This window comes from Bubalus bubalis, chromosome 12, assembly GCF_019923935.1.
Source record: "Bubalus bubalis isolate 160015118507 breed Murrah chromosome 12, NDDB_SH_1, whole genome shotgun sequence".
Taxonomy (NCBI): Eukaryota; Metazoa; Chordata; class Mammalia; order Artiodactyla; family Bovidae; genus Bubalus; species Bubalus bubalis.
The window spans coordinates 7,768,649-7,840,737 of record NC_059168.1 but is presented as its reverse complement, the minus strand read 5'-3'; the positions used below and the strand labels follow the sequence as shown (position 1 = coordinate 7,840,737).

Here is a 72,089-nt window from a genome sequence, read left to right as displayed (position 1 = left end):
GTCATGAGCAAAGATATGCAGGAGGCCTTTGAAAACTGATAAAAATGAAGGAACCAGAATTTCCTCCTTAGGAACACAAACAGGGCCAGCCTTGACTTGAGTCCTGCAGGATTCATTTTGGATTTCTCAAAGCAAAACCATGAGATGCTATATCTGTGTTGTTTTAAGCCCCTAAGTTTATAATAATCTTTTACAATAGCAATAGGACATGAATATTAATACATGAAGTGAGTGCATATTATAAACCAGAAAGAAGGCAGACCAGCATATTAAGAAGGAACATTTAAATTACCCCAAACTCCTTAATTTGTCATTTTTCAGGGAATGGGGGAGTCCTCAAGTAAACTTTTCATTATAAAATTAAAATTCAGTTCAGTTCACTTCAGTAGCTCAGTCTTGTCGGACTCTTTGTGACCCCATGGACTGCAGCACTCCAGGCTTCCCTGTCCATCACCAACACCCAGAGCTTGCTCAAACTCATGTCCATTGAGTCAGTGATGCCATCCGACCATATCATCCTCTGTCATCCCCTTCTCCTCCTGCCTTCAATTTTTCCCAGCATCATCTTTTCCAGGGAGTCAGTTCTTCACATCAAGTGGACAAAGTATTGGAGTTTCAGCTTCAGCATCTGTCCTTCCAATGAATTTTCAGAACTGATTTCCTTTAGGATGGACTGGTTGAATCTCCTTGCAGTCCAAGGGACTCTCAAGAGTCTTCTTCAACACCACAGTTCAAAAGCATCAATTCTTTGGCACTCAGCTTTCTTCACAGTCCAACTCTCACATCCATACATGACTACTGGAAAAACCATAACTTTGACTAGACTGACCTTTGTTAGCAAAGTAATATCTCTGCTTTTTAATATGCTGTCTATGTTGGTCAGAGCTTTTCTTCCAAGGAGCAAGTGTACTTTAGTTTATTGGCTAGAGTCATCATCTGCAGTGATTTTGGAGCCCCCCAAAAATAAAGTCTCTCACTGTTTCCCTGTTTGCCCATCTATTTCCCATGAAGTGATGGGACTGGATGCCATGATCTTCATTTTTTAAATGGTGAGTTTTAAGCTAGCTTTCTCATTCTCCTCTTTCACTTTCATCAAGAGGCTCTTTAGTTCTTCACTTTCTGCCATAAGAGTGGTGTCATCTGCATGTCTCAGGTTATTCATATTTCTCCCAGCAATCTTGATTCCAGCTTGTGCTTCATTCAGCCCAGCATGTTGCATGATGTACTCTGCATATAAGTTAAAGAAGCAGGGTGACAATATCCACCCTTGACATACTCCTTTCCCAATTTGGAGCTAGTTCCATGTCCGGTTCTAACTATTGCTTCTTGACATACATACAGATTTCTCAGGAGACAAGTCAGGTGGTCTGGTATTCCTATCTCTTGAAGCATTTTCCACAGTGTATTGTGATCCACACAGTCAAAGGCTTTGGCATAGTCAATAAAGCAGAGTAGATGTTTTTCTGGTATTCTCTTGCTTTTTCAATGATCCAATGGATGTTGGCAATTTGATCTCTGGTTCCTTTGCCTTTTCTAAATCCAGCTTGAACAGCTGGAAGTTCACGTTTCACATACTGCTGAAGCCTGGCTTGGAGAATGTTGAGCATTAGTTTACTAGCGTGTGAAATGAGTGCAATTGTGCGGTAGTTTGAGCATTCTTTGGCATTGCCTTTCTTTGGGATTGGAATGTAAACTGACCTTTTCCAGTTCTGTGGCCACTGCTGAGTTTTCCAAATTTGCTGGCATATTGAGTGCAGCACTTTCACAGCATCATCTTTCAGGATTTGAAATAGCTCAACTGGAATTCCATCACCTCAACTACATTTGTTCATAGTGATGCTTCCTAAGGCCCACTTAACTTAGCATTCCAGGATGTCTGGCTCTAAGTGAGTGATCACGCCATCGTGATTATCTGGGTCGTAAAGATCTTTTTTGTATAGTTCTTCTGTGTATTCTTGTCACCTCTTCTTAATATCTTCTGCTTCTGTTAGGCCCATATCATTTCTGTCCTTTATTGTGCCTATCTTTGCATGAAATATTCCCTTGGTATCTCTAATTTTCTTGAAGAGCTCTCTAGTCTTTCCCATTCTATTGTTTTCCTCTATTGCTTTGCATTGATCGCTGAGGAAGGCTTTCTTATCTCTCCTTGCTATTCTTGGAACTCTGTATTCAAATGAGTGTATCTTTCCTTTCCTCTTTTGCCTTTAGCTTCTCTTCTTTACCCAGCTATTTTAAAATTATGTGGGTAAAAACAAATAAGTATACAATAAATACCCTTGTTTTCAAAAAAGTGTGTTTTCAACAATGTATTTTTTAACAATGTGTTTTCAGCAATGTATTTTATTTTGTAACTCTATAGATGTACATTGTTGCCATTCAAAGTATTATGTACAAGTTTAAGATTTTACTGAAGTTATTGCTGTTGATCAGCCACTAAGTTGTGTCTGACTTTGCAACTTCATGGACGCAGCTCCCCAGGCTCCTCGGTCCTCCACTATCTCCCAGAGTGTGTTCTTTTCCTCTTTGGCTTATATATTATTCTTTAAGATGACCATTGATAAATATTAATTTGATATTGCTGAAATAATATTTTAATGGATTATTGTTGTATGACAGGTTCAAGAAAATTTCACTTATTTTTTATTTTATTTTTTCTGTAGCTACAAGCAGACTAGAAAATTAAGACTAATACTGCAATTTTTCCTTTTCTTTCCTTTGAAATGCCCATGTATTTGTCAACAAACTGTAAAATATAAAGCAGCCTGTGCTTGCACAGCTTGTAAAGTTCTTTTGAGGATTCCATACATCATTTTTTTGCCAAAGTTAAATTAAAACTTTAATTTCAAAGTTTCACCTACTCATTTAAGGTTCTAATTCATTCATAATTATTTTTTTGCACAGAATAATAGTAGATAGAAATTCTATACATCTATCCCGATACCTTTTATTTAACAGCCCTCCTTTGTCAACTCTTCTGTTAAGTCTGCTCAATTATATGTCAGGTTTCTATACATGTGAGTCTGTTTCTGGGTTATATTGCTTACATTAGTTTACGGGCTTACATCTGTGCTAATATCGCAATGTTTCAGTTCATAACACATCATGACTATCTTGATATTTGCTGGAGCATGCCTCTGAACATGTTTTTCTTTTCTTTTTTTTTTTGGCCATGCCCTGCCGCATGTGATATCTTAGTTCCCTGACCAGGGGTTGAACTTGTGCAATGAAAAACCAGAGTCTTAACCATTGGACCACCAAGGAAGTCTCAATACGCTTTTCTTTTTGAAGAATATACTTGCTTCATGATACTTTGTACTTACATTTTAGCCTTGAGAATCAAGTAAGTTCCATGAAAAATGTTTTAGAAATCTGCCTTATTTGTGTGACCTTTAAGAATATCTATTTATTCTTGATTTTCAGAAGTTTAATTTCAATACATGTGTATGTGCAAGGTTTGAAGTCATGAGGATAACGCTAAGCTCAAAAATCATTTTTTTAATCTGTGCAAGGATAGTTTATTACAGTGGAACTAAAAAAAAAATCAACATAAATTCAAACTAATTCTCTTTCACCCTCTGAAAGAAACAAGATAATTTTAGTTGTCACTACTCAGGAATCAAATTTATAATTTCCAAAGAACCAGGACTTGTTATGGATATTGAATATATAATTCTTTAATCTTTGGTAGATTTATTTGTTAATTTATAGGTACAAGTGAAGTGAGAGGCACTGAAAAATGCTGAAATGGATCACGTTGAAGGAGGAAACAGACAGAACAGGCTCCATCTTGAAAGCAGGACTCCATCTCGGATAGGACTGTGGACTTTGAGCTCTATGCCCGGTATCTATGGAAACGACATACCAACTGGAAAACCAGGCCCCCCAACCGCCCCCCTCCCCAGGCCCCGCCCCATGGAAAAGCCCCAGGGCTCATACCTAGACTCTCCATTGCCTAAAAGAATACCCTAATTATCTGTGTAACCAAATAGAATCATACATTCTATTATGCTTATTGGGGTATGACCACAGGCCTATTGATAATTGTCCACTGTTAACTACCTAGGCTTAAGGCATATAAATCACGGGTTAACTTTGATTGTATCATTCTCTTCCTTTGTTCAGACTAGTTTCAGGAAATTTGGGGAGGTACATACACTTAGGGTATATAAGGTTTTCACAAAAACTGGTCGGGGTCCTTGGCTAAGAGGAGACTCTGCCTTGGGCCCGCTGGTGTAATAAACGTCACTCCACTATCTGCATTGTCCTTCTGAGTGAGTTTGTTTCCCAGGACGCTTGGCTACAACAACATTACCATTTGTAACTCAGTATCTTCTGTGCAATGATTGCTTAGCCTGCCAATAAATAAATTTCTAGTTTAAACTTTTTCTCACACAGGACTAATTTGGAATTTTCTGTTTAAGATTTTTAAATACAAAAGAAGTAGAAAACAGACACTTTCTTAAACAATATTTTATATTATTTTGCCTGCTGATGACAAAATTTTATTTTTTATTCAACTTTGGGAAACACTGGCTCCTTTTAAATCAATATTTCAGAATCTTTCATCTTGCCAACCCCATCATTGTGCTAACAGCTTCCGATGATGAAAAAACCTGTTGCTGGCCTGTGAAGACCTTGAAATCCATTTAGGGATAGAATAATGTAGTGAAAGTGAAAAGTGAAAGAGTCACTCAGTCGTGTCCGACTCTCTGAGACCCTGTAGACCGCAGCCTGCCTGGCTCCTCTGTCCATGGAATTCTCCAGGCAAGAATACTGGAAGGGGTTGCCATTTTCTTCTCCAGGGGATCTTCCCAGCCCAGGGATCGAACCCAGGTCTCCTGCATTGCAGGCTGATACTTTACCATCTGAGCCACCAGGCAAGCTGCCTGAGGATAATGTAACTGGGTGGTAAACTTATAACATAGCCTAAAAGTGGCTTAATATTCAAAGACCAGATAAAGAAATGTGATCTAAGGAAACCTTCAAGAATGTAATAAGCTGCCCAGATTTTAAATAAAAGGTAGTAATTTTTTAGGCTATGGTCTTTTTTATCAGCAATTGTTTCCCCCCTGTACAATGCTTAATGTTATGAAATGAATGAGCAAGCATTCCTACACTACAGGATAGCATTATAAATAATAACATAATATTTATTAGATTCTTATTGTGTTCCAGGTGCAAACACTCTATACTGTAAGGATGACAATTAATAGTACCTTATCATTAAGAAAACTGAAGCTCAGGGCTTCCCTGGTGGTCCACTGGCTAAGACTCTGTGTTCCTCATGCAGGGGGCCTGGGTTCAATTCCTGGTCAGGGAACTAGATCCTGCATGCCACAGCTAAGACCCGGTACCAAATAAACAAATAAAAATAAATATTTTTAAAAAGGAAATTGAAGCTGTGAGAACTTAAATGATCTAGTAGGTGGTGGAGCCAAGATTCACACTCAGCTTTATTGTATATCATGTGAATACTTCTTGTTCTGTGTCACTATAACATTTTTTTCTATGTTGGCTTCTTAGTGTGATAGAGTCAGGTTTTCTGTTCACTTTGTGTGTATGTCGGTGGGTGTGTGCATTTGCAACTTGACTCTTTCACAGTAAGCCAACCAATGTGTAAATTGGCTGAAACTGAGAACAATTTGTGAAACATTACTAAACTACAATATAATTCCTAAAGAATCACCAGAGCATAATATATTGAATCTATTCGAATGAAAACAATAAAAAACTAGAGTGATTAAGGTTGTCAGAAAAATTATGCCAGGAGTAAGAACAGTGGGACTCTCTCTTATAAAACATATTGCTGTGAGTGGTCTATGAGTACAAGTTAATTTACACTTTTGTACCAATAACCATGACAAAATCATTCTATATTATTAACATAGATTTCACATGAAAATTGTGCTACACTTTAGGGGAAAAAAATATACACTTTTCTTCTTTTGATATTTAGTGGTGTGATATTGCCTCTCATGCTTACCCACCTCTATTGCATGATTATCACCATTGAAATGGTTATGTGTGTGCACAGTTGCTTCAGTCATGTCTGACTCTTTGCAACCCCATGGACTGCAGCCCAACAGGCTCATCTGCCCATGGCTTTTCCAGGCAAGAATACTGGAATGGGTTGCCATTTCCTACTCCAGCAGATCTTCTTGACCCAGGAATTGAACTCCTGTCTCCTGCATCTCCTGAATTTGCAGGCAGATTCTTTAACACTGAGCCACCTGGGAATAATCAAATGCAAATGAAATAAGCATATAATTATATTTTTAATAGATGTACTACCATTTAGTGAACTATTACTATGTACCAGACACTACAATTAGCATTGCTGTTTGTCAGGTGAACTAATCAGAAAGACAAATATTTTAGGGAAACATTTTTAAGGGCTTTCAGCTTTAGCAAAATGTTTATACATTCATTGAATCAATTGAATACCCTTCTAGCTGTTTTTCAAAGCTAATGTTGCCCACACTTTGCTCTTGAGCTTCATTTATTTTTACTGACTAATGCCAGAATATAATGTTATAGTGGAATGGTGCTACAGGGAAACCTGATCCCAAAATACCTTGCAGGTAAAGGCAGAGAATGCTAGGGAAGAGATAAAGTTGCTCCAGAGATACTTTCAGAGAAGGCAATGGCACCCCACTCCAGTTCTCTTGCCTGGAAAATCCCATGGATGGAGGAGCCTGGTAGGCTGCAGTCCATGAGATGGCGAAGAGTCGGACACGACTGAGCGACTTCACTTTCATTTTTCACTTTCATGCATTGGAGAAGGAAATGGCAACCCACTCCAGTGTTCTTGCCTGGAGAATCCCAGGGACGGAGGAGCCTGGTGGGCTGCTGTCTATGGGGTTGCACAGAGTCAGACACGACTGAAGCGACATAGCAGCAGCAGCAGAGATACTTTGGGGGCATTTACAAGCTTCCTTTGGGATTGTCTCACAACAAAAGAAACACAAAATAATAGTGGCTACAACAAGAGTTTATGGTAAAATTTAGAAATAGATAATTCAGGGTTAGTATTGCTGAATTAAAAAAATGCACAACGTGAGATTTGCGAGTTAAGTTTTATTTGGGGCAAAATGAGAGCTGCAGCCTGGGAGACAGCACCTCGGATTGCTCTGAGAAACTGCTCCAAAGAGGTAGGGGAGAAGGACAGCATATACGTGACACTGGTAAAGTGGGAGCACATGAAACCAAGCACATATTTTTTTGTAGAAAGTTTCAACTGCGTTTGCAAAGCATCTGCTAGTTATGAGGAACAGTCATTACCATGAAGGAGTTCAGTGCTTTTCTAGATCTGAGGAGACACAAGAACTGTCTCATACAATCAGCTCCTGAGAATACCTAACTATCTGAAGACCTGGCCTGCCAATTTGCCCCCAGGCACAGAGGCCTCATTTCTGCTGTTCACCCTGAGATCCTTCAGGGGGTGTTGAAGGTCACCAGCTGCAGCAGCACTTGTTCAATCCTTGCAGAGGTAAACGGCAGGTGCCAATTTGCAGTTGACAGTACGGTGGCTCTGCCGACCACGTCTTCAGGTCTTCACACCCCTCTTAGATTCTGTGCCATAACGTTTTTCTTTTATAAAGATTTCTTTATGTGGACCATGCTTTTAAAGTCTTTATCGAATTTGTTACAATATTGCTTCTGTGTTATATTTTGTTTTTTGGCCACAAGGCATGTGGGATCTAAGCTCCCTAACAGGAACTAAACCTGCACCCCCTGGAAGGTGAAGTCTCAACACTGAACGACCAGGGAAGTCTCTGTGCCATAATTCTTAAATGTTATCACAGTCCAAGATGATGCTCTAGGAATTACATCCATATGTTCACTGGCAAAATAGAAGGAGGAAAGAAAGAACAAAGAAAAGAAATCAAGAAAAAGACAAAATGTAAAAAAAAAAAAAAAAAACCAAACAGCAGAAAGGTATAATAGTCAAAAATCATTAGATTTCTCAAATGCATCCCAAAGAATTTATGGGGATGAACTTGCAAATGTAACCCTTCCCCTCCATCACCACTGGAAACCTCTATTATTTTGCAGATTTTCAGAAGTAGTTGCACAATGGTACAGAACACTCATACAATTTAACCATCTGTACACAATGAGCCTCGATTGATAAACCCTTCAGCAGTCCATTTGTACCTACTCTTTCCTTAGAATAGCTATTCTACCCCAGAACAAAGATAAAAGGAATTGACAGTTTGTGAATGTCATCTGTAGGGTTCCTCACTTAGGAAGATAGCTATGTAAATGGAAGACGTCTCAGGGTTTTAAAGTAAATGAGTTGAAAGTCAAGTTCAGACCTTCACCTCATAAGGAACCTTTGCAATTATACAAGAACTAAGTCTCAGTCAAAAAGTAGACTTTTAAGTTGATGGTAGGAAAAAAAGAAACACTTCGATCTAATGCTGCATCAACATGAAACAACAGTACAAGCTTTTTGGAAAAAAGTTTAGCTAGGGCAAAAAATTGCAAAAATTGCTACAGCACATGTTCAATAGCTCTCTTTTATATAATTTTGACTGGAGGGGAGAAAGCTACTTAGACTAAATCAGGCACACAACTACTTCATAAGAGGTTTTTGTGTGTGTGTGTGTGTGTGTGTGTGTTTTAATAACCTTCCATTCTGCATAACTTTTGAACTATTTAAATATTCTTAGGACTGAGCCTTGTATAATTACCCTCTTCTCATGCTTCCCTGGTGGATCAGACGGTAAAGCGTCTGCCTGCAATGCGGGAGACCCAGGTTCGATTCCTGGGTCAGGAAGATCCCCTGGAGAAGGAAATGGCAATCCACTCCAGCACTCTTGCCTGGAAAATCCCATGGACGGAGGAGCCTGATAGGCTACAGTCCATGGGGTTGCAAAGAGTAGGACACGACTGGGCGACTTCACTTTCACTTTCATCTCAGGAGGAAAAAAAAAAAAAAAGAATGAAACATACACACAAGCACATTAAGATTGCTTCAGTCCTATATTCCCATAAATTGCATACCTTGGGGCCACAAAATCCCTTAACTTGGTGATTCTGGAAGCAAATAGAACCAGCATCATGATGGAAAAAAAGAACATGTTTCTTATCCAATGGCCTCATGATGGATCTGATCCTATGAATTTCTCCCCTCAAGTCTGCCTTAACTGACAGCTGGGCAAGCCGCTGAGCATCTCACCCAGGCATCACACCTGAGATCCTGGTCCCTCACTTGGGATTTCTCTTGTTCCTTTTGTTGAAGGAAGGTGGACCCCTTCCAGGGCCCGAAACTAGGCTCTTGTCTAACACTTGGAAATGAATTGTCTGAGGAGACACATGTGCTGACAAAGCAAGAGACTTTATTGGGAAAGGGCACCCAGTGGAGAGCAGTAGGGTAAGGGAACCCAGGAGAACTGCTCTGCTGCGTGGGTTTTATGGTGATGGGATTAGTTTCCGGGTGGTCTTGGGCCAATCATTCTATTTCAGTCTTTCCTGGTGGCACACGCCTCGCTCAGCCAAGATGGATGCTAGCGAGAGGGATTCTGGAAAGTGGACGGACATGCGGTGTCTCCTTTAGACCTTTCCCGAACTCTTCCGGTTGGTGGTGGCTTATTAGTTCCATATTCCTTACCAGGATCTCCTGTCATAAACAACTCATGCAAATGGTGCCTGGCCAGGGTGGGAGGTTTCAATCAGTGTGCTTCCCCTAACACTTTTGTTATATTTTCCAGGCACTCTTTGGGGCTTCCCAGGTAGCTGAGTGATAAAGAATCCACCTGTGAATGCAAGGAGACATGGGTTTGATCCCTGGATCAGGAAGGTCCCCGGATCAGGAAGATCCCCTGGAGGAGGGCATGACAACCCACTCCAGTGTTCTTACCTAAGAAATCTCATGGAGAGAGGAGCCTGGCAGTCTAGAGTCCATGGAATGGCAAAGAGTCAGGCACGACTGAGTGACTTTCACTCTCTCTACTAAACTCCATGACTTTTTCTTTTGGTAACATTATTCTTCATAACCTTGCTTTTCTTCAGTTTTCTTTAAGCATTCTATCATTGTTTCACTGTCCATAGAATTGTTTGGTTCTTCTAAACAGGTGGTTTGAATTGAAAATGTGTACAAGGTGCCACAGTGACTCTGAGAATTTGCCTGCTTTTAAAGTCACCAAGCACAGGAGATATGGGTTCAGTTCCTGGCTTTGGAAGATACCCTGAAGGAAGGCATGGCAACCCAGTCAAGTATTCTTGCCTGGAGAATCCCAAGGACAGAGGAGCCTGGCAGGCTATGGTCCACAGGTCACAAAGAGTCGGACACGACTGAAGCGACTGAGCACAGCGAACAGCACGGCATAGCACAAGGTCACCAAGAAATAGAATATATATAGATGATAAATCTCCACACTGGAATTAGGGTTCTCAGTCTCTCGTTACATATTTTTGGGTTATCAGTTCAGTTCATCTCAGTCACTTGTGTCTGACTCTGTGGCCCCATGGGCTGCACCACGCCAGGCTTCCCTGTCCATCATCAACTCCCGAAGCTTGTTCAAACTCATGTCCATTGAGTTGGTGATGCCATCCTACCATTTCATCCTCTGTCATCCCCTTCTCCTTCCACCTTCAATCTTTCCCAGCATCGGAGTCTTTTCCAATGAGTCAGTTCTTCACATCAGGTGGCCAAAGTATTGGAGTTTCAGCTTCAGTTTCAATCCTTCCAATGAATATTCAGTACTGATTTCCTTTAGGATTGACTGGTTTGATATCCTCACAGTCCAAGGGACTCTCAAGAGTCTTCTCCAACACCATAGTTCAAAAGCATCAATTTTTGGTTATAATTGTTTTAAATTCAGCAAAGAAATGTTATGGATACAATGACTACTTTGGGTGAATTCCCAAAAGTTGTCTCTGCTTGCACTAGGGTGTTGAATTCAAATATTAGAGAACAAGATATTCTACATAAAAGCATTACAAATAATTGAGACTGAGTTTCTTATGCATCAGTTTTTTTCAGGCAAGAAAACTATGTGGTAAGTTTATAATAAAATATTTTTGTACAGTCTTCTAAGACCTCTATCTCACTCATAAACCCCACATGCAGGCTCTACTGGCTTCTGCTTTTATGTCTTTTTCTAGTTACATTCCTGTCCCTAATGACACACTTCAATCATTATTTCATTATGTATTTTAGATAGTATCTACTGATACTGTAAAGAAAATATAAGGAATTAAAGTTTGGACACTCATTGTTTGTTGATAAATATTCAGGTTGCTTCCAGTTTGAGGCTGTTACAAATACTACTACAGTGGATATTCTTTTTTGTGACCTCATTGTTTTTTAAAATATATAGACATTTGTCTCCAATGTACGTATGCTTGTTTATTATTTAGTTTTGCTGAGTTTTAAGCTCACTAGAAATGACATCATGATACAATAAGTGTTCTGGGAGTTTCCTTTTACCATTAAGCGTTTGTCTCCAGGGTTCATCTATGTTGTGACATGCAACTGATTTTTTTTAACATAGCTCTTACAGGCAGCCATCCTGCTAAACTGTCTTACTATTTTAAAATATCTATTTGTTTATCTTTGGGGTTTTATATATCTATTGATAGAAAATCATACAATCTTCAAATAATAACTGTCCTGATTCTTCCTTTCTAATCCTTATTCCTTGAACTTATTTTCTTGCTGTTGCATTGTCTAGAATGCCAGTACATTTGGAGAAAAAGCGGTGATAGTGACATTTGTGACTTGTTCCTGATTTTTTAAAAAAACTTTGAATATCTTTATGTTAAAAAATTAACAAACAAAATACTTAATTCATTTATAGCAAGCCCTGTTTCTCTTTTCCCCCATATTTCATATTCCTTTAATGTCTTTCTATCTCCTATTGGTTATCTTTCTAGTTAAACATGTATTTTTCAAGCTTATTTATCAATACCTATTTAACTTGATAAGGTAATACCCCTGGTGAAACAAGCATCATTAGTTTATTTATACTTCCTTTTCCTTCTTATTAATATTGCCCTTGCAATCCAATTGGTGTACCTTAACAGAGTTCTTTAAGAAGACTGGAATGGGACAGGATGAATGTATCTCTTCATGTAACAATGTGACAATCTTTTTCTCAATGAAATGTTCACTACTATTTCTGATAACTGAGTAATTGGTTTAATTTAATAGACTACAAAATGTGAAAACTATATTAACATGATCCTCTACTCATGCTATTGCAAAAACAAAAATCAAACAAACAAAAAAACTTTGCGTCCATTTCCTCCCCTGGGCTAAGCCATTTTTCTCAATGATCACCACTGCAGGGCTTATGTTCCAATATTAGTGAACACTGTTTTCTTCTTGTTAGTGTATACAAGAGTGGAAAGTTCCCTCTCCTTTGAACAGAGGAATAGATCCTTGGTTTTAATTTATAAAGCTCTTCATAAAGGTCCAAGTATAATGGAGATAAATCTATACAGACTCATTTAGAGCCCAGTCCCAAGTCCTAAACTCTGGGAGATAGTGAAGGACAGCCTGATGTGCTGCAGTCCATGGGGTTGCAAAGAGTAGGGCATGACTTAGTGACTAAAAAACAGCTTAAGTTTTCATGAGGTCTCATACCAAACTGCCTCCTGCGTTTCCTTACAACTGTTTAATTACAGGAAAAGGATGCTCATTCCCATATAGTACATCCTGTGCTCACATGCATGCTAAGTTGCTTTAGTTGTGTCTGGCTCTTTGCAACCCCGTGAACTGTAGCCTACCATACTCCTCTGTCCATGGGATTCTCTAGGTAAGAATACTGGAGTGGATATGCATTCCCTTCTCCAGGGGATCCTCCCAATTCAGGGATCAAACCCAGGTCTCCTGCATTGCAGGCAGATTCTTTATCATCTTAGCCACCAGGGAAGCCATAGGACATAGTCCTATAAGACTTTAATTATTGTCAACAAGAGTTGACATCTATGGGGTCAATGAAGATAATATGCACAGAAATCCCACTTCCACCCAGTATGAATGAGAAGCCCCCACTCTGGGTATCATTGGAGGTTCAATGCAAAACTTGGCTTTCTACTTCTACCTATTGCTAATACTGGTTTCCTGGGTATGATTGTGGGTAGGCAATGCCAAGTATTAGAGAGAATACGGAACTTTCATACACTGTTGGTAGGAATACAACATAGCACAATCATTTTGGAAAATAGCTTGCTTCCTAAAAAAAAAGATGAACTTAAAGACAACACAAGTACACTATTCCTGGGTAAAAGCATATGCCCACACAAAATTATGCACACAGTTGTTCCTCACAGCACTACTTGGAAAATGGAAACCAAAATATCCACCCACAAAAAGATAAATGGATATGCAGATGATGGTATATCCATAAGATGGAATACTCTCCAGCAATGTAAAGGAATATAAGATATTTTATTGATACACAAGGAGATGAATGAATCTTAAAATTGAAGCTGAAATTTGCCAAGCAAAACAGAATAATCTGGTATGATTCCATTCTTATAAAACCAATGCATGTGATGGAACTGGACTGAAAGTTCATTAGAGCTTGTCTGGGGTCAGAATCGAGAGACTGGGGCAGTAAGGATACTTGACAAATATCATAAGGAAATTTGTGAAGATGATGGATCTGCTATCTTAATTGTGGTGATATTTTCATGGGTGTATACATATGTCAAAACTCATTAGACTGTACACTTTAAATATGTGCAATTAGTTTAATGTCAATTATAGCTCAATAAAGCTGTTAAAAAAGAACTATGGGTGATTCCATACTAGAGTTTCTGGGCCAATTACCCCAAACCCTTAGAGATAAAAGGGTTTCCCTCCCTGAAGTCAAGGGCCCCCCTCCCCTTGGCCTCCCAGAATGACTGACAGGGGAAATTTGATTTTCTTCAAGGAAAACTCTGCCATCACCTACAGAGCTATGCTCTGTTCCTTTGTCCCTCAAAAGAAAATCAAACAATAATTCAACATCAGAATATTTTGTAATATCTTGGTTATTCATTCTCAAGACCCCATGTGAGCATCAAAAAGACCAGAATAGTCTGGATTCAGCACAATACTTTTCTGTCTCTCTTATTCCATCCAAAGCTTCAAAAAAGTTTTATTACTTTAACTAGAGTGACCTACTTACACATTTCATCTAAATCCACAAATATAAAGTCACCTCATCTGAGACTATATGCTTCAATATTTCAGTGTAAGCTACCCTTTATTATAACTATTCATTGTCTCCATCCAATTTTCATAGACACCATTTTGCTGTTGGAGTTTATTGTATTTCACTCAAAATATTTTAATGCTTTTTTGCTAATCTGGAAGAAGTTCTCTCAGTGTGTCAGTTTTTGTCAGAAAATACCTTGTGGATATTCCTAATTGGATATTTGCTTATGTATAATTGCTGCAGGAAATGAATTGCCCTTTGGTTGCTTAGAATCCAACCACCTTCCAGATTAGAAGAGTACTCTGCAGTGGGAGGTGCGGAGCGGGGCGTTCTCTCCCCACATTTGGAAGGTAAAGTACAGTCAGCTGACTCATGCTGGTGTATTTATACATTCCTGCTTAGGGCTTTTTGTTGCTGTTGTTGTTCATGATTTATTTTCTTTTCTAAAATTAATTTTTATTGGAATATAGTTGCTTTACAATGTTGTGTTAGTTATTGCTGTACAGCAAAGCGAATCAGCTATACATATATCCCCTCCTTTTTGGATTTCCTTCCCATTTAGGTCACCACAGAGCATCCAATGGAGTTCCCTCTGCTGCAAGGTAGGTTCTCATTAGTCATCTATTTTATACATAGTATCAAGAGTGTGCATATGTCAATCCCAGTCTCCCAGTTCATCTCACCACCACCCTTTCCCCAACCTTTTGTTGTCCATATGTTTGTTCTCTGTCTGTATTTCTAATTGTGCTTTGCAAATAAGATCTATACCATTTTTTCCAGATTCCACATAGAGCATTAACATACAGTATTTGTTTTTCTCTTTCTGACTTCACTCTGTGTGACAGTCTCTAGGTCCATCCACACTGCTTAGGACTTTCAATCTTCTCAGGTTTAGCATTAATTTATTGGGACAGCATCTAGTCGCTTGGATATTCTGCCATGGCAAGAGAAGTGTTACCAGCAGCAGCATCTGAGGCCGGCTGTTCTTACCACATGACCCTGACTGAGCCTCCCCCTGTCTATTATACTAGCAGGTGAATATGATGTCTTTTAGCCTCGTATTCCAATAAATACCATTCTGTTTCAGTTAGTCCCAGTTTCTTTTGCATATAATTAAGAATCCAGAATGATATATATATATATATATACACACACACACACACACGTTCATACATACATCAATGCAAATGCTATATGTCTTGTGGGTTTTGATAGGAAGCTACTCTATATTTTCAGCGATCTGTAGATATAGAAAGAAGACTGGACTGAGAGTCAGGCAACCTCAAAATCCTTGTTGTAGTCTATGGGGTCGCACAGAGCCAGACACGACTGAAGCAACTTAGCAGCAGTAACAGCAGCAGCACAATATTGCTAACATTAAGCTTGGTTCGGTAATATGGACAATATAAATTTACTCTTATGATTATTATTGCTCTTAGTATAGGAGATAGTTATGAGGACTTGCCTCCATATTTTTGAAGCATTATATGAAGAGACTGAGTGAGGAAACATCTCCAAGGGATTAAAAAAGACTGAGGGTGCCAGGATCAATTCAATAGATACTGACCAATTTCTGAATATAAAGCAAATGAGCCAGTCCTGAGCCAAATGTATGATTCACTCTCTAAATGGAACTATGGGCAATGAACAACCAGGAAGCTCATGGAGGCATACTAGAAAGTTCTACACCTTGGTTATTATCCACAGTAGACTATACATTGGTTGTTTGAAATCCTTGCAAATTAATTTCCTTGAATATATATATATGTATATCATATATTATATATATATATATATACACAAATCTATACAACAACAAGACACCCCTCATGTTGAGAAATCAGGTGCTTCTCAGATGTCAAGAATAAGTGACAACCCATGGAAGATACAACCATTAGCCAAAGATTGTCTGGAAGGCAAACCACTGGTCTCTCCAACTAAGGCTGTAAGTTCAGGCTTTGTATATTGTATTTTTTGAAAGTACATATTTATCTAATTGGGTTGTTATTAATGAATAAACAATAGGAAGAAAAATATAAATCTCCATTTACCCTTGAAATGAGGTCAATTTCAAAATCATTAGCCAATAGTAAAAATATCTCAGTAATCTCGGTGGTTTAAAAGAATGTAAACCTCCCATAGGTCTTCCCAGGAGGTTCAAGGGGTAAAGAATTCACCTGCAATGCAGGAGACATAGATTTGATCCCTGAGTCAGGAAGATCCTCTGGAGGAGGGCATGGCAACCCATTCCAGTATTCTTTCCTGGGAAATCCCATGGGCAAAGGAGCCTGGTGGACTACAGACCATAGGGTCGCAAAGAGTTGGATATGGCTAAAGTGACTGAGCACACCCACACACACACACACAAACCTTGTATAACTGTGTGAATAGGGCAGAATTAGAATAAGCTTCTTCACGTGATTTTCCCTCCTTTCCTGTTTCATGGATATGATAACAAGATTTATGCATAATAATTATTTCATTAGAATGATGGCTATTTTAAAAACTAACCAGCTTTTGTTAAGATTCTGCCAGTCCTTTAAAAATCTAACTATGTTCTATTAAACAGCTTTGAGAAGTAAAACGCTGTTCTCTTAGCCTGCTGAGTAAATATGAATTTCACAGTTAAATACATAAAATAATGATTACATCCAATGGTCACAAGGGACATGTTTTTAGGAGGATACTAATTAAACTACATCTTCAGACAACATGTTTCTACACTTACTACCAATGAACCATATCTGATTGGTCATTAAGTAATTAGAAATGCTAATGTAAATAAAGTGCCATTCAAATGAGGCTTCAGACTGGAGATGAATCATATATTTTGTCTTCTGGTCTGAACGATGCACAAATCAATCAAATAGAACAACCCAGAAAAAAGTACTTAACACCAGAAGAAGAAGATGGTTCCATCTGTCATTTACTGCTAAATAGATCTCATATTTTAAAACAGGATGATTTTTAATATTTTACTGACAATATAAAAATTGAGGGAAAAAATGGCTTAGGTTGTTAGCCTGTACTTTCCTATGCCTACTGTAATTTGTATTTCTGTTTGTGTACATGTGTCTGTGTGCACATGTGTCTGTGTGTGTGTGTGTTTTGTGTGTGTGTGTGTGTAGCTTCTATGAAATAGCAGAGATGGGAGGTCCTAAAGTATACACATGGAGATGGTGGAGGCAGAAATAGAAAAACGAATGACCCTGGATGGGAAAGAAAGAAATGGTGACAAAAAGATAAAAGTGAGGAAATGAAGCAATTGGAAACAAAATAAATGAGGAGAAATGGCAAAGTGTTTGAAATTATTAATGAAATAATGTAAAAACAGATTAGAATGAGAAATCTCTGGAATTCTGTATTCCTTAAATCTAGAATATTGTCGAGAATATTCAATGAAAGTATTTACTTAAGTATTCAAATAGGTCAAATCATTGTAGAACAATGATTTTAGAATGAGTCAATATCAGAAGTCCTTAAATAAGGGGAATTTTTCAAAAGGATGATTTATTTAAAATGCATGCATTGGTGGTTAAAAAAAAAAGCGTATTTAGCATCTGGTAGACACTAAGTAAGCCTTTGTTAAGTGAATTAATGAATGAGTGAACTAATTATGCAAATTCCAATGTAGAACCGCTCATTTTCCCAGAAAGTCAGCAAAGTCCTAAATACTTTCCAATGTCACTTTGTCACAGTGAGACTTTCGAGAGTGTTACCACTGTTCCTGCTCCATTTGTGGCATCTTTTGTTGAGGTACAGTTTACATTCAGTAAAGTGCTCAAGCAGATTCATATAAAGCTTGATAATGTGTGTAAGTACATAACCATAAAGCTATTATTGGATAGAGCGCACTTCTATAACCTCAGAAACGTCTCTTCTACTCTTTTGCAGTCAATATTAATCCCTTCAAAGGTAACCACTGTAGTTCTTTTTCTTGAATTTCTTATAAGCAATGACAGACACTGTGTTTTTTATGTCTGCCTTCTATCAGCTAATGTTTTTGAGATTCACTCATGTTGTTATGCATGTCACGCATATGCATATACTGTTGATCCTTGAACGACACAGGTTTGAACTGTGCGGCTCCACACATACACAGATGTTTTTCATCAAATAAATACTACAGTACCCCATGATCTGTGATTGGTTGAATCGGTGGGTGCAGAAACATGAACACAGAGGACGAATTATAAAGTTATACTCAGTTTTTCAACTGTGTGGAAGGTCTGAACCTCCAAACCTCCATGCTGTTCAAGAGTCAACTGTATATAAAATGCTTGTTATACAAATAGTGTGTCTATGTTATTTTTTGTAACAAACAAAAAGTTATTTTTTATTGCTACACAATATTCTATTGTATGAACAAAGTAAATTTTGCTTATCCATTCTCCTGTTGAAGGGCATACATGTTGTGAACAGTTGTGGTTACTATGGATATACTTGATCAAGTCTTTTAGTGAGCATGTCTACACGTTTGTCTTGAGGATGTGTCCAGCAGTGGAATTGATATGACATGAAGTGTGTGTGTGTGTGTGTGTGTGTGTGTGTGCACATGCTCAGTTGTGTCCAACCCTTTGTAACCCCATGAACTGGAGCCTGCCTGTCAGGCTTCTCTGTCCATGGAATTTTTCAGGCAAGAATACTAGAGTGTGTTGACTTTTCTTACTCCAAGCATCTTCCCCACCCAGGGATCGAAACTGTCTCCTGCAATGGCAGATGGATTCTTCACCACTGTGCCACCTGGGCAGAGTCAAGTGTGTTTAATGTTTGAATGCCATTGTGACATTTTACATTTGTGCAAAGCCTGAACTCACCTCATACCCTAGTAACATTGTTGCCAATGCTGCTGTCAGGAGGCAGGCAGAGAATGAGTCCCCCAACTCTTCCATCTCTGAGGTCTTCCAACCACTGCCATTGAGTATGTCTCTACCGGGCATCCCTTGCTTCCTCTCTGACCAAAGAGAACAGGCTTTTCTTATGCATGTGAATGCGTTCATTTGTTTTCCTAGCCCTGTTGGAACTCTAGGGTGCAGCCCTCTCTGGTTCTCCATGAGGGATATATGAGAGATTAACAAGAAAACCTAGCTACTTCCCTGGTGGTCTAGTGGTTAAGACTCTGTGCTTCAAATGCAGAGGATGTGGGTTCAATCCCTGGTCAGGTAACTAAAATCCCACTTGCCATGTTCAGTTCAGTTCAGTCATTCAGTGATGTCTGACTCTTTGCAACCCCGTGCACTGCAGCACTCCAGGCTTCCCTGTCCATCACCAACTCCTGGAGCTTACTCAAACCCGTGTCCATCAAGTCGGTGATGCCATCCAGCCATCTCATCCTCTGTTGCCCTCTCCTAATACCGCCTTCAATATTTCCCAGCACCAGGGTCTTTTCAAATGAGTCAGTTCTTCCCACAGGTGGCCAAAGTATTGGAATTTCAGCTTCAGCATCAGTCTTTCCAAAGAATATTCAGGACTGATTTCCTTTAGGATTGACTGGTTGGATCTCCTTGCAGCCCAAGAGACTCTCAAGAGTCTTCTCCAACACCTCAGTTCAAATGCATCAAGTCTTCGGGGCTCAGCTTTATTTATAGCCCAACTCTCACATCCATACATGATCATTGGAAAAACCATAGCTTTGACTAGATGGACTTTTGTTGGCAGAGTAATTTCTAGGTTGTTTTTTAATATGTTGTCTAGGTTGGTCATAGCTTTTCTTCCAAGGAGCAAGTGTCTTTTAATTTCATGGCCACAGTCATGATCTGCAGTGATTTTGGAGCCCCCCAAAACAAAGTCTGTCACTGGTTCCATTATTTCCCCATCTATTTGCCATGGAGTGATGGGACCAGATGCCATGATCTTAGTTTTCTGAATGTTGAATTTTAAGCCAACTTTTTCACTCTCCTCTTTCACTTTCATCAAGAGGCTCTTTAGTTCTTCTTCATTTTCTGCCATAAGGGTGGTGTCATCTGCATATCTGAAGTTATTGATATTTCTCCTGGCAATCTTGATTCCAGCTTGTGCTTCATTTAGCCTGGCATTTCACATAATGTACTCTACATATAAGTTAAATAAGCAGAGTGACAATATACAGCCTTGACATACTCCTTTCCCGATTTGGAACCAGTCTGTTGTTCCATGTACAGTTCTAACTGTTGCTTCTTGACCTGCATACAGGTTTCTCAAGAGGCAGGTCAGGTGGTCTAGTGTTCCCATCTCTTTCAGAATTTTCCATAGTTTGTTGTGATCCACACAGTCAAAGGCTTTGGCATAGTCAATAAAGCAGAAGTAGATGTTTTTCTGGAGCTTTTGTGCTTTTTCGATGATCCAACAGATGTTGGCAATTTGATCTCTGATTCCTCTGCCTTTTCTAAAATCAATTTGAACATCTAGAAGTTCACAGTTCACCTACTGTTGAAGCCTGGCTTGGAGAATTTTGAGCATTACTTTACTAGCATTGAGATGAATGCAATTGTGTGGTAGTTTGAACATTCTTTGGCATTGCCTTTCTTTGGGATTGGAATGAAAACGGACCTTTTCCAGTCCTGTGGCCACTTCTGAGTTTTACAAATTTTCTGGCATATTGAGTGCAGCACTTTCACAGCATCATCTTTCGTGATTTGAAATAGCTCAACTGGAATTCCATCACCTCCACTAGCTTTGTTCATAGTGATGCATTCTAAGGCCCACTTGACTTCACATTCCAGAATGTCTGGCTCTAGGTGAGTGATCACATCATCGTGGTTATTTGGGTCAAAAACAAGAAGAAAAAAAGAAAACCCGAAGAACCAAAAGTGGTGTCATTCTTCAGATTTGTGCTCCATGTCTAGTCCACACTTGATCTACTTTCAGAGTTCTTTTACAGGTATCTGTGGAATGATTTTTAGGGTATCCAGTTGTAATTAGAGGGAAGGAACAGGGAAAATTGAAACTATGTCATCTTTTTCTTGAATACAATGTCTCTCTCCCTGTTATTTTAAATATAAATAAAGTTTTATTATAATACACTCATGTTCATTCATTCATTCTTTAAGTGATTATTGGTAGTTTTTGTCATACTATAATGATTGATCTGAGTATCTGCAAACAATTCATAAGACTCCCAAAGTATATAACATTCTACCTAGCCCTTTATAGAAAATATTTGATATCCCCAGCTCTAGAAGAAAACTTAGGGATGTTTCATGACCTTGGGATAGGCAAAGATTTCTGAGATAGGTCACCAAACACACCAATCATAAAAATAATATAAATTAGACTTAAGCAAAAGAAAACAGTTGTGGTTATCAAAAGACATCTATGAAGTAACTGAAAATGCAAACCATGGACTGAGATAAAATATTTACAGTGAAGGTATCTAAAAAAAGGCTCATATGCAGACTCAAAAAAAAGACATTCCTAAAAATCAATAACAAAAAGACAATTCTTTAACAATATGGACATAAGATTTGACCTGCTTTCGTAAAATACGCCATGTATTTTTTCTCTGAGCTTACCTTTGGTGTTATGAAAAAGTCAGTTTCAAAAAATGCCAGCAGAATATGTACCCCAAAGGGAAGTTCTCAGGTATGCTGACAACCATAAAAGAAGGCATTTTCATCAGCTGGAGGGAAAGGAGCACAGTTATTATTTTAAACAGAATTTTTCACAATATTACATTTTGAAATGTTTCACATCAGTTGCCCAGTTATGCATAATTATGGTACTGCTGTTATTGTAAACTCAAGAAGGGTATATTAAAAAAAAAAGAGTATTGATGAGAACAAAGAAAAAGGAAGCATGAATGAGAGAAATAGAGAAAAAGACTCTAAAATTTAGGGAAAAGTTTTAAAGGTGAAGAATGAAGGACACTTTTAGGAAGCATATTTTCACTTCTACGCTCCAGATTTCAACATACTTTTTTCCCACCTAAATAGAGTGATGTGGGGGGATAAAGGAAAGGGAAATAGTCTTTATAAGGTAAAAGCCAAAGAAATGATTACTAAATATTTTGGAATAGAAAGCCATAACAAATTTCATTTTTCAAACCATGTTACTAGGATATCCAAGTTACACGCTGACTTTTGTTCTACAATTTTTGTTGTGAAATATACTCTCTGTGTGTGATAGTTTTTGCAATACATTTCCTCTAACTCTTTTGATATCATTAGATTTCAGTGTTACTGTGTTTTTGTGGTGATGATACATGTATATACATTATGTGTGTGTGTACTCAGTCGCTCAGTCAATCTGACTCCTTTTCTGAACCCATGGACTGTAGCACACTAGGCTCCTCTGTCCATGGGATTTTGCAGGCAAGAATACTGAAGTGAGTTGCCATGTTTTTCTCCATGGGATCTTCCCAATCCAGGGATAGAGTCCACGTCTCCTGCTTTGGCAGGTGGATTCTTTACCACTGGGCTCAGGAATCCCAGAAGGGTTCCTGAGAACACCCAGGAACCCCAGAAGAATTCTATACATCTTGATAAAACTCTTAAAATCATGGCAAAGTTTGTTGGTCACAATTTTGTTTTTGTTTATTTAAATCAACTCCATGACCAACAGAGATCAAACATCCATCCAGTCTACATTGTTCTTTCTTCACTACTAGAAAGTCACTAGCTGCAAAAATCCCCATCCTAGTTTTGACTGTGGTTCTTGGATCAGCTCACTGAGTCTTTCTGTCCCAGTGGGATATCCCATCTTGGAATGAGAGCTCAGTGAAGAGTCCATCTTCCCCAGAATCTGGGGTCTCATGATATCCATCTCCCATCATTTGCACATTGACTATCCCTTGCAGCCCCCCTTCTCTTTTTTTGGCCACACTGTGGGGCTTGTGAGAGCTTAGTTTCTCCACCAAGGGTTGAACTGGAGCCCTTGGCAGTGAAAACACAGAGCCCCAACCACATGACCAGCAAGAAATTCCCTCTTGCAGCTCTCAAGTCTATGACTTGGCTCCAGGAACTGCTTGCTATTCCAGAGTTCAGAGCCATACTTCATCTTTATTTCAATGATAATTTTTTTTTTTAAAGTTGCCTATACTTTTTAGGGATTTCCCTGGTGGTTCAGACAGTAAAGAATCTGCCTGCCATTTGGGAAACTCGGGTTTGATCCCTGGGTCAGGAAGCTCTCCTGAAGGAGCGTGTGGCAACTCACTCCAGTATTCTTGCCTGGAGGATTCCATGGACAGAGGAGCCTGACTACAATCCATGGGGTTGTAAAGAGTCAGACATGACTGTTGAACTTTTTGCAAACAACATTTTCACTTCCTATATTTTTAAAAAATTATCTCTATTTTTGTGAAAGGATTGCCTTGAATTTGCTTGTTGTTGCTGTAGTTTTGGTTCCTTGACTATGAAGAGATTTAATTATTTTTTAAGGAAATATTTTAAGTGTTTCTCATTTGAGTATGATGTTAGCTACGTTTTTTGAAAGAGTTCTTTTAAGATTTTTTTTTTTTGATGTGGACCTTTTAAAAAAAATTATTGAATTTGTTACAATATTTTTTCTGTTGTTTGCAAGACATGTGTGGTATCTTAGTTTCCTGACCAGGGATCGAATGAGCACCCCCTGCATTAGAAGGTGAAGTCTTTTTTTTTTTCTTTTTAGAAGGTGAAGTCTTAATGACTGGACCACCAGTCAAGTCCCCTGTGAAAGAGTCCTTTGAATAGATTAAGGAAGTTTCCTTCTCTCTCTAGTTTGCTGAGGGTATTCATCATATATTCAGTTTCCACTGAATGACTTTTTAGTCTGAGATGATTCTTTTTTGTACTTTTATCTATGAATATAATTCATTTTAGAGATGTCTAACAACCCTAATTAATACTCTGCAGCTTCAGTTAGATCATTTTTAGGTTCATGAATAATATTGTCTTAATTCCCTTTACCTATTTTAAAATCTCATTTTGATATCAAGATTATATTCAGCTTACAAAAAGAGTTGGTGTATGATGTCTCCATCGGCGTCAAAAATACAGACACAATTTCCTCTTTGAATGATTGGTACAATTTGCCTATAAAGTTATCTGAGCCTAGGGTTTTCTTGTGGGAAGGCACTTATCTACTGATGCAAATGTGTTCATGATTATAGGCCTATGCATGTTTTCCATTTCTTGCCGACTTTTTTCTTAAACTTTACATTTATGTTTATATTTTCCTAGAAGAAATTCCATTTTATCTAAGTTTTTCAATTCTCTAGCATAAAATTATTGATATTTATTTAAACTCTGCAAATGTCTAGTTTTATCTCCTTTCTTAGCCCTCCTTGTATTGAGTCTTAATATACTAGTTGTCACGTTTGTCTCATGCATATAGACTGGATTTTTTCTGTATTTCACAGAAACTCCATTGGGAGGCCATGCACAATTTTCAGTGTTTTGATTTGCTAGATGTTTGTAGTAATATATAAAGTAGTTGATGCTATAACACTACCATTGTGACAAAAGGAAGATTAAAGGAGAAATATTGACAGTTAGGCCTGCAACACACTACAGCTTCTTGACTTTCAAGGTTAATGTGGGTCATCATCACCCTCCCCAACTAACTCACTTTGCTTAGGGGTGCTTTTACAACAGCTTTGTTCAACAACTTCTCATGTCTCAGTCATCCTTTAATCAAAGGCAGTGCAAATATATTTTTTTTAATATTTATATGTATTTATTTATTTTAATTTTATTTTATTTTTAAACTTTACATAATTGTATTAGTTTTGCCAAATATCAAAATGAATCCGCCACAGGTATACATGTGTTCCCCATCCTGAACCCTCCTCCCTCCTCCCTCCCCATACCATCCCTCTGGGTCGTCCCAGTGCACCAGCCCCAAGCATCCAGTATACATTTTTAAATGAATCTACATGGTGCTTTTCAAATACTCTTTAATGTTTTCATCAGAAGCATTAGTGGATTTAAAATTATTGGGATGTGACCATTTGAAAGCGTATCTAGATATTTTATATTAATTCCTGGAAAAGTAACCGAGTATAGATTGCATTTACCTCATCCCTAATCTCCGAGTATAATGATTACCCTATACAATCATATTTCTTGAGAGAGAACTCTGTAAATAAACACTGCATTGTCAGAATTATAGGACTCATTAGTAAAAACTTCCTACTTATCAATTTGCAAGAAATATAAGTTGATTTACTTTCTCATTACCTAGGAAATGTTTTTCATTCTCCTGACTCATCTTTGTTCTTTTCTTTGTACAAGCAATGAAGTTATAAGTTCTGTGAAGTAATAGACTGCAAATTATAATGCTTCATTGCATAAGCAAGCAACAGGAAATGAATTACAAAGAACAAAGTCTTTGTTACATAAGCTTCAATAATCCTTAATTTTGAAAGGAACATAGTTGTTTAAAGTCTTATGAACAAAGTAAGATAACATGCATTTGAATTGTCATTGACTAAGTTTTTATTTCAGTAGAAGGAAGAACTATCCAGAGAATGTGAGAGAAATCATCTTTTTAATAAGTTATATAAAATATCTATTCATTTCTTTTTAAATCTCTAGGAAAAGCTGGTATTCAAACTATAAGATTTCTGTATGCATGTGAAATGATAAAATGAAATTTTCTAAGTGAAAGATTAAAAAAAATTGCACCAATATAATTTTAAACATTAAAGTATTGTGCTAGCTTCTTTATCAAGAAGATTATGGACATGCACATGGATCAGTATGACCATGTGATATATCTGTAATATTTATAAATACAAAAATGTGTGTCAGAGAAGGCAATGGCACCCCACTCCAGTACTCTTGCCTGGAAAATCCCATGGATGGAGGAGCCTGGAAGGCTGCAGTCCTTGGGGTAGCTGAGGGTCAGACACAACTGAGCGACATCACTTTCACTTTCATGCATTGGAGAAGGAAATGGCAACCTACTCCAGTGTTCTTGCCTGGAGAATCCCAGGGACGGGGGAGCCTGGTGGGCTGCCGTCTATGGGGTCACACAGAGTTGGACACGACTGAAGTGACTTAGCAATAGCAATAGCAAATGTGTGTAGTTAAATTATGTGCTTTTTTGTGTTTTGCATCGTAAAGTATTATCTTCTAATAAAGCTTTACTTTCCAGTCCTTTTACACTATCTCAGTTCTTTGTCTGCTTGATCTACACCTTACTGATAGAGTTGTATTAAAAATTCCCGTATTGATTGAGAATTCATCAATTTTATTTTTTAATGTTACCTATTTTCTATTTGAAAAGGTTAATTTGTTTAGTTTTAAATTTTATTTTCGTGCTGAAAATATTAGTATGCCAGCTTTTTGTTGGTAAAGATTTGGATGGCATATGCATTTTCATCCTTTTAAGTTTCCTGCAAGTTTCTTTTCTTTTTCATATCAAGTGTCTCTAATTCCATCAAGCATTACTAGTAGTCATAGATCTAAATAGTTTAAAAGGCAAGTGATAAGTCAGAACTGCTCAAATATTAGGTGTGTATGTGTGTTAGTCATTCAGTCATGTCTGACTCTTTGTGACCCCATAGACTGTAACCCACCAGGCTCCCCTGTCCATGGAATTCTCCAGGCAAGAATACTGGAGTGGGTTGCCATTTCCTTCTCCAAGGGAATCTTCCCAACCTAGGGATCAAACCTAGGTCTCCTGCATTGCAGGCAGATTCTTTACCATTAGAGCCACCAGGGAAGCACAGAATGTTAGGTAAACAGCACTAATTACACAGGTAGCCAATGATAGATACAGAACTCAAGTCCCAAGTCAATCAGAGGTTGATCCAGCTGCTTTAAGATTGTACTAAATCAGTTCTGTCATAAACCTCATCACCATGATAGTTATGACTGAATAATTTCTCTTAGTTCCTATTTTAATAACTGAAATTCAGAAAGCAAATAAAAATTCATAAAATTGCCTAGAAACTGAACACAGTAAGTGTATTTGGAGCCTAACCTTGACAAACCTTTGTGATCCAAATGAAAGCTGGGGACCAGAGACTGCCTGGCCAAGATTGTCCCGAATAGCAAGCAGATATCTGAAGAGGGAAGTTGGGGATAATGATTTTAAATCAGTTTCCAGTGTAAGATTCAACTGCTGGATCTTTCTTATAAAATAGATGATTTGCATGGGAAAATGTCCACTGGTTGTTAAATGGGGAGAAGAAAGCATAGGATGGTTTCTGAACAAGGGACCTTTAGTATCTTATATTTATATTTTAGACTCAGCCCATAATAGCTGAATACATGCTTTTCACAGAACAAATGACATCACAGCTCCCCTGCTGTAGGGCTTACTCAAGACATTCCAATAGAGACATAATCCCTTTTGTGCTTCTGAAATTAAAATGAATCATATGCAAAAATAGAGCTAGCCGAGAGGGTCTATGTAGCCCATTATGATTATTATGCTTTGTAGAACTGTATGCTGTGTCTGCAATAGGTAAATGGTGCTAAATAAAGAAAAGCATTGCTCCTCTGTAATAATTACATTTCGATGAATGCTTACTTGCCAGCAAGTGGATGGAGTGAGAGGAAAAGATTTAGATTCCTATAAAGAAAAGTTTATTTTTGAATAGAAGGCAAAGTTAAAATCAGTCCCCTCCATTAAAACTCAATTCATCCTGGATACTAAAAAAAAAGAAGAAGAAGAAAAAGTCTAAATAAACGAGGCAGATGTTGGCAATCTGAGCAGGCCACAAAGCTGCAACCTTAATAATCAAAATTCAAAATGCAGATGGTAGAAACCTCAACAAAACAGAGGAAACACTCCAAGACTTAGAGTATTTCTATGCAGATGGGTAAAATGTCCTTATGACAAAGAGAACATTCTATTACCACTTGAAATACATTTTTTAAATATTTAGAGTGCATTTTAATTTTCTATCAATGCTTGCTAACTCAGAAATACACTAAGGTCAGGATAAAATCTGTTAGGAACTCAAGAAGATTTCCAGACTCAGAAAAATCCAGATGGAAACTCACTGACTTCTTTACGTCTTGCCTTTAAAATATATTAATCTTGTTATGGAAACATTACATACATGCCTCCTGCCTCCCATGCTCAATCCTGCCTCCTCCCTGACAACAGAAAAATCTTGGGTTTAATAAAAACTTGTCCTACTTAAAAACCTCGCTTGCTTGTCCATTGAGTGGAATGACAAGGTCATTTCACTTTTCAAAATATAATCCACAATTACCCTTTCTTACCTCTTCCTTGCTTCCCTCAAGTTTCTCCTAACCAACTTTCTCCTTTGTCAGCCTAGTTTTCTCCCATGGCTGTCTCTAAGCTTCTCCCATATGGGAATTTTGGAATTGCTCCAGGTTATAACCATCTAGCCCATTTCCACTGCCCTAAGAGAGCAAAGCGGTGAAGGCAATGGCACTCCACTCCAGTACTCTTGCCTGGAAAATCCCATGGATGGAGGAGCCTGGTGGGCTGCAGTCCATGGGGTTGCTAAGAGTCAGACACGACTGAGCAACTTCACTTTCACTTTTCACTTTCATGCATTGGAAAAGGAAATGGCAACCCACTCCAGTGTTCTTGCCTGGAGAATCCCAGGGATGGGGGAGCCTGGTGGACTGCCGTCTATGGGGTCGCACAGAGTCAGACATGACTGAAGCGACTTAGCAGCAGCAGCAGCAAGAGAGCAAAGACAAAAAGGACATTTGATGGAGGGTCAATATTAGAAAGACTGATGCTGAACAAATAGAAATAGGTCATTCCAGGACAGTCCTTAGCTGACAGTTGCTTTTTGGCTTTTTGTTTTGTTTCTTTTGTCAGTGAGTTAATGCAAACTCTGCTACCCACTCCTGGGCATCCACCTGGAGAACATCATAATTAAAAAAGACACATGCACTCAAATATTTATTGCCAATCTATTTACAATAGTCAGGACATGGAAGCAATCTAAATGTCCATCAACAGAGGAGTGGATAGAGATGTGGTACCTATATACAGTGGAATAATACTCAGCCATAAAGAGAATGAAATTGAGTCATTTGTAGAGATGTCAATGGACCTAGAGATATTATACAGACTGAAGTAAATCAGAAAGAAAAAAACAAATATCATATATTAATGCATATGTGTGAAATCTAGAAAAATGGTATAGCTGATTTTATTTGCAAAGCAGAATAGAGATACAGATGTACAGAACAAATGTATGGATATGAAGGGGGAAAGGAGGGAGGGTGTGTTGAATTGGGAGATTGAGATTGACACATGTATGCTGTTGGCACTATGTATAAAATAGGTAACGAATGAGAACCTACTGTGTAGCACAGGGAACTCTACTCAGTGCTCTGTTGTGACTTGAAGGGGAAAGAAGACCTAAAGGGAGAGGATTTATGTACATTGATTCATTTTGCTATACAGTAGAAACTGGCATAACATTTTAAAGCAACTATACTCCGATAGCAAACTAATTTAAAAAAATAAAATAAAGTTCATTCTCCATTCACTGGAAATTTACTGAGACCCTACTATGTGCAGGGCATTTTTATATAACAAGAATACAGAAGAAAAATCCCTACTATCATACAGTATCTATCCGAGTGAAAAAGATATATACATAAACATTCATAGTTTTTTTTTTTTTTTTTTTTTAGTGATTATCACTTAAGGTGAAAAACAAAGTGTAAAGAAATATAAGAAACAAAATAATATAACACTTCAAGTGATGCACTGAAATGTTAGCATGTGCAGCTTGGGCAGGCCTGGCTGAGGAGATGACTTTTGAGAACAGACCTGAACAAAGTGAAGATTTTACTCCATGGGTATTTGGGCTGTGGAGCTTCCAACAGGGATGGCGGCGCCTAAGGCAGCAGTGAGCCTGGTGTTTCAGAAACAACCAAGATGCTGGAGCAGCTGTGCAAGAGCAATGTTGGGGAGAGAAGGAGGAACTGGAGTGTCTGCAGTCTGAAGCTGTGGGGTGAGCTCGGCATTCCTGTATGGTTGATCATTTAGCTCCGTTTCTTGGATGTGTGCACCCAAGTTCACACCAGTACAGACTGGAATAGCATCAAGTGTGCCCCAGAACAGTAAGATGCACAGTGTGATAACCAGAAGACCTGCGTGGACAGCAGTCTTCACCCTGAAGCAGGAAAGAGACAGTCACGTGCTCTGAATCTAGAGTGTCGTCTCAATTCCTTGAACAGCAACATTCAAGGAAATGTTTGAAAATGAAGACCAGAATTGGATTTTGGTATCTGCAGATGTTCACACACACAGATGCTCTTAAATAACCCTCAGGAGAAGGCCAGTCCAACTCTAGATGCTGATACATATTTTCTCTTTTAGTAACTGATTCAGTTCTAGGAGGAACCGCCCATGTCGGTGGACTCTGTACGGATCTGTGCCTGGGTTCTCTGTCCTGCTTGACTGATCTGCATGTCCATTCCTTCACCAATACAGTGCTGCCTTTTAAAAAAAATTTTATTTTATATTGGAGTAAATGCTGTGATAGTTTCTGGTGGACAGCAAAGGGACTCAGCAATACGTATACATGGATCCATTCTCTCCCAAACCCTCCTCCCATCCGGGCTGCCACATAACATTGAGCAGAGTTCCTTGTGCTCTACAGTAGGTCCCTTTTGGTTATCCATTTTAAATATAGCAGAGTGTACATTTTGGTCCCAAACTCCCTAACTATCCCTTACCCCCACCCTTCTCCCTGGATTCTGTAAGTCTGTGAGTCTGTCTTGTAAATAAGTTTGTTTATATCATGTCTTTTTGGATTCCAAATATAAAGGATGTCATATGATATCTCTCCTGTGTCTGACTTACTTCATTTAGTATGACAATCTCTAGGTGCCTCCCTTTGCTGCAAATGGCATTATTTCATTCTTTGTAATGATGGACACACCTTTTTATATGGGGAAAGACTGGCCGGGGGTGAGGTGTGGTGGCAGACAGAGAGCAAAATTCAGCCAAGGTGGTCTGGCTTCTCGGGAGTAAAGTCAGGAGACTTGAGCCCACGTTGTCTGTATCTCTTGCTTCTGATATGAGCCTCACTACAAAGAAACTGCCCATTTATTAAGAGATATCACATAACTAACAGTAATATGCAGAATTCTTGTGTTTTTGTGGGTCCCAAAGGGTTACCTCCTTTTAATTGAACATTCCACCTTCTTAGTAATAGACTGTTGAGAATATACGAGTAGACACTTGGACTCTGCAGGACTATCTGCAAGAAGCCCTGTCAGTCGTCACATAGGTCACATTTTGATCCAAATGTTAATTGACAGTGCCCTTTAATGTGCATTTTGGGGCTCAGGTATAGCAGCGAGGAAAACTCATTATAAGCTCGGCAAGAAGGCAGCGTGCAGACTTGTGACATAGCATCTGATGTTTGAAAGGGGTTTTCACTGACTCCGTGCAGCTCTGCCTGAGGATAAAACCATGCCTCCACCAGCGACAGGGAAGAAGGCTGCAGTGGCCTGTGGAAGTGCCCTCAGGCAGCGGGGTCCCTGTCACCCGCAGGATCACCAAGGCTTTGAAAAGCACTTCTTTCTCTTTTCTTTAAGGATCTAAACCTTTCGCTCTCATTTTGTCCATCGAGGAAAAACTGACGTGGATCATCCTTGTCTCGGGGCTTAAAAGTGCCTCCTGTTGGACAGATTTCCTTGTTCTCAGATTAGTGTGGTGAAATGTTACCTCTTGGAAGTCCGCATCAATAAAAATCATCTCAATTTCTTTCTCCAGCTTCTGTGGCGGTGGCGAACCTGTCAACAATTTCCTGGCTTGTAAATAAATACGAACAACTATATTTTACTTTCCACAGGACCACTCACATTTCAATGAGACAAATTGGTAATTAGCTTTCAGAAACGAGGAAAGTGAATCCAGTGATGAGCATGTGACTTTTAAATCATCCTCAAAAGCGGTTCTAATACATCATGCTTGTTAATTCGTGGGCAGCAGATAAACCATTTGAACGGCTGCATGTGTAAGAAAATAAAACAGATGCCTATACAAAAACTATTTTAATGGACTACTGGAAAGTTTAATTTTTTTTTTAATTGTGTTTATACTCATTTGATTAAACTGATTTCCGTGAGCACTCCCTATTATGGTTTGGATTCTCCTGGAAGCTGAATCTGCATTCAAGTCAAGTAGCTTATTGGAGAGGTTATTTCAAGAAATATTGGTAGGGAATTAGTGAAGTGACACAAGAAAGGGAGAGACCAATAAAGAATTCATCATCAAGCCAATTACCTATCCGGAGATTCAGAGTTTTCCTACCTAAGGGCAAGGAGGCTCCAGTATTTACAAAGCAACTCCCTCCACATTGTTCATGCATGCTAAGTTGCTAAGTCATGTCCCACTCTTTGGGACCCTTTGGACTGTAGTCAGCCACTGTAATCTTGGGATTCTCCAAGCAAGAATACTGGAGCGGGTTGCCATTTCCTTCTCCAGGGGATCTTCCCCATCCAGGGATCGAGCCTGTGTCTCCTGCATTGGCAGGAGGATTCTTTACCACTGAGCCACCAAGGAAGACCTGTCTCCATGCTGAGCATTGCTAATTTGGGGCACTTCAAGTTTGCTTTCTGCAAATGGCCTGATGTACTTCTTCAGCCAGCAAAAAGCCCTCAGCCACAGAGGATGGTGTGGGACCCAAGCCAACAGCAGCAGCATCACTTAGGAACTTGTTAAAGAGGTAAGTTATCCCTCCACTTCCCTCCTGAAGAGCCGCATCACACAACACTGTGTTTTGTCTTCCCATCCTTAATGGTTGCTCTCCAGATCTGCTGCCCAGGTTTTATTTCAGGGCAATTTTTTAATGTTTTATTGTATGAAGACTCAATTTCTTAAACCTCAGCTTTCTAGTCTTATGCTCTTTTTTGCAAAGAACCTGCTGCAGATTTTGCTAGGAAAGGGTATGCAGGAGGTCAAGCTATTTTTGTCTTTATATGTCTGAAATACACTGGCTTATCTAAAAAATGTTAATTCAACCACTACTCTTGTTTTACTGCATGGGTATCACATTCTAGGCCAAAAGTCTTCTTCTCTCAAAAATTTAAAAGAAATTTTGGATTTGTTTCCAAAACTTACATTATTGCTTGAAAAAATCTAAAGCTATTCTGATTCCCATCATTTCTATAGGAGCTATTTGCTCTCTCTTTGGAAGTATCATTTTCATGCTCTGAGTTACCGATTTATCAATGCCTTGCTGCTGCTGCTGCTGCTGCTGCTGCTGCTAAGTCACTTCAGTCAGTGTCCGACTCTGTGCGACCCCATAGATGGCAGCCCACCAGGCTCCCCTGTCCCTGGGATTCTCCAGGCAAGAACACAGGAGTGGGTTGCCATTTCCTTCTCCAATGCATGAAAGTGAAAAGTGAAAGTGAAGTCACTCAGTCGTATCCGACTCTTCACAATCCCATGGACTGCAGCCTACCAGGCTCCTCCGTCCATGGGATTTTCCAGGCATTTTAAATCTAGAGTCGCATACTCTTTCCCTCTGAAATTCACAGGGAACTGTTCCTCTTTTTTCTTTCTTTTTTCTGGGAGGGGGGTAATTGTCTCTTTTATCTAAAATTCCTTGAGTCAGCTGTTGCATCACCTCAATTTCCTTCTAATTTTACTACTTTTTTTCCTTGAAAAAATTCTTATTTTTGAGTCCAATCTTTCTCATGGATTTCTTATTTCAATTAAAATATTTTGGTACAGATGTGCTTTTTCACAGCAAAGGCTGTGCTATGCTGGAGTGGCAAGCAGTGGCTGAGTGGCACTGGAGCGGTGGAGAGGAGATACCCCATGTCCAAGGTCACAGAAACCCCAGTAAGACAGTAGGCACTGGAGGGCTGTGAGGAGATATCCCATGTCCAAGGGCAAAGGAAAAGCCCCAACAAGATGGTAGGAGGGGTGAATTCATGTTTAAAATCAAACCCCATTCCCACCAGACTCGTGAAGAGGGCTCAAACAAATCTTGTGCGCAGCAGGACCCAGAGACCCCAGAGAGACTGAGACAGAATTGTGTTTGAGCGTTTCCTGCGGAGGTGCGGGTCAGCAGTGGACTGCCACAGGGGCAGGGGCCCTTGGGTGCAGCAGACTTGGGGATGGCATAAGCCCTCTTGGAGGAGGTCGCCATTAACCCCACCATAGAGCTGCCGGAACTTACACAGGACTGGGAAATAGACTCTTGGAGGACACAAACAGAACTTTGTGCACCAGGACCCAGGAGAAAGGAGCAGTGACCTCACAAGAGACTGACCCAGACTTGCCTGTGGGTGTCCGGGAGTCTCCGGTGGAGGCGTGGGTCAGTGGTGGCCTGCTGCAGGGTTGGGGGCACTGAGCGTAGCAGTGCCTGCATGGGACCTTTTGAGGGAGGTCGCCATTATCTTCATTACCTCCACCATAGTTTGGCCCTAGGTGAATAGCAGGGAGGGAACACAGATCCACCCATCAAGAGAAAATTGGATTAAAGATTTACTGAGCATGGCCCCGCCCATCAGAACAAGACCCAGTTTCCCCCTCAGTCTCTCCCATCAGGAAGCTTCCATAAGCCTCTTATCTTTCTCCATGAGAGGGCAGACAGAATGAAAACCACAATCACAGAAATGAACCAATCTAATCACATGGTCACCAGTCAGTTCAGTCGCTCAGTCATGTCCAACTCTTTGTGACCCCGTGAATTGCAGCACACCAGGCCTCCCTGTCCATCACCAACTTCTGGAGTTCACTCAAACTCACGTCCATCCAGTCGGTGATACCATCCAGCCATCTCATCCTCTGTCGTCCCCTTCTCTTCTGCCACCATTCCCTCCCAGTATCAGAGTCTTTTCCAATGAGTCAACTCTTCGCATGAGGGGGCCAAAGTACTCGAGTTTCAGCTTTAGCATCATTCCTTCCAAAGAACACCCAGGACTGATCTCCTTTAGAATGGACTGATTGGATCTCCTTGCAGTCCAAGGGACTCTCAAGAGTCTTCTCCAGCACCACACTTCAAAAGCATCAATTCTTCGACACTCAGCTTTCTTCACAATCCAACTCTCACATCCACACATGACTACTGGAAAAACCATAGCCTTGACTAGACGGTCCTTTGTTGGCAAAGTAATGTTTCTGCTTTTGAATATGCTATCTAGGTTGGTCATAACTTTTCTTCCAAGGAGTAAGCGTCTTTTAATTTCATGGCTGCAATCACCATCCGCAGTGATTCTGGAGCCCCAAAAAATAAAGTCTGACACTGTTTCCCCTGTTTCCCTTCTATTTGCCATGAAGTGATGGGCCCAGATGCCATGATCTTAGTTTTCTGAATGTTGAACTTTAAGCCAACTTTTTCACTCTCCTCTTTCACTTTCATCAAGAGGCTTTTTAGTTCTTCTTCGCTTTCTGCCATAAGGCTGTTATCATCTGCATATCTGAGGTTATTGATATTTCTCCCAGGCAATCTTGATTCCAGCTTGTGCTTCTTCCAGCTCAGCGTTTCTCATGATGTACTCTGCATATAAGTTAAATAAGCAGGGTGACAATATACAGCCTTGATGTACTCCTTTTCCTATTTGGAACCAGTCTGTTGTTCCATGTCCAGTTCTAACTGTTGCTTCCTGACCTGCATATAGGTTTCTCCAGAGGCCAGTCAGGTGGTCTGGTATTCCTGTCTCTTTCAGAATTTTCCACAGTTTATTGCGATCTACACAGTCAAAGGCTTTGACTTGTCAATAAAGCAGAAATAAATGTTTTTCTGGAACTCTCTTGCTTTTTCGATGATCCCACAGATGTTGGCAATTTGATCTCTGGTTCCTCTGCCTTTTCTAAATCCAGCTTGAACATCTGGAAGTTCACAGTTCACATACTGCTGAGGCCTGGCTTGGAGAATTTTGAGCATTACTTTACTAGTGTGAGATGAGTGCAATTGTGCGGTAGTTTGAGCATTCTTTGGCATTGCCTTTCTTTGAGATTGGAATGAAAACTGACCTTTTCCAGTCCTGTGGCCACTGCTGAGTTTTCCAAATTTGCTGGTATAGTGAGTGCAGCACTTTCACAGCATCATCTTTCAGGATTTGAAATAGCTCAACTGGAATTCCATCACCTCCACTAGCTTTGTTCATAGAGATGCTTTCTAAGGCCCACTTGACTCCACATCCCAGGATGTCTGGCTCTAGGTGAGTGATCACACCATCGTTATTATCTTGGTCATGAAGATCTTTTTTGTGCAGTTCTTCTGTGTATTCTTGCCACTTCTTCTGAATATCTTCTGCTTCTGTTAGGTCCATACCATTTCTGTCCTTTATTGAGCCCATCTTTGCATGAAATGTTCCTTTGGTATCTCTAATTTTCTTGAAGAGATCTCTAGTCTTTCCCATTCTGTTGTTTTCCTCTATTTCTTTGCATTGATTGCTGAGGAAGGCTTTCTTATCTCTTCTTGCTATTCTTTGGAACTCTGCATTCAGATGCTTATACCTTTCCTTTTCTCCTTTGCTTTTCATTTCTCTTCTTTTCACAGCTATTTGTAAGGCCTCCCCAGACAGCCATTTTGCTTTTTTGCATTTCTTTTCCATGGAGTTGGTCTTGATCCCTGTCTCCTGTACAATGTCACAAACCTCCGTCCATAGTTCATCAGGCACTCTGTCTATCAGATCTAGTCCCTTAAATCTATTTCTCACCTCCACTGTATAATCATAAGGGATTTGATTTCGGTCATACCTGAATGGTCTACTGCTTTTCCCTACTTTCTTCAATTTAATTGTGAATTTGGCAATAAGGAGTTCATGATCTGAGCCACAGTCAGCTCCCAGTCTTGTTTTTGCTGACTGTATAGAGCTTCTCCATCTTTGGCTGCAAAGAATATAATCAATCTGATTTTGGTGTTGACCATCTGGTGATGTCCATGTTTAGAGTCTTCTATTGTGTTGTTGGAAGAGGCTGTTTGCTGTGACTAGTGTGTTCTCTTGGCAAAACTCTATTAGCCTTTGCCCTGCTTCATTCCATATTCCAAGGCCAAATTTGCCTGTTACTCCAGGTGTTTCTTGACTTCCTACTTTTGCATTCCAGTCCCCTATAATGAAAAAGACATCTTTTTTGGGTGTTAGTTCTAGAAGGTCTTGTAGGTCTTCATAGAACCGTTCAACTTCAGCTTCTTCAGCGTTACTGGTTGGGGCATAGACTTGGATTACTGTGATATTGAATGGTTTGCCTTGGAAACAAACAGAGATCATTCTATCATTTTTGAGATTGCATCCAAGTACTGCATTTCGGACTCTTTTATTGACCATGATGGCTACTCCATTTCTTCTAAGGGATTCCTGCCTACAGTAGTAGATATAATGGTCATCTGAGTTAAATTCACCCATCCCAGTCCATTTTAGTTTGCTGATTCCTAGAATGTTAACATTCACTCTTGCCATCTCCTGTTTGACCACTTCCAATTTGCCTTGATTCATGGACCTAACACTCCAGGTTCCTATGCAATATCGCTCTTTACAGCATCAGATCTTGCTTTCATCACCAGTCATCCACAGCTGGGTGTTGTTTTTGCTTTGCCTCCATCCCTTCATTCTTTTTTTTTTTTTTTTAATTTTATTTTATTTTTAAACTTTACATAATTGTATTAGTTTTGCCATATATCAAAATGAATCCGCCAGAGGTATACATGTGTTCCCCATCCTGAGCCCTCCTCCCTCCCCATTCCATCCCTCTGGGTCGTCCCAGTGCACCAGCCCCCCTTCATTCTTTCTGGAGTTATTTCTCCACTGATCTCCAGTAGCCTATTGGGCACCTACCGACCTGGGGAGTTCCTCTTTCAGTGTCCTATCTTTTTGCCTTTTCATACTGTTCATGGGGTTCTCAAGGCAAGAATACTGGTTTGCCATTCCTTTCCCCAGTGGACCACATTCTGTCAGACCTCTCCACCATGACTCGCCCATCTTGGTGGGGGTGGCCCCATAGGGCATGGTTCAGTTTCATTGAGTTAGACCAGGCTGTGGTCAATTGGATTGACTAGTTTTCTGTGATTATGGTTTCAGTGTGTTTGCCCTCTGATGCCCTCTCGCAACATTTACCATCTTACTTGGGTTTCTCTTACCTTGGATGTGGGGTATCTCTTCATGGCTGCTCCAGCAAAGCACAGCCACTGCTCCTTACCTTGGACGAGGGGGTATCTCCTCACTGCCGCCCCTCCTGACCTTGAATGTGGAGTAGCTTCTCTTGGCCCTCCTGCGCCCGCGCAGCCAGCCTTGTCTAACTCAATGAAACTATGCGCTATGCCATGTAGAATCACCCAAGACGGACAGGTCATAGTGGAGCGTTCTGACAAAACATGGTCCATTGGAGAAGGGAATGGCAAACCACTTCAGTATTCTTGCCTTGAGAACCCCATGAACAGTATGAAAAGGCAAAAAGATAGGACACTGAAAGAGGAATTCCCCAGGTCGGTAAGTGCCCAATATGCTACTGGAGATCAGTGGAGAAATAACTCCAGAAAGAATGAAGGGATGGAGCCAAAACAAAAACAACACCCAGCTGCGGATGTGACTGGTGATGGAAGCAAGGTCAGAAGCTATAAAGATCAATATTGCATAGGAACCTGGAGTGTTAGGTCCATGAATCAAGGCAAATTGGAAGTGGTCAAACAGGAGACAGCACGAGTGAATATCGACATTTTAGGAATCAGCGAACTAAAATGGACTGGAATGGGTGAATTTAACTCAGATGACCATTATATCTATTGCTATGGGAAGGAATCCCTTAGAAGAAATGGAGTTGCCATCATGGTCAATAAAAGGGTCCAAAATGCATTACTTGGATGCAATCTCAAAAAAGACAGAATGAACTCTGTTCCTTTCCAAGGAACACCAATTAGTATCATGTAAATCCAAGTCTATGCCCTGACCACATATGCTGAAGAAGCTGAAGTTGAACGGTTCTATGAAGACCTACAAGACCTTTTAGAACTAACACCCAAAAAAGATATCCTTTTCATTATAGGGGACTGGAATGCAAAAGCAGGAAGTCAATTAACACCTGAAGTAACAGGCAAATTTGGCCTTGGAGTACAGAATGAAACAGGGCAAAGGCTAATTAGATTTTGCCAAGAGAATACACTGGTTATAGCAAACAGCCTCTTTCAACAACACAAGAGAAGACTCTAAACATGGATATCACCAGATGGTCAACACCAAAATCAGATTGATTATATTTTTTGCAGCCAAAGATGGAGAAGCTCTATACAGTCAGCAAAAACAAGACCCGGAGCACCATGGCTCAGATCATGAATTCCTTATTGCCAATTTCAGACTTAAACTGAAGAAAGTGGGGAAAAGCAGTAGACCATTCAGGTATGACCTAAATCAAAACTCTTATGATTATGCACTGGAAGTGAGAAATAGATTTAAGGGACTAGATCTGATAGACAGAGTGCCTGATGAACTATGGACAGAGGTTTGTGACACTGTAGAGGAGGCAGTGATCAAGACCATCCCCAAGAAGAAGAAATGCAAAACAGCAAAATGGCTGTCTGAGGAGGCCTTAGAAATAGCTGTGAAAAGAAGAGAAATGAAAAGCAAAGGAGAAAAGGAAAGATATACCCATTTGAATGCAGAGTTCCAAAGAATAGCAAGAAGAGATAAGAAAGCCTTCCTCAGTGATCAGTGCAAAGAAATAGAGGAAAACAATAAAACGGAAATGACTAGAGATCTCTTCAAGAAAATTAGAGATACCAACAGAACATTTCATGCAAAGATGGGCTCAATAAAGGACAGAAATGGTATGGACCTAACAGATGCAGAAGATATTAAGAAGAGGTGGTAAGAATACACTGAAGAGCTGTACAAAAAAGATCTTCATGACCCAGATAATCTCAATGGTAAGATCACTCACCAAGAGCCAGACATCCTGGAATGTGGGGTCAAGTGGGCCTTAGAAAGCATCACTATGAACAAAGCTAGTGGAGGTGATGGAATTCCAGTTGAGCTATTTCAAATCCTGAAAGATGATGCTGTGAGAGTGTTGCACTCAATATGCCATCAAATTTGGAAAACTCAGCAGTAGCCACAGGACTGGAAAACGTCAGTTTTCATTCCAATCCCAAAGAAAGGCGATGCCAAAGAATGCTCAAACTACTGCACAATTGCACTCATCTCACATGCTAGTAAAGTAATGCTCAAAATTCTCCAAGCCAGGCCTCAGCAGTATGTGAACTGTGAACTTCCAGATGTTCAAGCTGGATTTAGAAAAGGCAGAGGAACCAGAGATCAAATTGCCAACATCCGCTGGATCATCGAAAAAGCAAGAGAGTTCCAGAAAAATATATACTTCTGCTTTATTTACATGCCAAAGCCTTTGACTGTGTGGAACATTCTGAAAGAGATGGGAATACCAGATCACCTGACCTGCCTCTTGAGAAATCTGTATGTAGGTCAGGAAGCAACAGTTAGACTGGACATGGAACAACAGACTGGTTACAAATAGGAAAAAGAGTACATCAAGGCTGTATATTGTCACCCTGCTGATTTAACTTATTTGCAGAGTACATCATCAGAAATGCTGGGCTGGGTGAAGCACAAGCTGGAATCAAGATTGCTGGGAGAAATATCAAGAACTTCAGATATGCAGATGACATCAGCCTTATGGCAGAAAGTGAAGAAGAATTAAAGAACCTCTTGATGAAAGTGAAAGAGGAGAGTGAAAAAGTTGGCTTAAAACTCAACATTCAGAAAACTAAGATCATGGCATCTGGTCCCATCAGATCAGATCAGATCAGATCATTCCCTCAGTCATGTCCGACTCTTTGCGACCCCATGAATTGCAGCTCGCCAGACCTCCCTGTCCATCACCAACTCCTGGAGTTCACATCCATCAAGTCAGTGATGCCATCCAGCCTTCTCATCCTCTGTTGTCCCCTTCTCCTCTTGCCCCCAATCCCTCCCAGCATCATAGTCTTTTCCAATGAGTCAACTCTTCGCATGAGGGGGCCAAAGTACTCGAGTTTCAGCTTTAGCATCATTCCTTCCAAAGAAATCCCAGGGCTGATCTCCTTTAGAATGGACTGGTTGGATCTCCTTGCAGTCCAAGGGACTCTCAAGAGTTTTCTCCAATACCACAGTTCAAAAGCATCAATTCTTCAGCGCTCAGCCTTCTTCACAGTCCAACTCTCACATCCATATGTGACCACAGGAAAAACCATAGCCTTGACTAGACGGTCCTTTGTTGGCAAAGTAATGTTTCTGCTTTTGAATATGCTGTCTAGGTTGGTCATAACTTTCCTTCCAAGGAATAAGTGTCTTTTAATTTCATGGCTGCAGTCACCATCTGCAGTGATTTTGGAGCCCAGAAAAATAAAGTCTGACACTGTTTCCCCATCTATTTCCCATGAAGTGATGGGACCAGATGCCATGATCTTCGTTTTCTGAATGTTGAGCTTTAAGCCAACTTTTTTCACTGTCCACTTTCACTTTCATCAAGAGGCTTTTTAGTTCTTCTTCACTTTATGCCATAAGGGTGGTATCATCTGCATATCTGAGGTTATTGATATTTCTCCCTGCAATCTTGATTCCAGCTTGTGCTTCTTCCAGCCCAGCGGTTCTCATGATGTACTCTGCATATAAGTTAAATAAACAGGGTGACAATATACAGCCTTGACGAACTCCTTTTCCTATTTGTAACCAGTCTGTTGTTCCATGTCCAGTTCTAACTGTTTCCTCCTGACCTGCATACAAATTTCTCAAGAGGCAGATCAGGTGGTTCTGTATTCCCATCTCTTTCAGAATTTTCCACAGTTTATTGTGATCCACACAGTCAAAGGCTTTGGCATCATCAATAAAGCAGAAATAAATAAATCTGGTCCCATCACTTCATGGCAAATAGAAGGGAAACAGTGGAAACAGTGCCAAACTTTATTTTTTTGGGCTCCAGAATCACTGCAGATGGTGATTGCAGTCATGAAATTAAAAGACGCTTACTCCTTGGAAGAAAAGTTATGACCAACCTAGACAGCATATTGAAAAGCAGAGACATTACTTTACCAACAAAGGTCCATCTAGTCAAGGCTATGGTTTTTCCAGTAGTCATGTATAGATGTGAGAGTTGGACTGTGAATAAAGCTGAGTGTTGAAGAATTGATGCTTTTGAAGTGTGGTGTTGGAGAAGACTCTTGAGAGTCCCTTGGACTGCAAGGAGATCCAACCAGTCCATTCTAAAGGAGATCAGTCCTGGGTGTTCTTTGGAAGGACCGATGCTAACCTGAAACTCCAGTACTTTGGCCACCTCATGCGAAGAGTTGACTCATTGGAAAAGACTCTGATGCTGGGAGGGATTGGGGGCAGGAGGAGAAGGGGACGACAGAGGATGAGATGGCTGGATGGTATCACCGACTTGATGGACGTGAGTTTGGGTGAACTCCGAGAATTGGTGATGGACAGGGAGGCCTGACGTGCTGCAATTCATGGGGTCGCAAAGAGTCAGAATCGACTGAGCGACTGAACTGAAATGAACTGAAACAGCATATTAAAAAGCAGAGACATTACTTTGCCAACAAAGGACCATCTAGTCAAGGCTATGGTTTTTCCAGTGGTCATGTATGGATGTGAGAGTTGGACTGTGAAGAAAGCTGAGCATCGAAGAATTGATGCTTTTGAACTGTGGTGTTGGAGAAGACTCTTGAGAGTCCCTTGAACTGCAAAGAGATCCAACCAGTCCATCCTAAAGGAGGTCAGTCCTGAGTGTTCATTGGAAGGACTGATGTTGAAGTTGAAACTCCAGTACTTTGGCCACTGATGCAAAGAGCTGACTCATTTGAAAAGACCCTGATGCTGGGAAAGTTTGAAAGTGAGAGAAGACGGGGATGACAGAGGTTGAGATGGTTAGATGGCATCACCAACCCAATGGACATGACTTTGGGTAAACTCCTGGAGTTGGTGATGGACAGGGAGGCCTACCTAGCATGCTGCAGTCTATGGGGTCACAAAGAGTCGGACACGACTGAGCAAATAAACTGAACTGCCTGAACTTTCACAGCAAACCACACTTAATGGACAAAAATTCCATCTAAATCAGCTGACTTTTATCAAGATACTAATTACAGAGAATTTTATTTGAATTTTTCTTCTGCATCTGCTTTATTTTCTATATTTTTATTTTTTTCTCTTCTCTTCCTAATAATGAGTATTTTCTCAAGTATCCATTAATTATAAAATAAAATAATAGGTATTTAAAAGCTAATCAGCAGTTCTAGGTATATGGATGAGATTGTTAGAAGAATATTATGATATGCAGAATAATGTTGCCTTAAACATTTTCTGGCCCTGTGCCCTGGAACCTGTGAATCTGTCACCTTATATAGAAAAATAGACTTTTCATATATGATGACGTTTAAATATCTTGAGATAAAAGACCATCCTGGATTATTGAAACAGGCCCAACATAATCACAGGGGTCCCTATTAGAGAGAGATAAATCAGAGTGGGCTTCCCTGGTGGCTCAGTGGTAAAGGAACTGCCTGCCAATGCAGAAGACGCAGGTTCTATCCTTGGTCTGGAAAGATCCCCTGGAGAAGGAAATGTCAACCCACTACAGTATTCTTGCCTGGAAAATCCCGTGGATGCAGGAGCCTGGCATAGTCCATGGAGTCACAAAGAGTCGGACATGACTGAGCGACTTCACCTCACCTCACTTCACTTCATTCTTCCTCAAACTCCCCTCCCATCCAGGCTGCCACATAATATTGAGCAAGGCTCCCTGTGCTCTCCAGTATGTCCTTGCTGTTTATCTATTTTAAATACAGCACTGTGTACATGTCAATCCGAATTCCTATCATAATCATTTCTCCAGAATTTTGAAGAAACCGAATGAAATAATTGTTCTGATTTTTTTCTTTGAAAATTGTTGGGCCCTGTTAAATGTAAGCTTTGAAAAGACTGGTACACATAGGCATGATGAGCTCAGGGCGTTGCAGTAGAATAATTTGTAATCTGTGATCTGTAAGAGCAAGTATAATCTTGTTCATTCTTGCTGTTTAGTTGCTAAGTCGTATCTGACTCTTTGAGAACCCATGGACTGTAGCCCACCGGGCTCCTCTGGGATTCTCTGAGGCCAAGAATACTGGAGTCGGTTGTCGTTTCCTTCTCCAGGGGATCTTCCCCCCACAGGGATGGAACCCAGGTCTCGAGTTTTGACTGGCAGATTGTTTACCACTGAGCCACCAGGGAAGCCCCAAACTTGCTTACATTAACCTTAATAAGTTAGAAAAAAGGAAAAAAATATTCCTGAATGGTGAAAGGAAAATGGCATGGCATGTGTGTCCAATATTTTCTGAATAAGTGGTGGTGTTATTTTTGGTAACCTTTATTTTTATATCATTTCACATTGACAGAAAATATGATAGTTGGTTTCCCCAGATTGACCAGTTGATTAGTTTGTCCCATGTACTTTGTTATTCTATTTCTGCTTCACATCACATATAATAAAGGAGAACATGTGATACTTTCTTCTTCAAATAATTCCTGGTATATTTTACATATGATGACAGTATAAAAAGATCATGAAATAAGTAAAACAAGACGTTTTGTAATCCAGTTGTTTCCAAAATTGCTCAAGATCAGAATCAGCTAATGGGACTTTAAAAGCAATCTCTCGATGCCGAGGTTACAAACATAGGAATTAAATCAGAATGTCTAGTGGGACATGCCTGTCTGCTGGGAGCCAGGCAGATAGTATTAATAAATAAATAAATAAATAAATCATCTAATCGTAAGCATGGAAGTGATCGATCAAATTGAGGTAATTTAGGAAATGTAATTAAATCTATGTTACTGGCAGTTTCCATAAAAAAGAACATGGCATAAAGCAGGGCAAGCATGCTTGAATTTAGCTGAACCATCATACAAGAAGTAGAGAATTTTATTTTTTTTAATTTGAAAATAAAATAATTTTTCCCTAAAAAACAGGGTGGACGGAAGTCAGAAAATTCCGTTGGTTTATGGTCCTTCAAGTTTGCCTTCACTTTTGAAATGCTGGGACGGTTAGCTGGAGGATTACGCAGCACATGCTGGAGCTTCTTGTCCGATATGTTCTACTCAAGCTCACCATCGCCTGCAGAAGCTATGCCGGCGACTGCAGTCAGGGAGAGTTCACCAGAGAGGGTTTTCGGTGCGGATGGAGAGGGAGGGGGCAGTATGTGTGAGAGTATGCATGTGGAGAAAGATTCAGACCCAGGAAGAGCAGAGGTGCGCCCATCCCCTTCGATCCAACACCAGTCCATGAACACACATGCGTGCACACACACACATCTGTAAGCCCTCACTGCTTCTATTCCTTGGCTCCAAGAGGGAAGCATAACCACCAGGGTGTGCTTCTTTCCTGAAATAGAACGAAATGTGCTGATCAAATTTAGCGTCCACAGCCCTTTTTTGGTTAAGTTCAATGAGAAATTGTCTGAGTTATTGGTGCATTTTTTATAACCATATTGTGCACAGTCACTCAGTCGTGTCTGACTCTTTGCGACCTCATGGACTGTAGCCTATCAGGCTCCTCCATCCATGGGATTTTCCAGGCAAGAGTGCTGGAGTGGATTGCCATTTCCTTCTCCAGGGGATCTTCCCGACCCAGGAATCGAATCCGGGTCTCCTGCATTGCAGACAGACGCTTTACCATCTGAGCCACCAGGGAAGCCCCATATTGTGCACAAATATAATATAAATCACATTTTTCTCCAGTCATTCATTTTGGGGCAAAATAATTCATATGTATTATATTCACATACATAGCGATTGTAATTCTACACATTGGTCTTATATGAATTACTATATTATATATTGTTGTTGTTCAGTTGCTGAATCATGTCTGACTTTGTGACCCCATGGACTGAAGCCCACCAGGCTTTCCTATCCTTCTTCATATCCCAGAGTTTGCTCAAACTCACATCTATTGAGTTGGTGATGCCATCCAACCATCTCGTCCTCTGTCATCCCTTTCTCCTCCTGCCTTCAATCTTTCCCAGCATCGGGTTCTTTTCCAATGAGTTGGCTCTTTGCATCAGGTGGCCAAAGTATGGGAGCTTCAGCTTCAGGATCAGCCATTTCAATGAATATTCAGGGTTCATTTCCTTTAGGATTGACTGTTTTGAATCTCCTTGCCATCCAAAGGATGCTCAGAGTCTTCTCCAGCACCACTGTTCAAAAGCATCAGCTCTTCAGCTCTTAGCCTCCTTTATGGTCTGACTCTCACATCCATATATGACTACTGGGAAAAACCATAACTTTGACTATACGGACCTTTGTTGGCAAGTAATGTCTCTGCTTTTAAATATGCTGTCTGCTGCTGCTGCTGCTAAGTCACTTCAGTTGTGTCCGACTCTGTGTGACCCCATAGACGGCAGCCCACCAGGCTCCCCCATCCCTGGGATTCTCCAGGCAAGAACACTGGAGTGGGTTGCCATTTCCTTCTCCAATGCATGAAAGTGAAAAGTGAAAGTGAAGTCGCTCAGTTGTGTCAGACTCTTAGCGACCCCATGGACTGCAGCCTACCAGGCTCCTCTGCCATGGGGTTTTCCAGGCAAGAGTACTGGAGTGGGGTGCCATTGCCTTCTCCAATATGCTGTCTAACTCTAAATAAATATATATAGTAATTGTCCTGAGGTTAATTTAAGGGCTACTCATCCTTTCCAAGCAAATATTTAGTAGATTTCTCTCAGCATGATAATAAATGCTACAGTTCAGAAAACATAATTTAACACACAACTGAAGTATAAGCTCCTGGGACACTCTAATTCTGTAATGCTTAGAGGAAAGAGACAGTGAGCCCACCCATTCATTACTCATTCAAGATTTATTTTAGACCCTTTTAACCACTAGACACTGTAGCTGGCAAAGTTTTCAAAAATAAAGACACTCCTTCTTTCTAAGATACAAAGTGTCTAAATTTAGTGGATTTGGGTTGGTGCATAGATGCCGTGTAAGTGCAGGGGAGGAGCCATATACAATCTAGAGAGAGCAAGAATTCTGAAGATAAAGGTATATCATGCAAGTATCATGGAGCTGACCTTTACACATGGTCATAAATGGTGACTATCACTGACTTAATGGACATGACCATGGGCAAATTTCGGGAGATAGTGAAGGACAGGGGAGCCTGGCTACAGTCCATGGGGTTGCAAAGAATCAGACATGACTTAGTGACTGAATAACAAAATCCTTTGCAATGTGGAGCTCTCCTGGGCATTGTGGGATATTTAAAAGTATCCTTGGTATCTACACACCAGTACCATCTCCCTCCCAAGCTGTGACAACAAACAAAAATGTCTTCAGATATCATCAAACATTCCCTGGGGGACAGAATCACTCCATTACACACCTGACAAAGTCTGCTCTAGGAGGTGGCACCTTGAGAGACCAGCTGAGAGGAGTCCATTCATACAGAGAGAGATGGAAATCTACCCTGAATATTCATTGGAAGGACTCGTACTGAAGCTGAAGCTACAATACTATGGTCACCTGATGAAAAGAGCCAAGTCATTGGGAAAGAACCTGATGCTGGGAAAGATTGAAGGCAGGAGGAGAAGGGGGAAGCAGAGGAAGAGATGATTAGATAGCATCACTGACTCAGTGGACATGAATCTGAGGAAACTCTGGGAATTAGTGGAGGACAGAGGAGCCTGGTGTGCTGCAGTCCATGGGGTCACAAAGAATCAGACACAACTTAGAGACTGAACAACAGCAACAAGGAGATGGAACCTGAAGATACATTCTAAACCAACAACGAAACCTCACTGGATTTTTTTTTTTTTTTTTTTTTAGCTCATCTGTGGTTTCAGTGTGGAAGGGAAAACAGCTCTTAAACAACTGCCCATCAAAAATGTGTTTATAGCTTCCTATGTTAATATATGGATGTGAGAGTTGGACTATAAAGAAAGCTGAGCACTGAAGAATTGATGCTTTTGAACTGTGGTGTTGGAGAAGACTCTTGAGAGTCCCTTTGGACTGCAAGGAGATCCAACCAGTCCATCCTAAAGGAGGTCAGTCCTGGGTGTTCATAGGAAGGAATGATATTGAAGCTGAAACTCCAATACTTTGGCCACTGATGTGAAGAACCGACTCATTGGAACAGACCGTGTTGCTGGGAAAGACTGAAGGCAGGAGGAGAAGGGGATGACAGAGGATGAGATGATTGGATGGCATCACCAACTCTATGGATATGAGTTTGGGTAAACCCCGGGAGTTGGTGATGGACAGGGAGGCCTGGCGTACTGCAGTCTATGGGGTTGCAAAGAGACGGAAACGACTGAGTGACTGGACTGAACTGAACTGAATGTTAATGAAGATGGCTAAATGTTAAAGTGCTGAATACGTAGAATATGCTCTCTATTCCTCTAAGGAAACATTAATAGATAACACCTGGGAGTGTTCCATGGGCAGATTGGTTTGGAGTACCCTGGATTGAACAGATAGTTGCTGACGGACTTCTCCAGGCATTTAATATACTAATGTGTACAATGAATTTCCAAACATGGAGCCTATTTTCCACACTTAATCTGACCAGACTTTAGGAATGACATTGGTTAATTTTTATTGTTTTGGGGTCTTATCTTGAAATGCTACTTTACTGAGCAATTCCACACATGTACTTTTATTTTATACTTTAAAGAAGGACATGGTGTGGAGATTAGGCTCCAAATCAAGTCTTTCTGATTCTAGTTTTACAGCACCTTTGATGCCATGGACTCTGTACAGAATACCAATCACTATTTAGTCCTTTAATTCATCATTTTTACTTGTCTTTATTCCAATACTGCTTTCACATGTCATATAAACATTCCAAGTGCCCGGTAACCTATCAAGGCAATGTAGATAAAATGTAGACATAGTACTATTATTTTTATCCTTATTATTAATGTCCTATTCGTAAACTTCTTGAGACACACATGCAAATATAAACACACCTCCCCCCAGTGGTTATGGAGAAACAAAATAACAAATACCAAATATTCTTCGAATGGAGAGGTATGTGGATGTACACCTGTATTTTGACTTTACAAAGGAGAGGCTCTGAGGAAAACAGACTTTTCTCTCCTTCTTGGTCTTTTCCACATTTCTTTCCTCCTCCTAAAGTAGATAAATAAATAAATGTTGATTCTCCCTGAATTAGTTTTAATATATTTACAATATACGTGCACTCTATTTCAACAGAACATGTAAATCCCACCTGAAATCACATTTCATTATCATTTGAAAGAGTATTTCCTCCAAAACGAATAAACAAATAAACAAATCAGTTTGATCTGCTGGGCAGATAATATGGAGAAGGGAACATGTTGTTTTATGAGGCAGAAATTCATTTTCGGCGTGGAAGTTCTTGCAGAAGGAGCGCGTGGAGAATTTCTGTGTCCTGTGAGCAGCTCTGAGCTCCTTTCATGTAGCACGTTTCCCTGGCTGAGAGCTAAAAGAGGGTAGAGGGAATCTCAGTGGATCAATTAACAGAGGGACCTGTCCTTCAACAGAGGAAGATCTATTTCAGGATTTGCATATCACTGAAAAAAATTACAAAGCTGAGATAAATACAAGCCCGATAATAACTCACTGCAGACTTGGCTCCATTCCTAGATTTCCTTGGCTGTTTGTCCTAATAAAGTGTCTCCATGGCACTTAGGGTAGGAAGGTTATTATGGCTGTCAGTCAAAGGGGGGGAGCAGGCACTCGCAGGAGGAGGAAGAGAAGAGAGGTGACATTCACCCTCTCTTCTCACTGATATTGGGTATAAAAGTCACTCAGAGCAAGTGGTTAAAAAGGGACAGGTCCCTCTTCATCCCCACGGAAAAAAGAAAAGCTGCCTTGGTTACCAACAATTTAATAATAAAACGAAATACATCAATCATCTTTTTTTCTACCTTATTGATGCCTCAACATCCATTAATTCTGAGGAAATGAAGGACATATGAAAGAGATCTTCATGGGAGACTCTTGACTTAATATTGTTTTCTTATGTTTTCATGCAATGCATACATATTGAGGTTTAAAATTAAAGAAGAAAATTTTCTCCATTATCAGACATCTCTGGGATTTTTTTTTCTAGTGTTGAAATTTTTCTTATGGCATAACAAGGGAATGCCCAGAAAAAAAAAAAAATATATATATATATATATGGGCAAAACAGGTTTTCTCAGTTCGTTTAAATCAAGTGACACTGATTTTTGACTTTACCAAGTAGATGCTCCAAAACCTACCTAGATAGCAATTGGTTGATAATTTAAAGGGCTTTAATTCACTGTCTATTTTCTTAATTAAAGTATATCTGCTGCTTGAGCACATTCGACTCTCTATATGCGTATTTTCATAAGTAACAGAGTCCATAGAGTGCTAATTGATATCCTGGTCTCCAGACAATACTTTACTAAATGAAATGACAATTATAACCAATTAAGATTCACTTTACATCCTCCTTCACCTATTTGGTATGTATTATGCATGAAGACAGAGAGCGCATTGCCTCAGTGCTCAGGATTCATGTGTGTCTTGAAAATTGATGGACAGCTTCAGAATCTTCCTTTTAGTGCATTTTCCCCCCTAAACTGGGGGTCACTTGGGGGCTTATCAGAAACCCTATATTTTGGCATTTCTTAGGTTAAAGAGATAATAGAAGCTGTTATTTGTTACAGAAACAGGCTTTGTTGCCTGTTTGCTTCACGTACATCAAGTGCACTTCTCTGCAGAACTACTCTTGTGATGAGAAGAGGCTTTTTCTTTTTTTGTTGTTGTTTTTGTTTCAGATACACTACTATCTAATTACCTATCCAACCTCCAGCATCCAGCAGTAAAATATCCTACACAGCCACTATTCACATAACTTTTGATAACGTGTGAACCTGTTGCACTTTATGTAACTGCACTTTATTTTTTCTTCTAATTTTTTTAAAGTCCTTATTGAATTTGTTACAATATTGCCTCTGTTTTATGTTTGTTTGTTTGTTTTTGGCTGAGAGGCATGGGAGATCCTAGCTCCCTGACCAGGGATTGAACCCACACCCCTGCACAGGAAGGTGAAATCTTAACCACTGGACTACCAGGGAAGTCCCTAGGTAACCAAACTTTAAATTTTCAGACTTACACTGTTTGCCAAGACTGAGTTGGCCTTGAACTATATCAATAGGCATCCCGCGTGAAAGGAGAAAGAGAGCACTCCGCATTTGCCAGTTTGTTGAAGAAAAGGAATCTCCATTTCCCGTCATTTCTGTTTTTGAAATTTTCAAATCAGAAATCATCTGGTAAAAAATATATTAAAAAACACAGGATATGTCGCAATTCTGGGACAAAAAATAATAATATTCTAAAATGAAGAATGGATTTCTAAGTTTTGAATAAATATTTCATTTGAATAAATGGCCTATTCTTTTAGGAACTGCATTTGCCTGTGCCTGCGCCCTCTTCAATTATTATCTGTCTTGTGAAATGCATGCTGCTTTCTTATAGGAGGATAACATCCTTTAAAAATACTTTTTGACTAAAAAATATTATGAAGTGAGAAGAAACAGAGTCTGGCTGTCAGACATGTCATCTCACCTTTTTCCTTCTCAAAATAAAAATTCACAATATTTTCATAATCTCGATTTTCATTCAGTTACTTGCAAGGCTCTCAAATCCAGCAGACTAATTTCTGAGCAACAAGTGTGCCTTCAATTTTCAAGAAACCTTAGGCTTTTAAGGGCTGGAGTTGTCAACCGTTTAGGTCTGAATTATTTTGCAAAAGCAGGAACAATGAAAAATTCGACACAGTTGCAGATCGCTTGTACGAACATTTTCTTGATTTTGAAAGTTGAATTGCAGCCCTGACAATTATGTTTGTATTTATCTCTTTTTCAATTTTAATAGAAGGTCAGATTAATTATCCACGAAAAAAAAAAAAATCTTGTAATTTGGCTTCAGTTCATAAAACATTTGCTTTAAAAAAATAAATCTGTATTAGCAAATATCTAAATTTAGTCAGCATCTTTATTCAGTCTTGAAGGATATTTTTAGTCTGATTTAAGATTTAAAAAATCATTCTCATTTGCATCATTTTTACTCCAGAACGTTAGATTTCCACAATTATTAAGCAAGCTGCCAACATCATCTAGGATAGAAAAATAACTTTGAAATAGAGCTTTCCAATCAATTTTTTTAGTTCAAGTACAAAACGATGCCAAGTAATTGTACATATAATTGAATAAAGTGCATGTGTTATAAATTAGACTTTATAATCATATTTCCATATTTACATAGATTTTTTCTTCTCTTTTTCCTTATTTACTTTCTTCCTTTGTTCCTTTCTTCTGAAATAATTCATCTGACATTCTGAACCACAGAATTTAACAAATTATCTGTCAAAAATCTGTCTTGATATAAGGAAAATTCTTGAAAATCACTCTGTATGAGTCATTTTAACCAAACTTCCCATTGATGTAATGCAAATACTACTGTTTGTTAGACCTTATTTTATGAACTATTATATTTGCTTTGCAATTAAAAAAATACTCTTTTCCTAAAATAATCAATTTCTGCATTTTTCCATCCATTTTAAGCATTTGCATTTTTTACTTTTTGAAATACTAAATATCACAAAACATTCCTCAAGTGCAAAAACCATTATATAATGTTTTTTGCAATTATCAAGATTGATTTTTCATTAAGGTTTTTTTTTCCAGAAAAGTTGATTTGAACAGTAAGTGAAGTGCCAATGCAGACAAATGTAACCAATGCTAAGCTGGCCAATAGAACTCAACAACCGCTAAGGTCATTAATATAATTTGCTTTGGCACGGTTACATTTCCTAGTGCTACTCAGAGTAGTTTGCTGGGTACATCAATTTGTTTTCAGCTATTGTGAAATTGGATATCTTGGCTTTCGTCCAAAGCACCCTCTCAATTTGCATATCTTTGTTATCATTTCAGGTTCTCAGAACATACTGTGGACTATCACACCATCTGTACCAAGAGCCTCACATGCAAACACAAATTAAAAATGAAACTGTAAAATTTGCAAGGAAACAATACAGACCTTTTATCTCATTCTCCCTCTGTTCATTTTCAAAAGAGAAACTTGCTTGTAGCCAAGCATAGCAAAAAAGGCTTTTATTAATTGGACTGGCATCAAGCATGCATACATAAAATTGTTTATTTTTTCCCTATAAAGGGGTTGCCTGACATAAAAAGGGCCTTTGAAGATGACATTCAGATTTTGACATTTGCATGATATTGTATAAATATCAGAGGTAGGAGACTTTTCTCACAAACCAGATGGGTCAAAAAAAAAAAAAAAAGAGAGAGAGAGAGAGAATGAAAGAGAAAGAGCGGCATTGCCATAGAAAGATATTAGTCCTTAACTTACAGAATATTAACTTATCCTCTAAACTGGGAATTATTAGGCAAGAAAAACAAACATATTTGTTACAAACTAGAGCTTTTATTTTTTTAAAGAGAATGTTGATCCCAGGCAAATATGAAGCTGATTTTTGAGACATATTCTATATTTCAATGAAGATCATGTAACGCCACTGAATCTTGGCCTTCTCAGTGCTGTAGTAATTCAGGTTTATTGTCGACCTCATGACTGCTGTACAGGCTTCATTTTGATGGCGGGTTGGACGTTTTTTGAAGGATGGAAGGGCATTCCTGGTCCTCGAATGCATCAACATCTGGATTCTGCAGGCATCACTTTTTTACTCCCCTTTGTGATTTCCAAATGCAAATGGAGGCTGGATACAGTTTCTCACAATAATCAGAGTGTACCTTTCAACCCCCATCAGTAGATCTGTACATAAAAAAAAAAAAAGAAGAAGAAGGAAAACCACCTGGATGGCAGTTAGGGGCAAAGGCTGGAGAAAGGGACAGATAGATGACAAGGGGTTTTGCTGATGGTATGCTTGCATATGGATTTCAAATGCCAGCAGAAGGAATATGCCCCTTCTGAGTGTATAATAGAAGAGCACAAATTTAATTAGACTCCTTGACCCTTCTATCAACCAGGAATCAGACAGAGTCAGCAAGTTGTGCACAAAAGTCACTTTATACATTTGGCCTTCAGCAGAGACCATGCGTTCTTCAGGCCCCTGAAGAACCTAGCTCACACCTTGATTTTCTAAGTTTTCTAGCCTCATGATCATCTCTGTTTCTATCATGAACCTCCTGGAGATAGGTTTGCATTTTGTTCTTTGTAAGTCTTGCCTTGGATAAGAACACTCTTTACCTACTCTCTGGCTTCCCTGGTGGCTCAGATGGCAAACAATCTGCCTGCAAGACAGGAGACCCAGGTTCCATCCCTGGGGAAGATCCCCTGGAGAAGGGAATGACAATCTACTCCAGTATTCTTGCCTGGAGAATCCCATGAACAGAAGAGCCCGACAGGCTATATAGTCCATGGGGCTGCAAAGAGTCAGAGTCGGACATCACTGAGTGCATACATAATTAGTAGACAACATGCTGTAGTGAGTGAGAGTACTTGGGTCATAGTATCAGACAACACTACCCCATTAGGATAAGTCCCTCCTTGGATCACCTGGTGTTCTTCCTGATGTGGCAGGTGTGAAGACTTACCTTACAACTAGACCTAGCCAATTTCAGAGCATCACCTGGGTGGATGGACTGGGCTGCAGGCTTTCCATTGGTGTTTGAGATAGAGGAAAACTATCGTGGGAAAGTTTGCATGTCCTTAGCCCACTCTTTCCCTGTCCTCCCACTAGGGGAGCAGGCTTCTTCTGAACCATCTTTTTGTTAATGCCTACTGGCAGTTTTGATTGGTGGCTCCCACATTGCCATGTCCAGGATGTATGGGAGCAATAAAGACACTCAGGGAGACTGTAGCATGTGGTTCCTCAAGTCTAAATGGCCCTACACCATCCATCTTCCTCTTTCTACCTTGCAGAGCCTTCCTTTGCTGGTCTGCTGTGTTATCCCCAGTATTTTGGAGTTCTGAGAAGGAAGACTGTGGGGAGTTGGGGCTACTCTATCTTGGGGTGACCAGCTATCCAGTTTTTCATGCTTGGTGATTTCTGCCACTATATTTAGATTGTTGTATCAGTCATATTATTGTGAATAAAAATGCACTGATGGCCCAAAATTACTGGGCTCCTCTTATTCTTTCAAATGATACACAACACTATATCATATGTGCAGGATCATAGCTTAAAATCTTCTTTACATGTTCTATTTCCTTCTTCCTCTCCATTTTTTTTTTCCTTTCCCTTCCTCCTCCAGCCTTTAGTGCTACTTAACTCCAGTACTGTTTTCACTGTTGATGATGATCAAGCTATAACATCTCAACTTCTTAAATAATTCCTATCAATTGTGTTAATGATGAAGCTCGTTTACATCATGGCCACATAATACCCCAAGTTACAGAAGCAACCAGCGTGTCATTTTTGTTAATATTGTGAACATCCAACTTCCCAGACAGCTAGAGGATGGAAACTGCATTTAATGATTATTTTACTATGTGCCAAGGACTGTATTTATTGTTGTTTCTTCTCCTTCTGATTTAGAAGTCTCTTTCAATTAATGGGAAATTTTACCCTCTTCCATTGCCTGCTATGGAAAACAGAACTTCAGTTTTGTCTCCTAGCTATATGTACTAAGAAAAGCCATTATCACTAAGACTCTTTAAGCTTTACAGCATATATACTTTGGACTCTAAGATCTTTGTGCTTAAGAAAATACCGTGTGGCTGAATCTATAGTATTTCAAAACAATAATTCCCTGGCAGTCCATTGGTTAAGACTCTGTGCTCTCTTTGTAGGGAGTGAGGTTTCAATCCCTGTTTGGGGAATTAAGATCCCACATGCTACACAGACAGGGTTAAAGATTTTTCTAAAAATTTTTAAAGAAATACTACAAAAAAACCATTTGAAAATGAAAAATTGTATCCCAAGGGTTGATTTTATTTGGTCTGCAAAACACTAAAGTAGAGGTATGAGTCTTTTTTATTCAGCTGTATATAAGAGCCATACATGTAATACAAATGACCCTTGACCCGTGAATGTGCAATCAACAACAATGAAAGAAACGTAACTATACTGCCATCAGAAAGTTTGAGAACCTACACTAATGACAAGACAGAGGAGAATGATTGTTACGCCTACATTATGAGTGAACATGCAGGATGCTACAGCCTCCATAGAGGAGGATATAGACTGGATTGTATATTTATTAAATAACATTGTATTTACGGAAACATGTATAATATCATATAAGAAACCAATCGCCAGTCCAGGTTCGATACAGGATGCTTGGGGCTGGTGCACTGGGATGATCCAGAGGGATGGTACAGGGAGGGAGGTGGGAGGGGGGTTCAGGATGGGGAACACGTCTACGCACGTGACGGATTCATGTTGATGTGTGGCAGAACCAATACAATATTGTAAAGTAATTAGCCTCCAATTAAAATAAATAAATTTAAATAAAAAAATAAATAGTATAATAACTGTGTTATATATATAAAAACACTGGATTGTATATTTCTTAAATAAATGATATATCTGACCTCACTAAACATGACATAACCAGACACCATAGGGCTACAACTGGTGGACGCAGTAGACAGTATTTGGCACCAACCATGGAGTATTTAGGGGTTGCAAAGAACTGGATATGACTGAGCGACTTTCCATTTCACTTCCACTTTTCATGGAGTATTCTTCTCTTTCTAGTACATATTTGAACTTTAATCTGATAGAGTCTTTGCATCTAACTTCTAATCCACTTATATTTCTGGGATACAGAAACAAGTTAAAGGTCACCATCAAGTAGCAATTAGCTAAATCTAGAATGTGACATATTCTGCAGTACAATTGACTCCCTTTCTTCAACAAGTCAGTGAGATGAAAACAAATTAACCATAAGAAAGGGGATAATATTCTCATTAAAAGTTGTTTAAAAGTGACTTGAGACTTAACTCTTCAAGTAGCCTCATTAGAAAATATTTTAGATAGATTATTTTGTTAGATGTGCTAGTCATCTAAGCATTATAGAATAAAATAGTGTTTGTTTGTTTTCAGATTCACACTGAAGTCTGTGTTGGGGGTGATGATAATATGATGTCTGTGATTTCCTTTTGAATATGTCAGGAAAGAAAAGGATGGGAGAGAAATGAGTAGAAACGTGAGGCAAAAAACAAATATAGCACATATTTTTATGGTTGTTAAGCTTGGTTCTTCATACCTTTTATATTTGTTTCACATAGATTTTCATAATATTGATGAAAGGAAAATAAAAGCAGAACATTGTAGGGAGGAGCCAGTTTGACAGCTGTATTATCCATGCTGCAAAACAAACAAACCATAAAATAGTAGTGGTATTCAGAAATAAGTTAGTTCTGTTTTGCAAATAGGTTCATGGTACCATTTTTCTAGATTCCACATATATGCATTAATATAGGGTGTTTATTTTTCTCCTTCTGACTTACTTCACTCTGTATGACATTCTTTAGGTTCATCCATGTCTATGAAACAGCACAATTTTGTTCCTTTTTTATGGCTGAGTAATGTTCCATTCGGAGAGGGCAATGGCACCCCACTCCAGTACTCTTGCTTGGAAAATCCCATGGATGGAGGAGCCTGTTAGGCTACAATCAATGGAGTCGCTAAGAGTCGGACACGACTGAGCGACTTCACTTTCACTTTTCACTTTCACGCATTGGAGAAGGAAATGGCAGCCCACTCCAGTGTTCTTGCCTGGAGAATCCCAGAGACGGGGGAGCCTGGTGGGCTGCAGTCTGTGGGGTCGCACAGAGTCGGACACGACTGAAGCGACTTAGCATAGCATAATGTTCCATTGTATATATGTATCACACTTTCTTAATCCATTCATCTCTTGATGGACATTTAGGTTTCTTCCACATCTGCTGTTGTAAATAGTGCTGCCATGAACACTGGGGTGGATGTGTCTTTTGGAATTATGGTTTTCTCCAGTATATGTCCAGGATGGGACTGCTGCGTCATATGACAGTTCTAATTTTAGCTTTTTAAGGAACCTCCTTACTGTTCTCCATAATGGCTGTATCACTTTACATTCCCACCAACAGTGCAGGAGAGTTCCCTTTTCTCTACATGCTGTACAGCAGAAATTAACACAACATTGTAAAGCAGATACACTCCAATAAAAATTTTTTTTAAAGAAAAAAAAAAAAAGTTAGTTCTCAGACTTGCTGTTCTGGAGTAAGCTAGGACAGCTGTGCTCCATGAGTTTTTTCTAGGGTCTGGGGTGAAGTGGCAGCAACCACCTGGGGCCCAATCTTCCCGTAAGAGAAGAGAGAAACGCTGGGAGAAGCAAGCAAAGCCATTCAGTGCCTTCCTGGCCCCACTGGGAACTGACACTCTCACTTCCCCTACATCCATCGGCCAAAGCAAGATGCATGCCCAAGGGAAACCAACCCCTTGGCAAAGGACCTTAACTCCTCCCTGGGAAGCCTGAGCAAAGAGGAGACCTGGAGGAGAAGGGGGGGAGGGATAACTTGCTGAGAAACCATAGGTTTCAGGGAATAAGATTCAGAGTTTGAACCTAGGCATGTCTTCAGCCCAAGTGTGGGAAGAAAAGGCTGCTCATTTGCTCAGTTTTGTCCTACTGACTCTTTTGCGATCCTATGGATTGTAGCCTGCCAGGCTCCTCTGTCCATGGCATTCTCCAGGCAAGAATACTGGAGTGGGTTGCCATTTCCTACTCTAGGAGATCTTCCTGAACCAGGAATCGAACCTGAGTCTCTTTTGTCTCCTGCATTAGCAGGCGAATTCTTTACCACTGAACCACCTGGGAAGCCCTAGGGAGAAAAGTAGACAGTTAAATATGAGTCTGGGCTTCAAGGGAGAGTTTGGGATGGAGATGGGATTTTTAATATCAATTTACTATTGCTTTCACTTGAATCGCCTGGATATTTTGGTATTAAATATTAAGAAAGCATATTGGCAAGACTAATCATGGGAATTTTCCAAATCTTGATTAGAAATTGTGTAAAGAGGTTTATATAAAATAGCAGAATTCAGATGAAATACAAATAGATCTGCAAATAATTTTTCAAGGCTAACTGATTCCATTAGATGATTTTAATCCTCGTTTATGTTTCTAATTTTCCAAAATACCAAACTGGCAACCAGAAAAATGCTGGAGAATCGCAGATGCAGCAGGACCTAAGGCATCATATGGGTTTAAACCCTGGTCAGGGCTTCCCTGGTGGCTCAGATGGTAAAGAATCTGCCTTCAATGCAGAAGACCTGGGTTCCATGGGGTCACAAAGAGTCAGACACAACTGAAGCCACTTAACACACCAATGCACCAAAGATATATTAGGTATTCGAATTGTTATAAGTTCCTCAGGTGATTTCAAAGCAGGGGTCCTCAATCCCCAGGATCTAATGCTTGATGATTTGAGGTGGAAATGATATAATAATAATAGAAATAAAGTGCACAGAAAATGGTTATGTGCTTGAATCATCCTGAAACCATACACTCTCCCTGGTCCATGGAAAACTTGTCTTTCACAAAACTAGTCCCTGGTGCCAAAAAGGTTGGGGATTGCTCTTGAGGTACACTCAAGTTGAGAACCATTGGTTTCAGTTCAGTTCAGTCGCCCAGTCATGTCCGACTCTTTGCGACCCCATGAACCACAGTATGCCAGGCCTCCCTGTCCATCACCAACTCCTGGAGTCCACCCAAACCCATGTCCCTCGAGTCGACTCATCCTCTGTCGTCCCCTTCTCCTCCTGCCCTCAATCTTTCCCAGCTTCAGGGTCTTTTCCAATGAGTCAGCTCTTCGCATCAGTTGGCCAAAGTATTGGAGTTTCAGCGTCAACATCAGTCCTTCCAATGAACACCCAGGACTGATCTCCTTTAGGATGGACTGGTTGGATTTCCTTGCAGTCCAGGGGACTTTTAAGAGTCTTCTCCAACACCACAGTTCAAAAGCATCAATTCTTTGACACTCAGCTTTCTTCACAGTCCAACTCTCACATCCATATATGACCACTGGAAAAACCATAGCCTTGACTAGACGGTCCTTTGTTGGCAAAGTAATGTCTCTGCTTTTTAATATGCTGTCTAGGTTTGTCATAACTTTCCTTCCAAGGAGTAAGTGTCTTTTAATTTCATTGCTTCAGTCACCATCTGCAGTGATTTTGGAACCCCCAAAAATAAAGTCAGCTACTGTTTTCACAGTTTCCCCATCTATCTGCCAAGAAGTGATGGGACTGGATGCCATGATCTTAGCTTTCTGAGTGTTGAGCTTTAAGCCCACTTTTTCACTCTCTTCTTTCACTTTCATCAGGAGGCTCTTTAGTTTCTCTTCACTTTCTGCCATGAGGGTGGTGTCATCTGCATATTTGAGGTTACTGATATTTCTCAATCTTGATTCCAGCTTGTGCCTCATCCAGCCCAGCATTTCTCATGATGTACTCTGCATATAAGTTAAATAAGCAGGGTGACAATATACAGCCTTGACGTACTCCTTTTCCTATTTGGAACCAGTCTATTGTTTCATGTCCAGTTCTAACTGTTGCTTCCTGATCTGCATATAGGTTTCTCAAGAGGCAGGTCAGGTGGTCTGGTATGCCCATCTCTTTCAGAATTTTCCACAGTTTATTGTGATCCACACAGTCAAAGGCTTTGGCATAGTCCATAAAGCAGAAATAGATGTTTTTCTGGAACTCTCTGGGATGTGAACTATTTAAAGTGGATGAATGATTGTTCTATTAACCATCATCTCTCTCTTGGGGCTAAAATTTCCTACTGACTTTAAGTCAAAGAGCTATTTTTCCTAGAGCATCAAGTCCTCAAGCCACATTAAGAGAAAAAGGGTCTGTTGGGAAAACATAAATGATAATATAAAGCGAATTGCATAGAAATCCATGGAGAAGTGACATAGTAACACTGGTCTTCTTAAAGGCTGGGGCTGGAATTTGCTTCTGGAGTCAGGGTAGCTGGGTCAATGCTCCAGTTCACAAGTTCTCAAAGTTCAGCGTGCCTCAGAATTATTCTGGGGGCTTGTTAGGCAGTTTCCTGGGTGCTGGTCTCAGAGTTTGCCCCTCAGTGGCCTTCACCGTTGAGCCTAAGATTTTGAATTTCTAATAAGACCCAGTGATGTTGCCACAGCTCACATGGTGGCCACACTTTGAAGACACCATGCTGGTTGTCTGCTCCTTTGGGACATTTATGAATCTGCTTCATCTGTCAGTCCCTTCTGCTCTCCTGTTCCTTCAGTGGTCCTCGAGTCTGTACTGTGAAGCCCTCCAGATGATTCTGCAGCAAGATGGAGTGTGAGAAGCCCTTTATGTGGGTTTGGTCTCCTGGACATGACTTGATCTCCCTCGGGATTTGCCATCATCCATCACTGCTAGCGGTCCAAATCCCAGAGAAGAAGCCAGTAGACCCAGTCTATCTTTCACTTCACACCTTAGGCCGCTGGTCACTGGTCAGTTTGGTAAGCCATATACTCAATCAGCTGTGGTAAAGGTGAGCCTTATTCATGAATTCTGATGAGCAGCCAGCCTTAAGAATTTTGTCATACTGAGTGAAGTAAGTCAGACAGAAAAGGAGTGCTATCGTATGACATCCCTTATTTGTGGAATCCGAGAAGAAATGATACAAATGAATTTACTTACAAAATAGAGACTCACAGACTTAGAGAACCAGCTTATGGTTGCAGGGCATGAAGGGGAAGTGGGGGAAGGAATAGTTAGGGAGTTTGGGATGGATGTGTACACACTGCTGTATTTAAAATGGATAACCAACAAGGACCGACTGTATAGCACAGGGAACTCTGCTGACTGTTACATGGCAGCCTGGATGGGAAGGGAGTTTGGGGAAGAATGGATACATATATATGTACAGCTGAGTCCCTTTGCTGTCCACCTGAAACTATCACAACATGGTTAATTGGCCTGTACTCCAATATAAAATAAAAAGGTTTTTTTTCCCCCCAAAAAAGAATTATTGCTATACAATTTGTTCTTAAAGCGGACTCTTGGGCCTATATCAAGAGCATTACCTAGGTACTAGGCAGAAATACAAATTCTCAAGCTGTACCCAGGACTTCTGAATCAGAATCTCAGGGTGGGACCTGGCAATCTGTATTCTAACAAACCCTGCAGGGGTGTGGCTGAATGCTGAAGTGGCAGTTATTGTTATAGAAAAATAGCACTTCAGCTCCCTGAATTCATGTATTACTTTATCTCATCTCCAACCACATATGCCAGGCTGGTGGTGAGATTTATAAAATACTTTTAAAAACGTAAAATCTTGCCAGTAATTTGTACTTCTCCAAACCCCCATTTTTACAAGGTCTATGATATCTGCTCCAAAAAGAGATATTTCAAAAGAATAAGGTCAATCTGTCTTTGAGACCCCACCCCCACCCCCATCACCAGATTTCTCTCCTGTCTATAGCAGAAACCTTATATAAACAACCTGGCTTCAGTTTATAATTGTGGAATCCGCTAGGGTCACATTGGCAATAAAATACCCTACAACGTCTACGGCAGTGAACATCTGGTATGTAATTTTACATAAACAAATTCTACTTTGATGAAACTTAAACCTTTGAAATTTAAACAAAATGGTGTTAGGGCCGAATCCCAAAAGAAAAAAGAAAGGAATTTGTGTTTCTGTTTTTCCTTTTTTGAAACCCAGGTGCACATTAAAGTTAGTGCCAGGACAGCACACTTGTGTAACTTGGCTCAAGTGGAGGTTTTCCTGTCTCATGGCATCCGACTGGCTACAGCAAATAACTGCAGGCCTCAAGCAGAGTGCAGTAAGCCCCGTCCTTCCAACGGGAGGAAGGAAGGAACTTGCCCAGGTAGCTACCACGCTCAGTGACACCATAGCCTTCAACTTGATGCTGGTGGAAACATCAAAGGAGAACACGTTTTCTGCTTTGGACTGAATTTCTTATGCAGCCACTGAATTCAGGAATCTGGTTCAGGTATACCTTTAGTTCGGATGCTGCAGAACCAAATGCCAACACAATACCCTTCATCTTCTTTATAAACTAATTGAAAAAAAAAAAAAAAAAAAAAGATGGCTATGACCCTCTTTGGAGAAGGCAATGGCAACCCACTCCAGTACTCTTGCCTGGAAAATCCAATGGACAGAGGGGCCTGGTGGGCTGCAGTCCATGGGGTCGCTAGGAGTCGGACATGACTGAGCCACTTCACTTTCACTTTTCACTTTCATGTATTGGAGAAGGAAATGGCAACACACTCCAGTGTTCTTGCCTGGAGAATCCCAGGGACGGGGGAGCCTGGTGGGCTGCCGTCTATGGGGTCGCACAGAGTCGGACACGACTGAAGCGACTTAGCAGCAGCAGCATGACTCTCCTTTCCAACTCCTATAGTATACAATCTGTAACAATGAGATTAGGCTGTTAGATTAACAAAAATGCATTTTTTCTGAAGCATGTTATCCTCAGCTATAAAGTCTTCATTAAGGAGTGAAACATACTTTTGCAGATTTAGAACTCAAACTCTTATGTTTAGTGAACTAGAATGAAGGCATTCAACAACAGTAGAACTGTGCCTTTCAATATTGTGCCTTTAAGTACATATTTGGGCTTCCCATGCTGCTCAGTGGTAAAGAATCTGCCTGACAAAGAAGGAGATGCAGGAGATTCGGGTTCGATCCCTGGGTTGGGAAGATTCCCTGGAGTAGGCAATGGCAACCCACTCCAGTACTCTTGCCTGGGAAATCCCATGGACAGAGGAGCCTGGCGGGCTACAGTCCCTGGGGTCACCAAGAGTCAGACATGACTGGGCAACTAAGTCCACACACACAAGCACATATTTAAGGAGTCACATTGCACCATTAAACAATATGCCGGCTCAGCTTCTGTGAACCCTGTAAAATCTCCTAAGGTCTTTCAAGACATCCCACCAGTGAGACTGGGGTTCTCCAGGGTTTGTGATGCACTTCTGTCTGGATCCACATTCTTTTCTGCAGTTTTAAAGATTACTTTTTATTGGAGTATAATTGCTTCACAATGTTGTGTTAGTTTCTACCGTACAACAGAGTGAATCAGCTATATGTTTGTATACATACATCTCTTTTTTTGATTTCCTATCTTAAAGCTCAACATTCAGAAAACAAAGATCATGGCATCCGGTCCCATCACTTCATGGGAAATAGATGGGGAAACAGTGTCAGACTTTATTTTTTTGGGCTCCAAAATCACTGCAGATGGTGACTGCAGCCATGAAATTAAAAGACACTTACTCCTTGGAAGAAAAGTTATGACCAACCTAGATAGCATATTCAAAAGCAGAGACATTACTTTGCCAACAAAGGTCTGTCTAGTCAAGGCTATGGTTTTTCCTGTGGTCATGTATGGATGTGAGTCGGACTGTGAAGAAGGCTGAGCACTGAAGAATTGATGCTTTTGAACTGTGGTGTTGGAGAAGACTCTTGAGAGTCCCTTGGACTGCGAGGAGATCCAACCAGTCCATCCTGAAGGAGATCAGCCCTGGGTGTTCTTTGGAAGGAATGATGCTAAAGCTGAAACTCCAGTACTTTGGCCACCTCATGCGAAGAGTTGACTCATTGGAAAAGACTCTGATGCTGGGAGGGATTGGGGGCAAGAGGAGAAGGGGACGACAGAGGATGAGATGGCTGGATGGCATCACCAACTTGATGGATGTGAGTTTGAGTGAACTCTGGGAGTTGGTGATGGTCAGGGAGGCCTGGCGTGCTGCAATTCATGGGATTGCAAAGAGTCGGACACGACTGAGCGACTGAACTGACTGACTGACTGACCTGTTTAGGTCACCACAGACTTTGAGTAGAGTTCCATGTGTTTTATAGGAGGTTCTCATTGTCGCTGTTGTTCATTCACTAAGTTGTGTCCAGCTCTTTGCAACTCCAACAACTGCAGCATGCCAGGTTCCCCTGTCCTCCACTATCTCCTAGAATTTGCTCAAATTCATGTTCATTGACTCGGTGATGCCATCCAACCATCTCATCCTCTGCTGCCCCCTTCTGGTGCCTTCAGTCTTTCCCAGCATCAGGGTCTTTTCCAGTGAGTTGGCTCTTCCTATCAGGTGGCTAAAGTATTGAAGCTTCAGCTTCCACATTAGTCCTTCCAATGGATATTCAGGATTGATTTCCCTTAGGATTGACTGGTTTAATCTCCTTAGAGTCCAAGGGACTCTAAAAAGTCTTCTCCAGCACCACAGTTCACAAGTATCAGTTCTTCCAGGCCCCTTTTCTTGGCTTCAGGATGAATATCTTCTCTCTTTGTCTCTATACATTGTCCTCCCTCTTTGTGTAATTCCTTCTATGTACAAATTTCCATTTTCTTATAAGGTCATCAGTCCCATTGAAGTCAAGCCCATCACAATGATCTCACTTTAACCTGATGACCTCTGTCAAGACCCTGTCTCTATCTAGAAAGTCATATTTAGGAGGCCTGAGGGCTATAACTTCAATATACAAATTTGGCGGGAATGCAATTCAATCCATAACAATTAGCAAAATGATTACAAGTCATTTTTATGCATTAATAAGGTACAAGGAATCAAATTATGGCAAAGAAAAGCATGACTATGGAATTCCTATAGAGCTTGAATAAATTTAGTACATATAATAAATATGGTCAGTGGGGTACCAAGCAGGGCTGGGAGAGATGAGAGAGTGCAGTGATTATAATGCCTCAGCCAAGAGGCAAACAAGAGAAGAGGCATTTTCTGTACAGAGTTTAAAATCAATGACAAAGCAGAAAAAAGTTACTTGTTGATCAAAATTCTAACAACTGCTGCAGTTACCTTTAAGTTTTAAGAACCTTATGTCGGCTTCAAATTTGTATATTGTCATTTCTTATCTTAAACGAATATGGTCATGCACCTGAACACCAACTTGGCAAAGTCCTAATTAATGCCCTAATTCTACCAAGTGGAAAGAGGTGCATACATTTATTACATTCATTTTGAAAATAAGTACATGATGGTTGGAGTTATCTAAGTTCGTTTTAGGCACAGATCTTGTCTTTCATGTCTTTGATCCTATATTTCCCTCATTTAACAGAAGATTTAAAATAAACAAAAGTAGGGACGTCCCTGGTTGTCCAGTAGTTAAGAGGCCATGGTTCTAATCCAGGGGGTGGGGATTCAATCCTGATCTAAGAACTAAGGTCTCACATACCAGACAGTGTAGTTAAAAAAAAAAAGATTATTGAGCTGGTTACTCTGCACTAGGAAAAATCACCACTGTGACTTAAAAAGTGTGTGCAATAGAGGCCATAAATAAAAAGTACAAAAATCTTTTAAAAATAAAATATGCAAAAGCATACTAGTACTACTTTTAGAAGATAGAAATTGGATTGATTCAATTATAAATTTCTCTTTGAGTTTTTATTTGTGTTTAAAATGTAAAACAGTGAAACAGGGTGAGAACTGCAAGGTGTAATATTTTTGTTTGGAAGTGCAAATTGTTTGTACACAAGTACAGAATGTGAAGATCTTTAAACTTAAAGTCTCTTATTTTTAAACTACTATTTTATTGTCAAAGAAAACACTGAGAAAATAATAAATTTTGCCTTATTTTTACTGAATCTTTTTCATAGAGGAAACATTAGAAATGATCCGCTACAGGTGTCAAATATGCAAGACACATTACTGTGTAAAGTCCTAGAAGGCTACTAAGAAAGAAGTCAATATTTATTTCTGAGCTTATTAACAGCCACCATGAAAGAAAATAGAATTGGTAAATATTTTTGCATGCTTTGGGGAAAAGAAACGAACTTGCTGAACTGCATTGTTTTTCCTGGTGTAACCCAGTAGATACTTCCCTCATGGGTCACCGTTAATAACTGTAAAGTCTTTCAATAGTGGACAGAGATGAAAAATCCTGTGAAGATTTGCATAGCAAGCATTGTGGGTCTGTTTTCAATAATGCCTTTCTGTGAGCATGAAAACTTAGTAAAGTTATTAATAATATTTTCAATGGCCAAAATGAAATATTCTACATAGAGAGCTTTTTGAAAAAAGGAAAAAAAAAAATTATTGGGGTAAATGTCCCTTGGACAGCAAGGAGATCAAACCAGTCAATCCTAAAGTAAACCAGCCCTGAATATGCACTGGAAGGACTGATGCTGAAGCTCCAATACTTTGGCCACCTGTTGAGAAGAGCTGACTCATTGGAAAAGAGGTTCTAGGAAAGACTGAGGGCAAAGGAGAGACTGATGCTGAGAAAGACTGAAGGCAAAAGGAGAAGGGGGCAGCAGAGGATGAGATGGTTGGACGGCATCACGGACTCAACGGACATGAGTTTGGCCAAACTCTGGGAGATGGTGAAGGACAGGGAAGCCTGGCGTGCTATAGTCCATAGGGTCACAAAGAGTCAGACATGACTTAGCAACTGAACAACAACAACCAAAGTCCCAAAATATAAAGCAAAATATTTTAACCATATGTAACTGTACAGTTCAGTGGCACTAAGTACATTCACATTGCTGTGCAACTCTCACCATCATCCATCTCCCGAATTTTTCACCTTGCTAAACTGAAACTCTGTCCTCATTGCACACTAAATCCCCAGTCTCCTCCCCAGCCTCCCAGTCCCTGGCTCCTGCCATCTACCGATGTACTTTCTGACTCTATAAATTTGATTGTTCTAGGTATCTCGTGTAAGTGGAATCTTGGCCTGAACCAATGGAAAATTGTTTCCCAAAGTGTTTTACAGGCAACATTGCTCCACCAAATACCTCTTAGAGTTAATCGCTTGCTGTTAAACAAGTTTGGGAAAGGTGGCATTCTCCATCACCACTTCCACTCCCTGAAGATTTACACAGCATATGAGCACATGGGCCCAACTCAATGGACATGAGTTTGAGCAAGTTTGGGGAGATAGTGAAGGACAGGGAAGGCTGGAAAGCTGCAGTCCATGGTGTCGCAAAGAGTCAGACACAACTGAGTGTCTGAAGAACAACAATTAGCACATTGGAAGCTCATGAAGTCATTGGACTAAAGAAGCTTCTTGAACTTATACGCAGTGTTTCCCAGATTTATTTTGAAATAACTCTCCCTATTTTTCCGGGCTTTCCAGGTAGTACTAGTGGTTAAGAACCTTTCTGCCAAGGCAGGAGTGATAAGAGGCTTGAGTTTGGTCCCTGGGTCAGGAAGATTCCCTGGAGGAGGGCATGACAAGCCATTCCGGTATTCTTGCCTGGAGAATCCCATGGACAGAGGAGCCTGGGGGCTACAGTCCACAGGGTTGAAAAGAGTTGGACATGTGCGACTTTGCACACATCCCTGTTTTTCCAAAGTAGCACCCCTTAGAACTTGTATTTCTTAGAAAACACTTTGAAAATGAAGGTATTCTGTAGTCTTCAAGAATCACTCCAAATTACTCTCCCTAATCTTCATAAAGCATGACAGAAAGTCTCTGCTAACAATCACACAAATAAGATCTAAAAATCCACAGATCTGCACTAAGGGACCCACCTGCTGTAATGCTAGCTTGGAAAAAAAAAATCAAATTTGCCCTTACCAATAGGGCTACACTGCCCACCAGTTTTGTGGTGATACCAATTTTATTCAAGGAAGGCGCCATACTTCTTTCCAAAAGAGAAACTCTCCTATAATCAAATCAGAAAGTCATGTTTAGTAAGAAGTTTTCTTTCCCCCTTCATTCAGAAGGAAAGCTTCATTTCTGCCAATGGTGTACCATTTATACAAAGAAGATTTCTGAAGAAAGCTACCCAAAGGAGAGACAGTGAACATACCAAGTAACAGGAAAAATTGTAAAATAGAGAGATTAGAGATGTTTTCATCATGATGGAAAAGCAGAACTATTTCCATCAGCTGTACATCTCTGAGGAGAGGGCTTATAAAGAGAAGACCCTTTTTTTAGCAGATTAGAAAAGTCCCCCAAATTATAAAATGTATGATTCAAATACACAGCTCCTTCCTTTTCATGTATCAATGTATCATGAGAAGATTTATCATTGTGCTCTTGTTTGATAAAATCTAGGACAAAAACTTGTCAGGAAAAAGAAGCTAAGGAGAAGGGGAATAAAAGGTTCAAATGTAGTTAAAATATTCTCCAGAGGAAGTTCCAGAGTTAAAAGAAGTAGTTGGCCTACCAGGTGCCTAGGATTCAGACAGAAAACTGATGAAATTTCACAAATGACAAAGTTGGATATTGTTACAGGCTTTAATGGAGACTAAAAGAAAGTCTTAATAAGATTTACAGGTGTGTCACTCAACAGCCTGGATGGCAGCAGTGGGAGGAACAGCCCTAGCCTGGCTGGTGCACAGGCTTGGGGTTGAGGTTGGATGGAGTCAGCTCTCCTCCCGAGATTACCTAAGAGAAGATGAGGAGGCTGCTGGAGGAGGAGACGGGATATAGGAGGAACTTCTGAGGAGCTGGGAGGGCCCAAGGGGATTGGGGGAAAAAAGGGGAAGGACAGTCTGACAGATATTCCAACCCAAGCCATTGCTAAGTAGCCTAATTTTCAAGTTTCACAAGCTTCCGCCTAATTTGAACTAGCCATACATAGTTGAAAGGATAAAACATAATAAAGGAACTTTCCTGGTGGTCCAGTGGTTAAGAATCTGCCTGCCAATGCAGAGGACTCAGGTTCCATCCCTGGTCCAGGAAGATTCTACATGCTACGGAGCAACTAAGCCCATGCACCAAAACTAGAGAGGAACCCTCCAATGCTGCAACTAGAGAAATCCGCATGTAGCAACAAGAACTCAACATGGTCAAAAATAAAATCAGTAATTAAAAAAAAAAACAAAACAACAACCTAGTAAAGAATGTAAGCCAATGATTAGAAAAAAATCCCTTAGGTCACAGAATGGAGTAAGGTAAGAAAAAGAAATGTTATTGTGTCCTGCCGAGAAAGGACACTGTCTAGTGCGAAAACCCAAGTTTAAATTCCAGCCACACCACTGTACTAGCCATATGACCTTGGGCTGTTTATTCAATCTTTCTAATCTTAATTTCCATACCCATAAAATGGGAATAATAATACCATCTCCTTCTCAGGATTGTAAAAGTGTATTGGAAGTGTTTAATACTATGTCTGGCACTTAGCGTCCCCTTGTTTTTAATTGTTTTAAAATATAATTTTAAAATATTCATTTATTTATTTTTGTGGCTGTGTTAGGTCTTGGTTGTGGTATGTGGGATCTAGTTCCCTGACCAGGGGTCGAACCCAGGCCCCTTATATTGGAAGCACAAATTCTTACACACTGGATCACTAGGGAAGTTCCTCCTTTTTTGTTTTTTTTCTTTTTTGAGCAATTAATAATCAGAAAAAAGTAAGAACTTTACCAAAGAGTGAAATCAACTGAAGTTTTCAAAGTAAACACCAAATTTTATTTTTGCTTAATTGTTTTTTTATTATGGTAATAACACTTAAGGTTTGCCTTAAACAACTTTTTTAATTGTACTATATAGTGCTATTATATATATGTACTATATATATATAGTTATATATATGTATATATGTTATATATGTACCATATATATGTACTATATACTGCTAAAAGATGATGTTGTTAAAGCGTTGACTCAATATGCCAGCAAATTTGGAAAACTCAGAAGTGGCCACGGGACTGGAAAAGGTCAGTTTTCATTCCAACCAAAGAAAGGCAATGCCAAAGAATGTTCAAACTACCACACAATTGCACTCATATCTCACATGCTAGGAAAGTAATACTTAAAATTCTCCTAGCCAGGCTTCAACAATATGTGAACTGTGAACTTCCAGATGTTCAAACTGGATTTAGAAAAGGCAGAGGAACCAGAGATAAAATTGCCAACATCCATTGGATCATCAAAAAAGCATGAAAGTTCCAGAAAAACATCTAATTCTGCTTCATTGACTATGCCAAAGCCCTTGATTGTGTAAATCACAACAAACTGTGGAAAATGCTTCCAGAGATGGGAATACCAACCATCTTACCTGTCTGCTGAGAAATCTGTATGCAGCTCAAGAAGCAACAGTTAGAACCGGACATGGAACAATAGACTATTTCCAAACTGGGGAAGGAGTACGTCAAGACTGTATACTGTCACCTTGCTTATTTAACTTATATGCAGAGTACCTCATGTGAAATGCTGGAATGAATGAAGCACAAGCTAGAATCAGGTTGCTGGGAGAAATATCAATAACCTCAGATATGCAGATGACACCACGCTTATGGCAGAAAGTGAAGAAGAACTAAAGAGCCTCTTGATGAAAGTGAAAAAAGAGAGTGAAAAAGCTAGCTTAAAACTCAACATTCAAAAAGCGAAGATCATGGCATCCAGTCCCATCACTTCATGGCAGATAGATGAGGAAACAATGGAAACAGTGAGAGACTTTATTTTTTTAGACTCCAAAATCACTGCAGGTGGTGACTACAGCCATGAATTTAAAAGACGCTTGTTCCTTGGAAGAAAAGCTCTGACCAACCTAGATAACATATTAAAAAGCAGAGACATTATTTTGCCAACAAAGGTCCGTCTAGTCAAAGCTATGTTTTTTTCCAGTGGTCATGTATGGATGTGAGAGTGGGATCACAAAGAAGGCTGAGCGCTAAAGAACTGATGCTTTTGAAATGTGGTGTTGGAGAAGACTCTTGAGAGTCCCTTGGACTGCAAGGAGATCCAACCAGTCAGTCCTAAAGGAAATCAGTCCTGAATATTCATTGGAAGGACTGATGCTGAAGCTGAAACTCCAATATCTTGGCCACATGATGTGAAGAACTGACTCCTTGAAAAAGACCCTGATGCTGGGAAAGATTGAAGGCAGGAGGAGAAGAGGATGACAGAGGATGAGATGGTTGAATGGCACCACCGACTTAATGGACATGAGTTTGAGCAAGCTCTGGGAGTTGGTGAAGGACAGGGAAGCCTGGCATGCTGCAGTCCATGGGGTTGCATAGAGAGAGACACGACTGAGTGACTGCATTGACTGACAGTGCTGTTAAATAACGGCCCCGTGTTTAGGGCAGCTCTAAGGGGAACTTACTTGTATAATGGAAAACTTATATCCATGGAGCTCCATCTCAGGACTTCCCTGGTGGTCCAGTGGTTAGGGCTCCACATTTCTACTGCAGAGGGCCTGGGTTTAATCCCTGTTTTGGGAA

The 72,089-nt window shown here is 39.9% G+C and overlaps 1 long non-coding RNA gene across 1 annotated transcript; it reads left to right on the top strand.

The window, feature by feature from the left end:
* The first annotated feature begins 32,243 nt into the window (after positions 1 to 32,243).
* Positions 32,244 to 53,052, top strand: LOC123328690. Its single transcript, XR_006543713.1, has 2 exons — positions 32,244 to 32,742; positions 52,936 to 53,052. It is a non-coding gene; the product is annotated as an uncharacterized LOC123328690 (long non-coding RNA).
* Positions 53,053 to 72,089: the final 19,037 nt, after the last annotated feature.